Source organism: Scomber japonicus, chromosome 7, assembly GCF_027409825.1.
Source record: "Scomber japonicus isolate fScoJap1 chromosome 7, fScoJap1.pri, whole genome shotgun sequence".
Taxonomy (NCBI): domain Eukaryota; kingdom Metazoa; phylum Chordata; class Actinopteri; order Scombriformes; family Scombridae; genus Scomber; species Scomber japonicus.
The window spans coordinates 6,787,583-6,855,348 of NC_070584.1; the positions used below are offsets into that span (position 1 = coordinate 6,787,583).

At 40.4% G+C, this 67,766-nt stretch overlaps 5 protein-coding genes across 6 annotated transcripts in view; 1 reads left to right on the forward strand and 4 right to left on the reverse strand.

Moving 5' to 3' along the window:
• Window positions 1-11,376: 11,376 nt before the first annotated feature.
• LOC128361772 (glomulin-like) lies at window positions 11,377-18,966 on the forward strand. The gene is made up of 18 exons (XM_053322327.1): window positions 11,377-11,415; window positions 12,114-12,239; window positions 13,190-13,300; window positions 13,377-13,485; window positions 14,798-15,041; window positions 15,354-15,444; window positions 15,559-15,725; window positions 15,830-15,883; window positions 15,976-16,006; window positions 16,091-16,180; window positions 16,430-16,471; window positions 16,581-16,654; window positions 17,107-17,191; window positions 17,307-17,416; window positions 18,291-18,354; window positions 18,451-18,586; window positions 18,703-18,797; window positions 18,889-18,966. Exons 1-18 carry the CDS (start codon window positions 11,377-11,379, stop codon window positions 18,964-18,966), a joined length of 1,746 nt encoding a protein of 581 aa, XP_053178302.1.
• A 244-nt stretch (window positions 18,967-19,210) lies between these two features.
• On the reverse strand, window positions 19,211-20,710 carry LOC128362052 (protein SPO16 homolog). Its single transcript, XM_053322690.1, has 5 exons — window positions 20,645-20,710; window positions 20,308-20,401; window positions 19,950-20,121; window positions 19,422-19,500; window positions 19,211-19,318 (listed from the first exon to the last, which is right to left on the reverse strand). Exons 1-5 carry the CDS (start codon window positions 20,708-20,710, stop codon window positions 19,211-19,213), a joined length of 519 nt encoding a protein of 172 aa, XP_053178665.1.
• A 286-nt stretch (window positions 20,711-20,996) lies between these two features.
• btbd8 (BTB domain containing 8) lies at window positions 20,997-47,176 on the reverse strand. 2 transcript variants are annotated; one of them, XM_053322651.1, is made up of 19 exons: window positions 47,019-47,176; window positions 46,337-46,454; window positions 43,308-43,487; window positions 41,187-41,311; window positions 40,654-40,771; window positions 38,571-38,660; window positions 37,777-37,857; window positions 37,592-37,688; window positions 36,721-36,809; window positions 35,569-35,671; window positions 34,886-35,068; window positions 34,633-34,803; window positions 31,350-31,479; window positions 30,313-30,374; window positions 29,043-29,586; window positions 28,344-28,428; window positions 26,450-26,562; window positions 24,434-26,353; window positions 20,997-22,062 (listed from the first exon to the last, which is right to left on the reverse strand). In XM_053322651.1, the coding sequence occupies exons 2-19, from the start codon at window positions 46,438-46,440 to the stop codon at window positions 21,563-21,565; spliced, it is 4,695 nt and encodes a 1,564-aa protein (XP_053178626.1). In that variant the 5' UTR covers window positions 46,441-46,454; window positions 47,019-47,176; the 3' UTR covers window positions 20,997-21,562. The 2 variants fall into 2 exon arrangements, with proteins under 2 accessions (XP_053178626.1, XP_053178625.1); XM_053322650.1 differs by having other exon boundaries at window positions 22,005-26,353; window positions 47,023-47,176.
• Window positions 47,177-50,213: 3,037 nt separating this feature from the next.
• ephx4 (epoxide hydrolase 4) lies at window positions 50,214-60,484 on the reverse strand. Its single transcript, XM_053322496.1, has 7 exons — window positions 60,186-60,484; window positions 58,496-58,581; window positions 56,218-56,375; window positions 53,493-53,621; window positions 53,005-53,108; window positions 51,921-52,069; window positions 50,214-50,454 (listed from the first exon to the last, which is right to left on the reverse strand). The coding sequence occupies exons 1-7, from the start codon at window positions 60,426-60,428 to the stop codon at window positions 50,214-50,216; spliced, it is 1,110 nt and encodes a 369-aa protein (XP_053178471.1). The 5' UTR covers window positions 60,429-60,484.
• A 1,654-nt stretch (window positions 60,485-62,138) lies between these two features.
• brdt (bromodomain, testis-specific) overlaps window positions 62,139-67,766 on the reverse strand; it is a 10,556-nt gene continuing 4,928 nt past the window's right edge. The window contains exons 12-19 of the mRNA XM_053321881.1: window positions 66,371-66,426; window positions 66,097-66,268; window positions 65,631-65,701; window positions 64,106-64,169; window positions 63,911-64,011; window positions 63,496-63,686; window positions 63,095-63,314; window positions 62,139-62,992 (exon numbers count right to left, since the gene is read on the reverse strand). Of these exons, the coding sequence (XP_053177856.1) occupies window positions 62,927-62,992; window positions 63,095-63,314; window positions 63,496-63,686; window positions 63,911-64,011; window positions 64,106-64,169; window positions 65,631-65,701; window positions 66,097-66,268; window positions 66,371-66,426 (941 nt within the window). The 3' untranslated portion in view covers window positions 62,139-62,926. The remainder of the gene's footprint in view (window positions 62,993-63,094; window positions 63,315-63,495; window positions 63,687-63,910; window positions 64,012-64,105; window positions 64,170-65,630; window positions 65,702-66,096; window positions 66,269-66,370; window positions 66,427-67,766) is intronic.

The following is a 67,766-nucleotide window of genomic DNA, read 5'->3' on the forward strand; positions in this document are numbered from 1 at the left end:
GTTAATTACTCATTTACTCTCACCTTTTTTTTTATTACTCAAAAAAAAAAAAAAAGGAACAATCAGTTAGTCGTCTTCCTCTCAACATTGATTGAAATCACTGACTCACAAAGATTTTCTATGCCTCGCTTCCCTCAAAAATCTTACAACATCCAGGCCTGCGAAAATACTGAATATTTTAAAGCCCCAGATGAACAGACTGAAGGAGAACAGGGTTAAGGCGAGCTCATTTGAAGCTGGAGGGATGAAGATGTAATGCAAGACTTACTGGAGCCGTGCATCTGTGCTGCTGAGAGAAGCCACGTCATTTATTACCTAGAGAGAAAAAAGGGAAAAAATACATGTCATGCTTCACAGGCTTGTGTTTTTTATTTCTAAAATGAGTTAAAAATATATGTGTCATCACTAAGAGCAGCTCACCTAACAGGAAATCTGCAGACTATAAAGGAAATCGCTGCACGCGTCAGAGATCAATCACCAAGGCAAACGCTGCTGTCTGAAAAAAAAGGGCACGCATTGTGAGTTGGGGCTGATGTTGAATCACAGCACAGGGGAATTTCCTCCTGTTGGAATGAAGAGGAGTTTGCTGTTAAGTGCCTTTAACCCTCTGAGGCGGCCTCGAGCCACCAGCGTGACCACCACTCCTTACAGTAACGGGCAAAGTGCTTCCTCTCAGGTGTGACGTCTCACTCTTTCTCAACTTTTGACCAACTCTTCTGCAGCTTCTTTAAAACGACGGCTTGTTATTTAGAAGTTGAATCACTTTTGTCTCGTAAGGTGTTGCTCCATTCCCTCCGAGAGAAGCTCCTCAAGCCAAATCTCAGAAAGAGAGGGGGGAAAAAAATCTTCAGATGAACCATTAGGCTGACCAGATTTCCTCCAAGGGCAGGGGTGGAATTTTTTTTAAAGCATTACCCCACTGCCCCGAGGCATATCAAATATGAATAGAATAGGGCTCGATCAATTTGGGTGGGCGAGTAATCAGAGCAGTGCAGTCTAAAAGGCTCAAATCTTTGGCCATGCGTCTTGGTCCAGGAGTGCACACACAGAAACACACACACACATACACACACACACACACACACACACACACACACACACACACACACACACACACACACACACACACACACACACGCACACACATTTGTACACACTGAGGTAGTGAATTAATTCCTCTTGACAGACATAGTTGTGCAATTAGAAAGTTCACTATTCTGGGTTTTGTGGTTTTTTTGGGATGATTCATTATTAATCTGAAATTAAACATGAATTATAAAGGAGGGATGTTTTTAGAGGCAACACTAGTGTTTGATTTTTCTGTATCTTCCACACTTCAAATAAACTGCCTAAATCCCCAAATCTGGATTCAAATGAGTATATGAGTTCTGGGTTTGACTGTCAGACATGTGTGACAGGGCCTGTTGTTTCACTAGACTGAAGAAAAAACTTTAATATGACATTTTTATCCACACTAAAGTTTGAAATGTGACATGAAAACTGTAGAAGAGGCGAGTAGAGATTACAACAGGTCAGCAAGCTGCAACAGCTTTTGAAACCAGACACCATGTCCTGATTTACAAAAGTGATATGTGGCCTGACACGCTAAAAGAAAGAATCAGATTAAAAACATCATATGCAATAACCCACAAAAAATAAAATAAAAATCAAGATGGAGATCACACGCATGCAGCCGAGAAGCATCAATATCTGGAATGAGCAACATCTGGTTAATGTGCTCATGAGAGGAGATAAGGATGAAGAGAGCTAATGTGATTATTCCCCTGAGGGGTGAGCAGGCCTGTTTGTGTGTGTGTGTGTGTGTATTGTGATAATAATGTGGGATTTGCTCTCACGCTCCGTTCAGCAGATTTCACACAGGTTTGACAAGTTACATACAGAGAGATAAGGTGAGAGGAGTGCACAGTTTCTAATGGCGGGCTTCGGAGAAAAAGCACTGATTAATACGATGTGGTGAGGGGACGGTGATGAGGACTTCCTGAAAGATACAAAGATATGAAATGAGCTGTTTTCATACGTTCTGCTTATATGTTTCATTTAAGAAAAGTTCTGTGCGTCAGAAGAGACTTTTCTGCTCACCTGTCCCCTTCCTCAGTGGTTGACACGCCAACTTAAGCCGGGACAGACGAAGAGAGGCCGGGGCTCATATAGGACACAGCTCTTTTGTTGCAGGGGCTTATTCATTATTCACCTGATCTGAAAAACAGACTGCAAACCTTCTGCACGGCTGTCATCAAGCAACAAGGCGTAGACACAAATTATTCATGACTCTGGAAAGAAAAGGCAGCAGAATGAGAGGAAAATAATAACAAGAGACACCAGCGAGGCAGCTGACGGGCTGAACACACGTGTTTGTGTGTGTGTGTGTGGAGGGGGGGGCTGGCCTTCTCTGGGCTGACAAGCTTCCTCCTGGAGCTACAACACACTCCTCCTGCCTGCCCCGCACCACTTTCACACACCTACTGACTTTCACACTGTGGCATGCAAATGTGTGTTTATGACTTTTATATTTATTTATATAACATTTATTTCAACTTTCTGCATCAGCAGTGATGCATAAGTGTTTCAGTTTAGTATCTTCTGATATATAGCAGCTCATCTTAGGGCTGTCTCCTGTTTATTATTGCAACACTCTTTTCACCTCCAGATGTACAAAACTCTGCTGAAACTGAAACCTAGACCTGTGATCATATTATACCTGTTTTAGCTTCTCTACACTGCCACTGTTTGTTTCAGACTTGAATTCAAAGGTGCAACTTTTAAAACACTGAGCCACATTACTGAACTGGTAAAAGATGCAATGTGAATGCAATTTGATGGCAACTAGCAAAACTGACATGACAGTATGTTTTAATTAGTGTATAATCCTGTGATATTAAGAATGGTTATGTTTTTGTAAGCTTAGAATGTAGAATACATCTACAAAGGGAGGCGGGTCCCATGGGTGTATTATAAGAACTGGATAGGGTTCCACTGCTCAGGCTTGCAGCCCCTTTTTCCCAATGTAGTACTGCAGCTAAAAATCCTCCTGCTGCCAAAAAAGTGTTTTCCACCATCGTAAAAGAGATGTGAAAAACACTTGACAGCACACCTCAAACTGCTAACGAGATCAATTATGACTCTTTCTTTCATGAATTCTTTGTTCCATGGAGGTTTCATATTTGTAAAACTTTCCTCGAGCCAAGATAAGTGAAAACTCTATGACATCATAACAATATAAAGTATATGGGCGGGGCCGGTGGAAAAAACACTGCTGCTCTTATTCAATGGGCCACATAAGGCGGAAGTAAACCCGGAAGCTTTTTAGCCGCATGTGCCAGCTGAGATATTCTCATTTGACAGAATGGGTGCCATTTGCGGTCCGGTATCCACCTCTTAACATACGTCCATGGTGGGTCCTCTTCCATGGATGCCGCCATGTTGCACCGCCATGTTTCTACAGTAGCCCAGAATGGAGTAGGAACAGGAATGGAATAGGATAGGGAGAGGGAAGCTAAACTTTTTTTTTCTTCCTAGAAGTCATGACCTGCCCTACTCTGCAGGTGATTGGCTCGTACTCGTTGCCTTCGTTGGTTGGGTTAAATTGGATATGGTTAGGGTAAGAATATCAGGGTAAGCCAATCAGAGGCAGAGTAGGGAGGGTCGTGACTTTGCTAGCCTGGGAAAAAAATACTGCGAGGGAGAGACTGGTACTCAGTTGGTTGCAATCTGCAATCTCACCACTAGATTTCACTAAATCTTACACATTGGTCCTTTAAGTCTAATTGAAAACCTCTTAAAGTCCTCTTAAAATCACTTCACATAACATAATGTGGCACATTCATGCGGGTCTATGCAAGAGTGTGTGTGTGCTGGGTTGGACAGTGTTTTCGGTCTTCAGGCTTGTTTATAATGGCATGTCCCAAGGTGTTTGTGCGTGTGTGATGCTACAGCCGTGACCACACACACACACAAACACACACACACACACACACACACACACACACACACCAGTGAGATCAGAGAATGGTGGAGGCCAAATGAGAGCCGACATATTTCTCCCGGCCGCCTTGAAAGCTTTCCATTAGCTGAGTTCTGTTCTGAGGGTCTGGGGCCCTGAACAGCATGAGTCCGTGTGGGGGCTGGTGGTGCAGGGGCGGATGTGTTGTTGTTCGGGTGAAGGGGGGGTGGTTGGTATGGGGGGTCGGTCAGGCTGTCCGCTCATTTAAAGACATGTTTACCCGGTTCATTTAGCATTACATATCAGTAGACGATGTGGATGTGAGCTGTCAGTCTGCTGCTGCTCACATAGAAGTGGAGTCTGTGTCAGCGTGCTCTGCTCTCTGTGTGGTTCTACACCAAAGATTTGATCATCTCTCCAAAAAAAAAAAACCTGTGTTCAATCCTTTTACTGCGTCTGCTGCTAGCATCACTCGCCTCTCTCTCTATAGCTCTCTCTCCATGTTGGCCTGGTTTTGTCTTTTTATCCAAAGTCATGTCTAATAACAGATGAATCCTGAAGGTGACATTAAAAGGATGCACTCTGGGTTGATAACAGAGGATTCTCTTCTCTTCAGGGGAAATAAAACACATGAAAAAGAAATCTTCTGAACACAAGTGACAAGAAAGAGCAGCCTTTTAGTCTGTAGTTGATATTCTTGTTAACACAGAAAAGGCTTTACATCACTGAGAATTAGTGATGAGGTGCTGTGCGGAATATAAAGCTGTGAGATTCATGCACAAATCCTGACAGGCTATACAGTTTATGTGCTAATGTGAGAATCAGCCTGTGCAGTTAAACACTACATGCATTATTGAACTAAATAAATACTAAATACTGTACTGTTGGAAACATTTTCTTTGCACAAAGTAAAAACAAAACTGACATGTACTAAAGTTGGCACCAAGTTCTTAGTCTTCTCAGTCAAATTCTACTATTTTTTAAAAAATGTATTTTTTTGTCCAGAAAGGTGTGAAAGTCATTTTAGTTCAAGTTCCAAACACTGTAAAAGTAATGTATATGCTATATAATACGATATGTAATATAACTTTACTACAATAAATAATGTATTTACATAACAGATGAAGGAAAATGAGTGAAATGTCTATAATATTATGTCTCAGTCTTTTGCAGATTATTTTTCACAGAAGTTGCAGATTGATAACATTTTGTACAATGTTCAATATCTGAATGTTTTAAATATGTTTTCTATGTTTTTACAGAAAATAGTTTTCTAGCCAGGGTGGAAAAATGTCAGAAGCAACATTTTAAATGAAGTCAGCTCCTCACCGTTTATCTTGCTGCCATCATACTTTACAGTTATCCAGTGGGCCGGATTAGACCCCTTGGCAGGCCGGTTCTGGCCTGGAGGCCGTATGTTTGACACCCCTGCAATAAAACTCAGGTATAGTATCCACACTGCTATTGAACATTTTCATCGATACCAAGCAAATGCAATGCAAAGCTCAACAGTTGTATTGATATCACTGATCCCACCACTCAAAAGTGTAAAGCATATGTAAATGATGATGTACTTATGCATAAATAAACAAATCATATAGAGTACAATCCACTGTTGTGTATCTAAAATGTTAATGAAGTGGTAAGCTGTGTTGTTACATCAAAGTTTGGCAGAGAGCTCTTTCTGCTTATATTATCTATGCAAACAGTGAATGATTTGAGCAAGCATGGCAGCACAAGCTGTTACTTTGTGATACAGTCATACTGTTAACGTGGCCTGATTGCAGCTATGAATCTTTCTAAAATATTCATAAGATCCATTTCACAAATGACCAAGCCAAGCATGTGCCTGTATCTGAATAACGAAGAGAGAAAGCGAGGCGAGGAGGATCTATAAGAGGAGCCCGCAACCGGAGGAAGGAGTACAAAATGACAAAGATTTATTCTCAGGCATGATCAAATATTTATGCTGAGGCATTCAAGTAAAGTTACTTTTTGTGTTCTGATTTAATGAATGATTTGAGCGGTGGCAGTGCTGGGAGGCACAGATGTTGGGTTTGCTGAAGCCTACGCTAATGCCCATTCAGGGGTCTGTGTGGTCATGTGTCAGACTGCAGCAGGATCAAAGCAGAGTAATGCCATTGTGGGGATCACAGCATATAGGAGTAGGATGGTAAGTACTTCCACAGCCCCAGAGGTCTGCACTGGACCATGCTGAGGAAGATGAAGCGAGAAAGGAGAGGAATAATGACTATATTCATATTTTTGCTTTGTTTTTAAATCCTGAGAAAGCTTTTTAATGACTGAAGGAGGAGGTGTTCCTGTATAAGTTGGCCTTTCTTGTCCAGTATTTCTTGTTCTTTTTATCACGTGCCAGTACGTTGCCAATCACTCCATTACAGACGAGCTGCTTTACAATAGGCCTGCATACGGTGGGATTGATCCAGAATGACAAAGCCACAGTGAAGAGAAATGGATCCCGGCAGTGCAGTGACTCTCCCATTCTCCCTCTGGCATCCTCTGAAACATTAATGACCCCAAGCTGAATCTGATCTGGCCTTCTTTACTCACTGTTTTATCTCTACTCTGAAACCCTCTGCCCACTAACAATATTCACCCAACCTCATCTGAGATAAATATATAACAAGTGTTGATTGGTTGAGTCAAAAAAATTGCTACACTTTTCAGGATAAATTTAAATCAAATTGAAATGAGAGCGGGCTCAAATTGAGAAATAAGACAATTAATTCAGTGTATAGGAAAAACGTATAGATCATAACTATGAAAAGATTCCAAATAAAGTTGTTAAGTCTGCAAATTCAAATTCAGATAACCCGAAAGGAGGCCGTGAGTGAAGAGGAAGTGCCAGGAGACGTCTTTGGCAGGTGGAATAGAAATTGTAACACTCAAGTGAACACTTAAACGAATAAAGGGAGTTTCGGGAAAAAAAGAAAAAAAAAGGCTAAAAGCCTCCATCACTTCCAACAAGACATTGGTACCCCAAACACAGTGTGTCAGCATCTTTAAACACCGGAGAGAAGGGGAGATGACAAAATCGTTTTGACAGCCAGTTCACATGTAACATCTCCGATTCGTTCACCTTGGGGAGTTGCCGGGCAGTTTTACCCCGCTGCCGAGGGGAAAGCAAGCCCTGTGTGCCGTAGCAGAGTGGGCAGGGCCGAGCTTGTGCCGCTCCACGCTCCGCTTATTGATCAGAGTCAGACAGGGTGTCAGTCTCCACAGCCCTGAGATACAGCAGGAAAGCAGCGGTTATCTGTGTCTATTAAGGCGTCCGCTCTGTGTGTATTGATTGGGAACAACTCAACACTAGGAATTGCCATTGAAATGCCGATTTACAAAAGGTTGAGCAAGTGGCGGTGAAGTGCGCGCGGTCCAGGCAGTATGGATTTGTTGATGCAGTTGGCCCAGCGGTGCTTAATGGTAGACAGACGCTGCAGCTCAGGAGAGGCGTCCGGCCTGCTCCTTTGTCTCGCCTTGAGAGCTTTCACCTCACAGTACACTGGTACATAAAGCAGCATTACGCCATGTTGAAAGATGTGAAAAAGACTGGACTACATTACCAACCCAACTGCCTATGCCAGAGCACACACAAAATGTTCTCCAAACACACTCAGACCACACCCGCGCAGCCCCTCCCTGCAATTGTTTGCCACGGGGGCAAAGCTTTTACAAAAAGGGGCCGAGGTCAAGGGTTTCCCTTGTGAGACCAGCGTCTCCATTAGCTCTCAGTTCACTGGGGTATCCTTCTCTCCCTGAAGATATTCTACTTCTAAACTCCTGCTTCCAAACACTAGCATCATCAGGGAGAGGGTGAAAAAGGAACACATAGCTAATGTCAAATCATCTCCACATAACTTGGATACACACTTTGACTTGGATCAGTTCATCCAAACATTTTTCTACTTAGTGATAATCAAACCATGAAGATACAGTAGTTTCAGTTTTATTTGCTGATGTTCTCAGATATCTGTTGCCATCCAGATACAATAATTCATTTAAGTCACATTTAAAAAACTGACAATCAAATTGAAAATATGAAACTCATTTCATTTAGCTTGAAAAGGTAAAGCAGCAATCACAAAAGCAAATCTGGACTGTATAAAAAATATCTTAAAATCAAATTCATGTGCGGGGCTCAGAAAGCAGCAGTGTAGCTGCAGCGGGACCCCCGGGAGGGGCCCTAAACATGGCAGTTTTTCTTGACAAGCACAGCGGGGCCTAGGGAGGTTTTGGGGCAGACAGGAGAGCTAGCAGCAGTCTGCCGAGGCCTCCGGGGAAAGCTGACTGGATAAATAGTTCACTTAGAACCTCTTGCTCTCTAAGAGGTCACCAAGGAAATATGGGATGGAGAGGGAAAATGGAGAGGCAGCTTTAACCGCCTCTCATAGGATTGCTGCCTGTTTGTGTATTAGACTGCTCCATAAATACTTCACTATCTGCTGCACTGCTGAAATGAGATACAGTCAATCATGTTTCCTTCCTGCTCTTCTTATTTAGTTTTCTGCGTTCCTGTTCTCTCAATCAGAGAATAAACTTGTTGAACTTTTCTCAATCAGGAAATATCAACATGTCATAAACCTTGATCTACATCCTCAAATAGACATAATGCATCTTCAAATATAATTAGATTTTTTTAAATTTAAAAATGAATAAAACTCACACTATGATCTGAAACTGACAGTTTATAGAAGGCCATCTTCTGCCCATGTCACACAACTGTGTTGTTGTAGTCCAGCAAATTAAATATAAATGGCAATGTGATATCAGTGACCTGAGATATGCCTCTGAACACTGCCGACCGCTCCACACATGCCTAGACTGTCGTACAGAATCATCACCTGGCCTGAAGATTGATCAGGATATGCATCCATGGAAATGGATACTACAGTTGAAGAAATATACCCTTCAGAATAAATTCATCTTATAGCCTGCAGGTGTGAAGTGCAGCTGCAGATTGTGTCAGATATGATGCAGAAACATTTTTCTCAGGAACAATGACGTAGCACTTTATTAGTCACTGTTTGCCATTTAATTGTAAAACCAATGCAAAAATATAAGACAAGCCAATATATATATATATATAAAAACAGAGTACACCCCTGTGCATCTTATAAGTATTGTAATAATTATAGGGTTATGTGTATGATATTTGATGTTATTAGTAATTAAAACTAAAACTAGACTAAATTAAAAATAGGCCTCAAACAACAGCATTTCAGAGGGAAATACTGTATTTTATTTACTCCACGTACATGCATCTTATTTTAAAGTTGAACTTAATGGCAACTTTGCATATGAAAATGAAAAACATATCAGCTAAAATTCTATGCATTGTTATTGATAAACTACAAAAAAATGAAATTAAGTAACATAACTTTTACATTTTTTTTGACAATTCAAGTACATTTAGTTTTTTACTTTCGTACAATTTTCATTGCAGGACATATTTATTGTAACATTGTAGTGAGTAATGCTGGCTGAATCCACAGATTGATCCTAGTCATGCAAACGGCCCCCCCCCAGACAAACAGTGCCCCCCTGAGTTAGAAAGTGATCACTGCTTTTGCTGATTCATCTGGATAGGAAAATAAAAATCATCAAAGCCCACCTTTACAGTGGAGAATTTCATTTCCAATGAGCTCATTTTCACTCTGATGCTTTTCAGTGTTTGTACTCACACAGCAGGAGTTCCATTTCAATGAAAATCATTTATTTTTATGGCCAACGCTCATTTAGATGAGTCAAAGCTCAATGTATTTGTAGTTTAATTATTAAAACACACATTAAAAAAAAAAATTAATTGCTTCAGCTCAGCAACTGCAGATATAAAAAGCAATGCATCACTTTTCTTTATTTATCCTATATATCATATCGAGCTATATCATAAAACATGCTGATCCTGATCCTAGATATTATTTTGTATTTCCTGCACTTAATGAGCTGTGTCAACACAAAAACTTCATCAGCCAGTAATTAAGAATGACTAAATCAGGTACAAACAGGGAGCGAGCGCTGGTTTCAGTGCTGTATTTGCTTTGTGGCTTTTGTCTGAGGCTTTCATCACACGGCAATACCGAGAGCAAACCTGAGCAGCAGATGTTGGCTAAATCCGGCCGTTCAAACACGCTTCTCTCCCTATTCATCTCAAATCAGGACTAGAGCTGCTCCTTCACTGGGGCAGGAAGTCAGTGATTGTATGTCTATTATATTCCACGTGCACGCGAACGCTGGGAGGGAGAAAGATGAGCTGAGCCTTTGAAGCCTTTGTGTTGACACAGAGGAGCAATATGTTGCCATTAAGCAATCGTGGAGAGTCATTCCTAATCCGTGTGCCTCTCTGCTGCTCAACAGGCTCTTCCATTTAATCATAAAAACAAGTGTGCAGCATACAGCAAGTGTCCCAGGTGGATTCATTTGTCTAATAAACTGTCAAAGCTGCTCGTGTTATAGAGAATCTTCATCCGTCATAAAATCTATTTCAAAGGCCCATACTAGTCTGTTCACCAGTCCATTTCTTTCTTTTTGTTCCCTCATTGTTTTTATTCCTTTTATTTATAATGTCCTCAGTCTACACTTTATTATTAGCTTATCAATCAACCTGTATGAAAGGTGCTACATAGATAAAGTTTGATTGATTGATACAAATCATCACATTATTGTTGATCTTTTCCCAAAGCATGCCGTTGCAATTTACACTACCTTTGATTTCTGCAGAGTAAATATAGATCATCAAGGTTAACATTGCATCTTCTTTCAATGTTTTTGTTTAACATTTATGTTATGAATGTGATGGGCAACTTTAGCATGTAATAACAGCAGACATGATGTTGACTGTGATGGATTACCTAACGCAAGCAACACATCGCAGTGCTTTGGAAAGAAGAGGATATCTTAAATTAACTCAAAGCTAAATAATTTTTAAAAACCCCCGTTAATTTAACGAACGCTGAGGGTGCTGGTGCAATACGAAAAACACGTATGAGTCACAGATAGCACTCCTCTGGCATATCCCCACCTACAGTACAGGAAATGAGGCAAATATTTTTGCCAGTGGATTCCCTGGTGTGATATACTGAATGCGTAATTTGGAGCCCTTCCAAAGAAATGTCGACCTCTCGCCCTCTGCAGTGTTTGTTTCATAAAACTGGAGAGTGTTACTGGACTGGCTCCTTCCAGACACTTCCAACATTTTCTATGCTCTGGTTTAATCCTATTACATGTGAAGCACAAAGAGAGATAAGAGGTTTATGTTGGGGACTGAGTCTCTCTCTCCTTCGAGGCACCAGGAGAGCTACATGTTTGGTTCTGACACACTATTTTCAGCTGCCACATTTGCTATTGTTCACTGAAAATAAAGACATATTGATAATAGGATTGTCTAGTGAGGACTGACGATGAATGAGGATCAGGTGAATGACATAATCAAGAGATGGGTAAGTCAACAATATTCTGGATCACTGCAATACAATTTAGCTGAGGTAATCATGCTTATGATGGCCTATGAGGATCATGTGGGAGCTGAATAGTTGAAGTACGATGTATTTAAAATGTTACTCTTATAAACTTATTACTTTCATGCTGGTGGTTCAGAATGCATTGCATTCGTCACCCTAACACTTCTGTAATCTATCCTCATAATACACAAACAAAGGGGGGGAGCATCAAACTGGGAGAGGTAGAGTCCTTGTTCTTCATGCTATGGTTGCCTGTATTTGTGCATTTTGAGCATTTTGCATTTTCTCCTTTTCCATATTCCCTTCCTTTTTCCTGAGTATTATCATTAATAACAGTTTTCACTGTTTCCTGTGGATTCCTGGAAATATCAAGACTTAAATAAACAATACAAAAAAAGCAAACCAAAGCCAAAAAATATACCCCCCGGGTATTTTAGCTTATCATCAAATTTCTCTTTGACACTTTATGTTTTGACCATTACATTTTAGATATTTCAGAATAAGATACATTTGGAGATGCTACATTTTGATGTGATATGGTAAGGAGCAGAAATGTCAACACCAAATTGTTTTTCTTCTTCCAGTTTCATGCAGCCAACACACATTTTAAATACTGTGTATCAGACAAAGAGAAGAATCCATTGTGTAATTTGACAATCCTCCATGCTGTATTTTAGAGAGCTACTCCAGAACAAGATTTAAAGCCAGAAGACTACCAACAGTTCAAGGATCTGGGATCTGCCTGCCTCACCCAGGGAGATGGCCAACAACTCCTGAAGTTTATTCAAGATCGGAAAAACCAGGTATGTTCCTCCTCCATCACTGACCGATGTTAAAACACTGACTAGATGCAATCACACCTTACATATGTAGAGTCGCAGTAGATTGACAGTGTTAAATTGTCACACAGGACTAAAAGCACATAACTTCCTGAGCGACAACAGCCACGTATCTACTGAAGCGAACAGCAGCAGCCACTTCCCTGCACTACCCAACTATGCTAAACATCAACATGCAGCCGCTACTCTGTGCTCGCTAGCCTCTTGACCCAGAGGTGTGGGGAGGAAAACGAGCAGATATTCAGTCAGATTTCTCGCTCCACTGATAACCTTCTTCAGTACGGCGCTACTCTAAGTGCCCTTGGTTGTCCCATCTCTCCACGCGACGCACAAGTGCTGTTGTTGTGCAGCGTACTTTAAGAAGCATGTGTCATCTCTTACTCCTTCCTCTCTCTCTCAAGTGAGAACAATCTCAAGGGGTTCAGATGATGATCAAATGAGAAATCTTTGGCTTTCAACATGCATGTACAGAAAGATGTTGGTGCATGGTGTAGAGTGACACATTCTTACAACAATTCTATAAATTATCTTGGGATCTTTTGACATTCTTTTCAGCGTTTTAATGCTGGAGACATTTGGTATCAGAAGAATGTCTTTCAAATGAATATATCTCCCATATTCCTATAACAAGAGCTGCCTCTCAGTTAAAGCAACAAATACATCTTGTGTGTGAGTCAAATTCATTATAGCCTTTGATATCTTGCATCTTGGACAAGCCGAAACCTGCCCTAAAAAACGGTACTCAACTTTGTTAACACCTTTGAGTTCAGATGCAAAAAAACTGTGAAACTGCACTTCTGTTGATGTAGCAACACATGCAAAATGGAAAGGAAAGGTTTGCTGAATGTACCGCAGCAGGGTTGGTTACTGACCCTTCGTGAATTTAACCACTGTGTCTTCTCTCACATTTGCAGAACGTTGTCAAGTCAATGGGTTGTGTTCTCTTGGCACCTTTGCTAAATGAGATAGTTAAAAAAGATAAGAGTGTCGATCACTGTGAAGTTGCCATCACACATTTGACCAAGGTGGGTGCAAACAATTCATCTACATATTGAGACATGTTTCCTGTGCATTAAGTCTAACGTATGCTCTGTTGTCTAGACTTGCAGGCCGGATGAACTCCTGCATTGCTTGCTTGGCCAAATTGAAGACATGAATCCGGCTGCCATTTCTGAGACCATCATAGCCATCATTCCACATCTTCTAACAGGTATCAGAGCTGTCATGATAACTACTGTTGTGAGGCGATATCTTGTCTCTGATATAATAGATATAATAGCATAATAATGCAAGAGGGGTGGGGGGGTGTGATTGGAGAGTGGGCGCTACACTTCTGTAAAAACCAACCGGTCCAAACCAAATAGATGTTCAGTTTATTCAGATTCACACAACTTTATTTATCCCAGAAGGGCAATTTAGTTCTATAGCCTACCAAGTATACATAAATAAATAAAAAACTCAATCTAGCCACAGCATTCAAGCATCCACCTGCCAGTGACACCACATCAACATATGGGTAAAAAAGAAAAACAGTGGAAAAGAAAAAAAATTGCAGTCCGCACATGTTTAATCACAAGTTTGAAAGAGGTGGCCTACATTTCAATGATTACTGTTGGCATTCAGCAGCCTTATAGCAGGAGGAATGAAGGAAGTAGAATAACGGTAAGAGGCACATGATAGCATCAGCATGAAGGCATCAAAGAGAATTCACAAGATGAAACATGGTCAGCTTGACTAGTAATTAGAACACATTTGCGTTTTGAATCACACATTTCTTCCATAGGAAGTACACGTCTTTAAATAAAGGACTGATAAAAGTCATATGCATCATAGCTTTTGGTTTAACTCAGATTTTCCTTAAATGATTATATCACTTTGATTATATATTATATTATATATAATCATTATATATCATTTTCACACTTTAAGATCAGGGAAGTTCAAGGAACTCGTATGTGCCACAAAATAAAGCATAACATCTTCACGTTTGAGAGGCTGATAGGAGAAAATGACTTTAAGAATAAAGAGTACAGCTATTGTTTGATAATAAAATATAAAAATGGTAGCAGATTCATTTTCTGTTGCTCGACTAATTATTGCAACTCTAGATATGACAAATTTAGTTTAAGTTTAGTTTATTTATTTCAAACCTGTTTAAGTAACAAGATGAAACATATAGTTTAAAAAAGGGGTAGGATTAGAATAGTTCTTATTTCATCTAACATTCTTTTCGAACAATGAATGGTTATTATTTTGTTTTTTTAATGAAGTATAAAATTAAGGGCTGTAGCAATTCTTATAATCAATTTTGCAAATGCTATAAATCTTATTCCCTTAGCAAAAAGTAATGAGCCTTTCCTGTATTTACTATAATTAGCTTAATTATGGCAAACAAATATATATGCATTAGTCTCACTACTACTCATGAATGTTTTAGTGGTGATAAAGCAGTTGTTTAAAAACTGGTATTTGGCTCCCCCTGCTGTATACAGTGACTAACACCAACACTGTCATGAAACCAGTTTTGCAGCGGTTGGATGAGAGAAAAGCGGCCTCTGTGGGTCTGGCTCTATCAGCCCTGCAGAAGCAGCTGTCTCTGCTGCCTGTGCCTTACACCCGGCAGCAGGAGGAAGCTGATGAGTACGGTCTGTGTCGCTGCTGTACCGCCTTAGCCCAGCTTACAAAACCCTTCATAGAGGAGGTGAAGAGGAAAGACGGGAACTGTGCCGCTGAGGATGAGGAGCTAAAGACTGAGCTTCTCAAATTGTAAGTTAATGTTTGGTTGGGTTGATAGAAGAGTGATGATGAATACACATGGGTTATATATGTGCTTATTTAAGGGTCAACAAGGTCACTGATCTAATTTGTAATGGCTTACTGGGAAAGTTAATGATCATGTCTCACACTTGTGGTTTTCCTACATTTCAAAATGTCTATTGGTTTTAGTCCATGTGTCATTTCTGTTGATTATGATGTAAATTTAACACTTTTGTATTAGTTTATAATATTAAATTTGGAGGTGAAGCATTTGAGGTGATGGCTGTAAAAGGTTTAGTTCTGATCTCTTTTTCTGTGCAGCTGCATGAGGAGCTTGAGACAACCTCTGCTTGAGGCTGAACTCAGGCGAGACAGAAAATCTTCGCTGTGGCTCTTTGCGACAGAGATAATGGTAAGTGCTTGATCCTCTCTTCTTCTTTTCCCCATCAAAAGGAAGAAGTCATACAGTGGAGGGTTTTTCCAGTGTGATATATATATTTTAACAATCTACTATCCAATCTATCAGTTCACACTGCCTGCAATCCAAGAGTCTCTGTCAGAGCTCCTGTTCTTCACCTCACTGAAAAGAAAAACCCTGATGGACAACAATCAGTACAGGGAGTCACAAGCATGTCTGGCCTATCTGCTGTTTGTCCAGCTCATCGCCATCGACAGATTCCCGGCAGTATTCAGGTGAAATGAGAAGCCAGGACCTGACACACACAGACCATCCTCATCCTCATCTCAACTGTACTGTAACAAACTATTTACATTGTACTATTTTCCTGCTGTTCCAGCCCTGTGTTTGTCCTTCAGTGCAACATGGAATACATCAACCAGCTGCTCAGTAGGTATGCTGCCAACACAACATGAAGTGCAGGTGATTCTAGTTTTAAAATGAGTTTTTTTATGTATTATTTGTCATATGTTATTTCTTTGACAGCAAAAGGGAATCACACTTACTCAAAGGACTGGTAAGAGCTTATCAATATTACTTTGACTTCACAGAGGTGAGATTGGACTGAAAATAGAGAACTAAAGTTGTTTCTTGGGCTCAGGCACTGTATAGAAAAAGCTTGGAGAGTGTGCAGGACAACGGCCTTCCAGTGAGCCTACTGGAACTGAAGAGCTTCTACAGTGTACCACAGGTAAGACTAGCACCACATCAGCTATTAAAAGCTGGATACAGAATTTTACTGTCATATATCCCACAATGACTACAGTTTATCTGCAGGGATCCAGGTATCAGTACAACTTATCACTCAGCAAATTATGACCAAATACAAGTCATCTATATACTGCAGGTCAATAGTCATGTTGATCAAATAATACACTTTCACCACGTATGATTATTTTGGACCAATCAGTAACATTCATGGTGTGCTGCAAATTCACAGAACCTGCGGCTTCTTCTTACCGACTGCCCAATGAAACATTTGGTGAGTATATAACTAACTGTGATGATAAAGGAGAATATTTTCTGTAGCAGTGAACATATGAAACACATGAATTTGCTAAGGTTTCTTTGTGTGATCTCTGCTTCCTCAGAGAGAATCGGGACTACAGGTTTTCCAACTCTTCATCGATAAATTAGATGCTGAAGCAAAGCACAAGTTCTTCAGGTGAGAGTCTCATTGAAGACAAGAGAAAAAAACACACCATGAGGTTATAAGTGTTAATAGTAGGAAAAAAATGCCTTTTAAAAGTTAAGCTTACATACATATGATTTACTTTACAGATAGATGACTTTAAAAAATATTCCACTGTCAGATATTTAGTATCCTCTATACTGAAGTTTCTAGATTTACTTCATATTATATTTTAAGTACATTTTGCCAACTTTAAACTGAACTGCATCTATTGTTTACACCTAATCATATATTAATATGATCATACATATCACCATATATTTTTTAATTTTTTATTAATAAATGAATGCCTCAGTGTTAATAATCTTTCATATGTTTATATAAGTCCATTAGACAGAGATGTATCTATATTCTATTTCCAGCTGCTGCATCCTTTACTGATCATCTTGCATTTATTATAAATGAAGTCACATTTTCATTTGCAGGTGCATGTTAAAAACCAGCAACCACTCAGGAGTAGAAGGTTTTATCATAAAGAACATCAGGAAACAAGTAGAGTTTTCCATGAAGGTGAGCGTGGGCTTACATGAGTCAAATGGCTGTTTTTGCACAAGTTTTTGTCTTTTTATTGTTCTTCAGTCTTCTGTTATTCTGTTGTGTTTAACCTGTGATCTGACTCCTCTAGCCTGGTAATGCCAATGGTTGGTTCCTGGGAGTGGAGTTCCTCTCATTGCTGGGGCTGGGGTTATGTTTGCCACAGGGTGCTGAGACTAATCTGCTTCACACCATGGACAGGTGAGTGAATGAACAAGGGTTGTACTTAGAGAGGGGCCTACTCATTTGTCACTTCTAAGTCTAGACTAGACACATCTATTAACTACAAATGAATATTTTACTGTTTTCCAAAGCAGGCCAAAAATGTTTGCCAGACTGAAGGCAGAGCAGTCTGGAGGAGTCAAAGTCTGTTTACTGACAGTCTGACCGTCTGAGACACAAAGTCTGGACAGTCGCCAGAAAGTCCTACACATAGCTGCTTATTTATATACAGTATACACAACGATACAGCAGGCTATAGACATGTATCTGCAGTATGTTGTAGCTTACATAAAATAAATGGAAAACTGTATCTACAACTATAATGAATGCTGCATTTCATGAAATATGGAGCTAAATTAATGTAGATTAAGATGTAAAATGTTACATAATGACATAATCAGACACACTGAATGTCTAGCTTCTTTTAAAACTTTGTTCTTTGTGAAAGCTTTTGGAAATGTTTGAGTTGTTCTATTTATTATTTTTAAACCCATTAACAGATCTTATTCTTTTAACTGTTTTTACTTGTGCATTTTATTACTTTTATTATTATTTGAGACATAATGTACTATTACTGCTGTGCCTCTGTCTTTACCTCTGTGCTTCTCGTTGCCTTATTTGCTTTTATTTCCTTATGTAAAACAATTTATAACATTGTTAAAAAAGTGCTATACAGATAAAGTTGATTATTACTAGTATAATCAGATTCAGATCTAAGTTACAGACTCTGTGGCTACTATTGAAACCTTTTGAAATGTGGCTTTCCCGCAGAGATTGAAAGACTAAGTTCTGTAGATGTGAGAACATCTATCTGTCTAAACCATTATGCAATCCTCTGTCTCTCTTTATCCAGGGTAATGGAGTGTCTGAATCTTCTACGCTACCTCGTTATCAGAGACAAAGAACTGAGGAGAAATGTAAGTTAAGTCTAATTCAGCACTTTCACTGCTCTTCTGCCAGCCAGCCTGGTTAATACAGAAAGAAAGCTGATGATCCTCTCCTCCTACCTGCAGGCAGATGTGTGGGAAGAGCTGTGCAGGATCAAAGACAAATATCTCAAAATGCTGCGTGTGTGTATCAGCATGTCGAGAGCATATTACTTAACTGAGCTCAAGGCGCTGAAAGAGGATCAAAAGCTAAAAGCAAAAGGTAGGCATTAGCTGCTAATCTGTGTAACAAAATCACATCATATAACCTTGCACATGGCAGTAAAACATTAACATTCTGTTTTTATGCTGTTTCCTGTTACTACTGTCTTCATTTAGAGGCCCGTGCGTCTGCTAGATCCACAAAATTGCTCAAAAGCATAACAGTGAAACATGAGAGGGTATCTGATCTGTCTCCAGAGGTCCAGCACCAGGTACAGAAACCTTCATTCTGGTCACATCTCACAGGTGCTTTGATTTTGACTTCAGTACTATTCAGCTCATCACATGTGTCTCATGTCTCAGGTGTTGCAGAGTGCTTTGGTGACATTCGACCTGATGGAGAGTCTTATTGTCCGCATAGAAGAGATCACAGGAGAATAGTTCAAGATCCCAAATGAGGCTGAATGTTCACTTCTAACCATTGAGTTACTGTCTAAACATGTCTGTTTTATTTTATTTGACCTATTTGACCAATCAAAACATTAAAATCATAAACAAACGTGTATTATTCTCTGCCAAAACTCTTAAACTCATAACTGAACAAACTGTGCTGACAGTGTACGTTCAGACACGTCTTTTACCTGTAACTTTTGTATAGTCAATGTTGGAACACGTATGCTGAGGTTTACAGCATGTCCCTGAGCATCTCCCACACAGGACTGCTTTCAACGATGTGAGCCCGAGCCATAGACATCCGCTCCCGGATATTGTCCACGTGGGGCTTACTGGTGGCCTACAGACACACAAGTCTTTACTTACATTAAAGTATCACAAGAGTACAACAGAAGAGTCTTATTCATTATACAGAATTAGCATTTGTTTGCTGTTATCTTTACCTTGGCGATGGTCAATATTCCTTTGACAATCTCAGCATTGTTTCGCACAGGCAGGATCCTGAGACTGCTATCGAAAAATCTGAAAGAGACAAAATCAGACTCAGTAATTATACATGTATGACTGAACCAATAACATATGTTAGAAACAGTGAGGCAAATTTTAAAAACAACCTCAAATTACCAATAATCTTAATGTTAATTAACTGACCTGAACAACAATTTAATTCCACTTTTATGTGTTGTGATGTTCATTTTTCTACTTCCTCTTGTGTTGTGTCGAACACGTTTTATTGAGACTTGTGATATGTAATGTCTTCCTATGTATGTTATGTTTTTGTTATGTGTGGACCCCCTACCTTAGTACTGATGGGCTAACGGAAAGCGAATGAGGATACAAAAAAAATAATAATAATAGGAATTACAATTCCTATGAATCCTAGTCACGATAGAGCAAAACAAGGAGTAAAACCTTCCAAGATGACAACTTGAGAAAGTGACTGAAGTCATTTAAAAATACCCATGTATTACCTGTGCTGAATCAGAGACAAGGTTTCCAATTCCTTTTTCCCATTGAAGGGGGCATATAGGAGTAGAAAACTGTTCCTGTGGACTTCCACAAAGTTCTTAATCTGCTCAATAAGTCCAGACTCCTCACTACTCTCTGGAAGATCATGAGGGTCAACGAACATAAATGCAGTGCCTAAGCAAAGAAATGATAAAAGGCATAATTTAATACTATACATTTCAACACTACAGCTTAATATTTGTAGTATGTTTTCAATTTTTGGAGCTCCACTTCGTTCTAATGTAATATTGTGTAACAGTAAGTGTATTGGGAAAGTAATTGTCAAACAGCTCTATGGGGACAGTGTTATTATTAGTTTACCTGACTGAGGGAAGATAAGGGTTCCACACTGCACACTGTGTGAAAACCTAATGCGGTGTTGCTGAGCGCTTAGCATCCTGCTTAATTCATGCTTCTGTCAAAACCAAAAAATACACATAATTATATTAACTTATCTCACTAATTAAGTTAAAGGCAGATAAGCGTAAATGAGTAACGTAAGGGTAGAATACAGTAACGTTATTGTAGAGTTTGTTAAGGTGGTAATACGTTAGCAATATGACGCTAGCTAGCAAACCTAACATCGTCATGTTATAAAAATGAACAAATATCTGTGAAAAAATAGTCAAAATGTGACTGCTCAACATTTGAAGCCAACCTGGAGAGAAGTGCTGACTATAATGGTTGTTTTCCATCGAAGAGTCGTTTCTTTGACAGTTGACATTTCAGCTACTGTAGAAACACGTCAGTGCTATAGCTGGCCTAAAGCTTTTTGGATACAGGTGTGTTAATTAGTCAAGTTCATTTACAGCAGCTGTTGTTTTACGTATTAAGCAATATCTCTTCACTTGTCACCTACTAGCCTTTTTTACTGCAGATATTTACTTTGTCATAGAAGTTTTAATAAGGTTTCACATTAATATTCCACTCAATTTTAGTGTCCTAATATGTAAATGTTGATGAATGTTATTAATTACAGCTGTTACCTGCTTAGACATCAGTCTGTGGTTTAAAAGGTATTTTGTGTTCTGTGTAAAAAAAAAAAAAAGAAAAATGAAAAAAGACAACACGGTATTGAAATTTCATCAGTATTCTCTATATTTGTGTGTCTCCCAAACAAATAATCCCTCAATGACAGGACAGTGACAAATTTCCTTTTCTTCAGAAACACAAACCTTTATTTTCAATATGACACTAAATGCAAGCCAGTGGGCCAGTATTGTTTTTTCTTTAAGAAACTCCAGTCAACCATGTTATAAGAAGACTGCCATGAGAAAGAAAAGGTATTTTTTTCCCTTAATCTTATTCTTTTCTAGAACTTTGAAGCAACATCAATTAAACAGTCAAACATATAAAAATATCAGCATGCACAACAGCCCGTTTGTGTCATGAAACAGACCGCTGAGGGCGTAATGGGGAATGCAAATAAGCTGCTGCAAAGAATTCTGCAGTTTCCGGATAAATACAGAGAAATCATTTCTTATAAATTATAATAAATTAAGACAAAGTTGATGTAATGATATTTCAAAGTTTATAGAGAAGGTGTCAACTGTCCGGCAGGCTCTCCTCTGTGCAGTCAGTGATGAGTTTCCAGTTCCACGATGGTCCACTCCCCCTGTGGAGAGGCAGCGTCTTCTGGGGAGAAGCTGGTCACAGTGATGCTGGTGGAGGAGTCCTCCATGGGCGAGATGAGCTCTGCCCAGCGCTTGAAGGTCTCCTTCTCTGGTGACAAGAAGGCCTGCGAGTCCAGGCAGTCACGTGACAGGGACAGTGTCTGCTTGATAAGGTATTGGGCCAGGTTGAGCTCCTCAGGCACGGGGTTTATGACGCCCAGATTGGACTCATGGTCTGAGAGGAGCTGCCTGAGCAGACTCCAGTCCCGCTCCGCAAACTCACTGCTTTTATCATCGTCCCCTATCTGCTCGTCTTCCTCTGCCTGCAGTTTAACATTCCTGTCCTTGTCCGAGCAGTGCTCAAAGGTTTCTCCCACATCCATCTCGTAAATGGGAGAGAGGGCTTTGGACGGTCGGCGGTCATGTTTGCAGGTTTGATCCAATCTGTCACAACCATTGTCCCCTAAAAACAATTGACAATACTGCAAAATGACAAAATGATTCACTCCTCCACAATTCTTTTTTTCTTTAAATTTCAGAGACTAAGCACTGCCTACTACAATAAAACAGATTACTGAAATTTTACCCTTAATGCAACTGTGTCCTTTCCCCACAGTGACATCAGATGAAGACAGCACAGTGGGGATGAGGTGACATTGACTTTCACGTTATAGTCCTACAGTTTAATCTAATGATAGTAAACGATTAATTTTCAGTCACCAATCACTTGAAAGAATGATGTCAAGGGTAGACAGTTGCCTTAAAGGTAATGCACAGAGGATGTTTCTTCTGAATGCATCTCTTTATCCACCTGTTCAAACAAAGTAAGCCATGCATTGCCAGCACCAGTAAACTTTGTATTTGTCAGTAAGTACCAGTGATATGTTTAGAGGTTTACGTGCAGGTCATTGAACGAGCAGACCTAAAGAACAGTACTGTCACAAAAAACCTAAATGCAAGCAACAGTGATTTACTTAGTAGCACAAAAATGGCACACCGCCAAGTTTCTTTTGACATTCTTTTTTTGTGTTTTCTACTTTTAACAGTTTCAGCAAACGAAGTGACAAAAGAATTGACATGTTTGCGTGGGGATATATATACCCTGGGTAATGGTGCAGCAGGATTTCTTTTTTTGAATATGACTGTGAAAAAAGAGAGACATGGCAGAACCATGACAGCTGCCCTAGAAACACATCACATACTTTACAGAGGCGACTACTGACACTACACAAAACCTACTGAACAAAAGCTTATAGACAACAGAACATAGTTTTCTTAAAAAGGTGGACATCTACATATCTAGACACAAGTCTACTGGGCATGACATAAGGTAATGGCAAATGAAAAAAAACAAAAACAAAATACAAAAAATAACGGATGGATGTAAAGGAATAACAAATTAATTTTAATAGTAGCATGCATGTGTGCAGTGCAAAACGAAAAACAAAAACAAAAACAACTCAGGAACAGGTACATTCTCCAATAGAAATAAAGCTAAACAACAGCAAGGAGATGCAAGGGAATGTTTCCCAGCACAACACACTTTTCTGAGAAGCAGTAGCAGTTTAGTGTCGTCTGTTTTGTACAAACATGTTGTATGTGACCTTCTTTCAGGTTGTCACTCTACAGAAATTTGAAAAAATCATTACTTGCTTGTCATTTACTTGAACACAATTTCTTTTTTTTTTTTTAAAGGGGCAACATATAGCGTTTCAACATCAGCTAATCTTTCAAAATTAATATTGACATGTTGGTACAATTACTGTAAACAAAAAGACCATCACCAAGAGGCCCGGCCCCATATGTTGACGCTACATTGTATCTGACTTTGTGTACCACAAAGTCAAGATTTGCTTGTAGCTTACGGGGACGGAAGTTTGTGTTTCTTAAAATGCCGACGGTGTAGAGAGTGAAAAGCCAAACAAACATATTTACCCTTTTCAAAAAAGCAAAAAAACCCAGAAAAAAGCAACACACATGGAAACACAAAGAAGAGACTCACTGTAGCAACATCTTCTGTGATAAGATGCAATGGTGTTCGTGAGAAACGTAATCTTAATCATTTTAAGAAACACAAGCTTGATCAATATCACTATCAGCAGAATGATATAGAATTATCCCAGCAATGGTTTAATTGTCAAAGTAATTACACTGTACCAACAAATCAATCAATTTTCAGATGATATGTTGATGTTCAAGTGCTATATATAGCGCCTTCGACAATGTCAAATTATCTATGGCTTAATAAGACTGTTCCACTGCATAAAATAAATGACAAAAATAATCAAAAAATCTCATTTTTATGTACATAAAAGTGCACTGGTATAACTATGTCACAGGCCTTGTCACAAGGCAGATTCTTTTTGACAAATACAATTCTATGATCAGTCTTTGTGAAATGTACTCTGCTTTCCCCTTTTTTGTGTAAACTGAGTTACCAAGGCTTCAATGCCTCTACCTAAAGGTAGTTCAGTTGTTTAAAATGTACTGTTTATGTTAACTGTTTGATTGTTTCAAAAGGATATTAATGTTGCAAATTCAAATTTACAACAGATACATTCAATGCGTTGAAATGAGAGCAAGCTTTTAGCTATGAAAATGATGACTACTGATTTAATTTGAATTTGAACTTGTGTTAATAACTAGTCACTAAACTAGTATGCTGAGTAATATCCTTTTTCTGAGAGAGGGATAGTTATATATGCTGGACATAGGTAAGGTCTAGGAGTCATAGCAAAGGAGAATGCATCTTGCAGGGATAAACTATACCTTCACTGATGGAGTTTAGGGGAAAGAAGATGGGATTGGATTTGGGGTCTAAGATCATACATTACCTGCTGGAGATTGTGCAGCATGTACAGGAGAGTCCCCTGTCAGCTGAGGCTCATTTAAGTCTAGATGTAAATCAGCTTTCTTGCTTTCTGGGGGATGAGTGTGATTTTTTCGCAGCCCTCCATTGCTGTACTGTTCAGTGTGCCGCAGATCCAGGTGACAAGGCCGCTCCTGGGGAGGGGTGTCTCTCGTATCGGCGTCCAGGAGAGGGCCGCTGGACTTCACTCCGTCTTCTTGAATGTGATTACTCTCCTCCTGCACAGGCTCCTGAATCTCTGTAAGGAAGACGGAGGATTTTTCTTCCTTTTCCTCGTTCTGTTTTTTGTGTTTCATACCTGCATTTTCAACATGATTCTGTTGGTGACCGGAAGGGGCATGATTAGACTGAGGAGCTGTAGAATCAGACTCGAAAACATCACAGGGGGTCACAGCGTCGGCCTGTTGAGGTGGAGTCTGGACGCCGCCCTCCTCTGAGCCCAGCTCCTCACACTCATCGACAGACAGCAACACTGACCGCCGGAAGTTAGAAGATGATTGGTAGTCGGGCTGATCGTTATCCTGTTCCACGCCATCGTCGTCGAAAGCTAAGTTGACAATCCCTTGAAAGTTAGGTGAGGCATCAGTCGGTGGTATCGGGTCCTGACCTGGAACCACCTCAACTTCTGACCTCTCATCTTCTGTCTCCTCTTCATCGTCATCTTCCTCTTCCTCCTCAGAGGAGAAGAGCTGGTGGTCGGGGACGCTCTTTACAGTAACTGTGGCCTCGATTTCTGAGTGCTCCTCCTCTAAAGCAACCTCGTCTCTATGCAACCATGAACGGGGGCGTTGTCTTACTCCCTCCTCCTCACTGGTGGTCTCTGCCTCTCGCCCACGCAAACGCACCTCCACTCTCAATCCGGCCCCGCCTTCGTACATCTTTAACTCCTCGGGGGTACTCGTATCGCTACTGCTGCGACCCAAGAAGTCGTGACAGCGCATGGTGCCGCATTTAGACACGCCTCTGTCGTTGGAGCAGTCGTCATCTTGCGATCCCCCGGCGTCGTAGTCCTCCGAGCGGGGCTTGATGTCGTCGGAGGAAGTGGTGTGCGTGCTGCCGGTCTCAGACTCTGGGCTGACCTGATGGTGGATGCCACTCCAGGAGTCCTCCAAAGGAGTATCAGTGCTCCCCATGCTGCAGGGTGTTTCTATTGGGCGTTCGGTATCTCTCGGCGAATTCGGCGACCTGACCTCGTGAACTTGCCCTCCGCTGATGTGAGCAGGGATGACACTGCTTGGAGACTGCTTCCCTTTATTCCCCTCAGACTGTTTGCAAGCATCTGTGTTAACAAATCTGACATGATGGGGGATGTTGTTGGCTGTTGGTGTAACGCTGGTTTCATCTTCTGCCTCATCAGTGTTTCCTGATTCTATTTCAGTTTTCTGAGGACTCTGCTTAGGGCTTGATTCTTTAGAGAGGCTAAGTGAACCCTCTCCAATTTGGCTTGGTGGCTGTGAACTGTGTGCTACAGGCTGCTCAGAGGGTGCTTGCTCTGTACCAGCTTTTTGCTCTGCAGCATCAGTAGGAGCAAGTTCTGGTTTACAACCTGCTGCCTCTTTTCCTTTAGCTCCAGGCTTTTTAGAGGCCGTGGCAGCTGAGGTTTTGGGAGATCCTACAGATTTCGGTGAAGACAATTCAGTAGTACTTTTCAGCTTTGGTCCCGACTTGGCAGAGGTTACTGAAGGCTGCTTGGAGAGGGCTGAAGAGGCTTTTGCTGGTTTAGTACTCGATTTAGTTGAAGCTCCAGTTGTTGAAATTGGTTTTGTGATCTTCTTCTTAGGCGCTTCACTGGTTGCTTTGTCTGGTGCTACAGATTTCGACCCATCCTTGCTGTCGTCTTTCTTGGGGGAAGCAGGCTTTTTCATGGAGGGTCCATGCTTGGAGACTAAATTATACAGAGAAAACAGTGTGAGTACGACATTAATACATTGCCACAGTGTAGGTACAGATATTTGAATTAAGCAGACTTTGAAAGTCTCACCGTGGCTGTCAGGTGTACTTCTTCCCTTGGTGTCTGCTCTTGCTGCCGTCGAAGATTTCTCTGCCGCAGTCTTTACTCTGCCACTTTCTCTCACGCTTGACTTATTGGTAGGACTGCGATAATAGAAAGGCAAAACCATAAAACAACAAAATGACCACAGATGTTTTACCACAATGTCCCCTTCAATTAATACCTCTGACCGACATCATCATAAAAATATTTATGAGCTGAGCTGCAGAGGAAAGTAAATCAGGAATTCATATTTAACACCAGTGGGGGGCAGCAAAGTTTTTTTCTCCCATTTTGTCAAGGGCAAGCCTCTGAGACATGAGTTGGTTATCAATGCAAAGAATTTCAAGTTGATACTTGTGACCTTGTGAAGGGTGTTCTTCCCAGGTTTTCAACAAAAGCTAACCATCTGCAAGCTGAAAACAGGATTTTGTAAAGTCTGACATTCACTGTGTGCCAAAGGTTGATGGAATTTGAAATCTCTTCATTGGTTGACATCCCAGAATAAAGTTTACCCAATGCAGGTTTACATAATCTGCTTTAGATGGGCATGATTGTTATAATAATATTAGAGATCAGGTTTAAAAAGTACATAATGTACAAATAATTACTTTCACCACCTACATTGGTGCAATTTAAGGTTTGTGAATTTAATATTAACTACTCTCCCTACACTGCATTTTTAGACACTCAAACAGTTAACTTTATAAGGCTGGAACATACAAATCCTGAAAAACAAAATTTGGACACTGCATGGATCAACTGTTACTGTTGCCATCTTTTTCTTTGCCAAAGATGTCAATCTGGTGTGCAATAAGGCTCGTATTTAATATACTTTATTAGGCTATCAACTATATTTTGGCTATGTGGTTGCTTTCCATGGGCGAGTATTCAATATGAATGTGCTGCCAGAACAGATGGAGTTTGGATGATGCCTGTTGTAAAAACAGTTATTTTTAACATCTTTGAAGGACAGATAAGAGGCTTGTCTGAAAATGCAACACAGCTGCTTTCATCCTCCTGACAGCAGCCTAAAAACAACCAGGTGATACTATGCTGCAACATCTGCCTCATTTTTCCCACATTTAGATTACTGAGCATGTATTAATGTGTATATTTGGCTTGTTTCCAATGCCCTAAATGTTTTAAGCTCTCTAATGATGTTGGGTGTATTGGCAATCAGCTCATATTGCAACTTGGCCTGGTCATGTTGAAAATGTAGTGAGGCTATTACTGGGATTCAAACGTGTTCAGACTAAAGTTCAACCTGCAGATGTGTGTTAAAACAGCCATTAGTTCATTTCTTCTAGTTAGAATGTTTTACTCATTTGTACATGTTGTATTTCTTATGATGAAAGAAATTTATCAGCTGCTAGTTTAGCTGAAGATTTGGATTCTTGGGTTTCCCAGTCACTACTGTCCCTCTGATATTTCCATATACTCACTTGTCAATATAGCATTGACATACAGTATTACACAAAGGCACTTACTGAATGGTTGGCAGAGTCTGAATAGTGAGCAGAGCTGAGCTCATTTGGCTCAGAGTTGAGAATAAAACATCACAAATGGATTATTTATTTTCTGAAAATTGTTCATTTACAGCTGTAAAGTGCTTTTTTTTTTTAGATGTTGGATCATGCACAGACAGTAACAAACACCGGTGGACTGTACTGCTGCATGTACTGCACTCAATGACTGACTTTCACCCTTAACAAGAACACTCTCCCCCTTAAATCACTTTTTGAGTATGGCACCACCAAGGAGAAACTGACAAGGACATGAATTAGCGCGGTTCGATGTTGTGCATAGCATTTCACTGAAAACACAAGATCAGATGAGAGAGAGCATACTGATGAGCCCTGCGAGTTATGAGAGTAAAGCTCACCTGCTGGTCTTTGTTGAATCGGATTTCTGAGGTTTTGTCAGCGGGGATCTGTTCGCCGCTTTAATCTGTTGTTTGGGCTTTGCTCCTAAAACACAGAAACATAAACCACACACACTGTTGCAAATAGAAGTTTGTCAGGGTGTACTGTTTTAAGAATAATCAGCTAAAAGGGTAGCATGAGCTCACATCACAGATATTCAGCCAGTCACTTTTAGGGCGGGGTGCAGAGACACATGCTGCTCTCTTGCTCTGTTCCTGTCTCTTTTGTACCAGCAGGACAGACAGCTGAGGCCTGGTTCAGCAGTGTACACGGGTATCAGTCGGGATTAGCCCACCTCCCTCAAACCCATCTTAGCCACAAAGGCTCAAAGTGATCAGTCACACCCCCCCATGTGACAGCTGTACAGGGGCTTTGACCTATGCTGTTTGACTGTTCACTGATACCAGCAGGCTGCCGAGCACAGCCTCATGTGCTTTGTTTTTCCAATAAATCAACATTTGTGCATGACACTATTAAAAAAAAAAAAACCCTCTTGGCTATAGCACGACATTAATCAGTCTGCAGGTCCTTTCAAATCTCTGCTACTGTATTACGCCTGAAGCTGATTGGCAACGCTTCACTTTAGCTGCAGCAATGTCCCACACTGTAATTGTCAGTCAAAATGATTAAACATAAAGAAGTCAATAGAGAGTGTAAACCTGGGATGGAGTGGGAGTCGTTGCGAGGGCTGCTGGCACTGTTCTCTGGTGAGGCACTGCCTGATGTGGATGAAGCGTTGGGCTGAGTTTGGGTGGTGCCAGCAGTACCGTCAGCCTTTCCTGCTGAGCTCTTCTGAGCCTTCATTAACGTCGTCTGGCTCGTAGACGTGCAGCTTGGGGGAGAGGTTTTAGGTCTCGCACCTGGGTTTGGCTTCTTGTCTTGCTCTTTAGCCCCGTGAGAGCTTCTGAGGCCGTTGGAGCTGGCGACATCCCGCCTGGCCCCAGCGGCTCCCGTGCCGTTGACAACCAGCGCGCCCGTTGATGATGTCTTTGCTTTGGCTCCAACGCTCCGGTCTCCTGGCTTCTTTACATTCTTCGCCTTGGACGTGTGAGCGTCCCCCGCTTTGTTAGCCGTCCCCAGTCCATCAGACTTCATGGCTGATGCAGAGCTATGGGAGGAAGAATTAACGTGGTCGGATGCCCTCTGGGTCCTGCGCACAGGAGGACTCTCAGGTGCAGATGAAGGGCATTTCACAGCCCTCTGCTGCAAGAAAAAACAAATAAACATATTACTTATGTAATTCTAAGAGCGGATTAGTCAGCAAAGGGCATTCTAACGAAACTCAGTAATATTGGGATAGATTAGTCAAAGCCACTGGAGCATACTTTGCATGTTTAACATCAACTTGTTTTTTTTCTTTTTTTCTTTCTTCCGATATTAATGGAGCTTTTTTTTTACTCTGCTTTATGTGTCAGTTTATGAACATTTGTAAGATAACTAAACTAAAACAGTCATTCCTTATTGCATTTTAGTGCAGGTGAAAAAATGCTTCTTCAAAGTTCAGAGAATTAACACGAAGAGCCTAAAAAGTGACTGTTTCTACCGCACTGGAGCATTTTCTCTGCAGTCTGTAGAAGCTTCGCTGCTCTCGACCAACTGCTGCTGCTTGGATTCCCTCAGCTGAGCTTATCTTAGCTATACATCTGTTTAGTGAGGCCCTGCTGTTCATGTCATACTATATCTCTTTGCTATGAGGGTGGGGCATTTATGACATATGGCCTGTGATGGCCAGCGACTGAAAATCACCGGCAGGGATTATACAAACTTGCATTGGATTTGGATCTGAGCTAAAACAGGCTCATAAGATCACATCATCGGGAAAGTTACAGTCAGAGATCTGATTAACGAATAAAACGATGATTTCTGAAACAGAAATATGACTTTAAATGAAAGAACGAATGTTAATACACTGTTGAATATTAAAATTACCTGTGAGCTAGTGAATACAGGCTTTTTACCAAGTCTCCGACTGTCCCCTTTATCAATAGCATCTGTCAAAACAGGACAAACAGGAAGGTAAAAATCATCAGTTAACCTGTTCATATTTACAGTGAAAGAGAATATTCAAATACGGGCGCAACACAGATGAAGAGGGTTGCACCACTGTCTTTCGAGAGGCTGCTTGGCTCCTTCGTTATGTTGGCTGTAGGAGCTGTTCTCATTCACAAATCCCCATTTCCACACCCAGTGTTTTGACGCTTTGACCGAAAGGAAACAAACATTAAATCAATGGGTCGATCAGTCCGCCATGTCTGCTGAGCCCGTTCAAACAAAGCAAAGATATACAAACACTTTGAATACATAAAGATTTGTCTTATTTAACAGAAGAAGAAAAGAATCTGGTGAAATTTGTGCCTTTATAATATTTGAGACCTGGAATACGATTACACTGGTAAGAAATAGACCAGTAATACAGTAACAGTCACAAGCTGATACCAGCCAAATTAATTATTCATGCGGTGCATTTCAGCACAAGTAGCTCAACAGTGAGGAAGCAGCATATTATTTGTATTTGTGTCTAAACATGTGCAGACTCACAAAGACAGAACATTTCAGCCTCTCACTCCCACCCATTAAAAACAAGCATGGCGCGTCTGCTGCATTTACCTTATTAGCGTGCACTCATCTGCCCAACACAGTTTAAAAAATAAAAAAAAGGTACCTCAGAAGCAAAACCATATGAGAGAATAACTAGGCACATAATAAATGGGTTAGTAGTGGCCAGGCTGCTATTAAATGTTAAATGGGCAAGCACCATATTTTCCAAGGGCTCTGGTTCATCTCTAATGATGCAGAGCTGCTGCTTCAGCACTAGGCTGGGTTAGAGAGAGAGAGAGAAAAAAACACACATCCACACACACACACACACACACACACACACATACAGAGACACACAAACCGCAGCATGAATATCCTGACAGGAAAAAGCGCTTCACACACACACAGCTGCAAGATTACTCCCTTACCTGCCAGTATCCTCTCTCTGTGTTTGGACGACAGGGTCTCCCATCCCTGCGTGTGGCGGACCGCGTAAAAGGTCTGAAGCAGGAAAGTCCACAGCCGCCCTCGTAGCGTACAAATCTCTCGCCTGAACGGCTGGCGGTAAGAGAGGAGAGAGTGAGAGAGAGAGAGACAGAGAGAGAGAGAGAGAGAGACAGAGAGAAGAATGGAAAGGGGTGCGCTACGGCACAAGCGAATCAGCAGCTGCTTGAAGAACCTTTCACCATGGCAACAAATACCCCTCCCTCCTCCCTCCTCTCTCTCTCTGTCTCTGTCCCTTCCCTCCCTCCCTCCCTCCCTCCCCCCACTCTCTGTCTCTGTTGCAGAATCCACTTGAGCTCTCTTCAGCGAAATCAGTGATGTCACCGGTTGATGCCCATACTCCTGTTTCCACGCCTGATTATGAAAACAGGGCTGGAAGGTAGGGAGGAGCTATATCCACTTCCTCTCCTCCTCTGCAACTGACCACACACACCCTTTCTCCAGCACATACACAGCCAGATTAGTGGAGCCTAATCCATTCTGCCATACTGTACGGTATTTACCGGGTGAGACGGGGGGGTTGTGCGCTTTAACTTGTGCAGCCAGGTCACTTTCCCCTGCAAGTCATCTCACGTGCTTAACCTGCCTCCTGTGACCGTGTTTTGTTGACTGATTAGATTATGGTATCCTCAACACAGCTGACAAAGTATTGAAGATTTTAATGGTAGCATTTTAAAATACAAACCACCACTTCAATACTTGTTGATGCATCAACTGAGAATGACAGCTAAGTCGGTTTATGTGACATGACAAATGACAAAGCTGTTGATATTCTATACTTTTGTTATGGTCAACAATTCCTACATGAAGACAAAAACCAACACTGTTCCAGTCTATCTCTAACTACTTGATGATTTCTCCAACCCGGGGCCAGATGGATAAACAATGCATATGTACAAAAAACATTCATACACCATTTCCTGCACATAAACCTATTATCTATAAACACAGAATGTGCACACACACCCTTCAGACCAGACACACACATGTATTTCTAAAGTGATCTGAGGGTGATGGGATGAGGTGGAGATTAAATATAAGAAGGTTTGTTTAGGTTGATAACTGCAGCAGCTGCACTGATGGTGTGTTTCTACACAGATTTGTAAAATATCAATCAAAGGCACATTTATAAACGTAACACTGATTAATTACTTTTGTGTGAATTATTTTATCATTCTTTTAATTTACATAAGAGTCCACATTATATTTTCGCTCTGAATATTCATTTGACTTTATCCTTTGTTGTGTCACGACTTATAGGCCTAAAGTCATTTAAATATGAGCTCTACCGACTAATCATTGATTACATTACAGAGATGGTTTACAGTCCATATGATGAATTAATGATATTGATGGTATAGCCATGTGTGATGATCTGCTGTTGGAGAAGCCTCCCGGTGCAACACAATCAGTAAAACTGCTCTTCTTCTTTCCTGTTTGTTTCATTGACAGATGTTAAACTGGTGGAGCAGGCAGTGAACTGATATGATCCATTCATGGTCGATTGTGGGAGTGGAAATGAAGCTCATGCCTAGTTATTCAGTGACTGAGGTGTATCAAACAGAAGCATGTCTATGTGTATGCACAGCTTTAATATAAAAAAATGTGTTTGCATATCTCTGGCTTTGTGGCATACACACAGTTTTAGTCATGAATCTACACATCTGACCCCTTGACTTGGCACTACGACCCACAACAGGTCACAAATATATACCTTCACTTTTTTGAAAAGGTTAAATTATTTCCTAAAACAGCTGGTCAGAGTAGCTTTTTTAATAGAAGTTTCTCAGACAGGAGTAAATAGTGCAACAGCTGGACAGCATACATGTACAAACTACAGTGCATATGTTCATCATGCTGAAGTGTAACTGTGTGGCTCGCTGATGTGTTTTTACTATAGTGTTTTGACAATAAGAAAAATAGAGATGACCAAACTTATCCTTTAAGATGACGTTTTTAGTAATAAATTAGAGTTGAAGGAATTATGCATTCTGGCACTGTGATCTGACATTTAAAACCTAACTCGTTATAATTAAAAGGTCAACGTTTCTAACTGCTACGGGTCAAATTTTGATGGATGATGCTCTTTTTACTCACTGGCCCACAGGATGGCTGCATCTTATTAGGTCATGTGTTGTTAAATTTAATGTGCAGAAGATGAGTTTTATATAGTGAGGCATACGCTAATATTGTTTTTAAACCATCCCTAATATCACTGTTGAAATGTATTTATATAGGATTATAGTTATGCTAAAGTTATTGGTTCAATAGTCCCTTAGAAACCTTTGTTCACCCTTTCATCAGAGCTGCTCCGCACCCTCGATAGGAGCAGAGTTGCAAAGCCAGGTTGGACACGCCACGCTAACCCATTCACTTCAATCCTAAGCACATGTTTAGCCCCAAGGTCCTTGCTTTGGTCTGAAAAGCCAAGCAAATGTGGAGTTTGCTCCTCCAAAGCTGTGAGCTACCCTGCATCCAGAACGAAGCGAAGCACATAAAGACATAAGGATGTTAGTAAAGATTGTGAAGTAAGTAGTTGCAGGAAAGGGGCAAAACTGACAGAGAGCAAATATTTCAAACAAAGTCAAAGCTGTGTTCACAACTGTGGTTCAGATCAAAACTAAAAAAAACTGTCGCTTTTCAGTGCTAGTCTGCTGTTTAGACCTCATGACAAATGAATTTAGGGCTATGAAGTCAAATCAGAAACATTATTGTGGTGACTGACAGCTGCTCAGGCTGTGCTGCAGTCTGTTTGAAAGCCTTATTTCTCTTTTCTAGACAAATAAAACTCATAATGCTCACACATAAATAGCTACATTTGAGCATTATTCAAACATAAAGAAGGCTTTATCTGTCATAAACAGGAACAGACAGACAGAGAAAGCAAAATCAGGGTCTACTTACTAGTTTTTCTATAGCTTTTCACTGCATCTCACATTCTACCTCAATGGATGGAGTTAGATAGTTAGATGTTAGAAGTTATTTTCTCAGGGGAATCCCATCACTGACTGACATTAGATAGTTGGAGATAGTTGGAGTTTTTTCACCCCAAACTCCATCCACTGAGGAGGACTATGACCAAGTCCAAAAGAAGCTAGTAAGTGCACCATGAGTGAAGGTTTTTGGGGTTTCTGGCTTGAATGGACTGAACTTAACTAGATGTGAACACATCTTAAGGATCAGAGAGAGACAAAAGGCTCATATCACCTCCTCTTGTCTTTGCCCTCCCTGCTCCGAGGGGAAGTCGTCCTCGCCGTCGTCTCCACACATAAAGTGCACAGCGGTGAAAAGTTCACAGCAGTTGTCCACATTCACGCCTTCTCTGACAGCTGAACACAGCTTCTTCAACAAGGTGGGCTCTCGGGTCAACTCTTCCCTCTGTAACGACCAATCGAACACTGAGAAAGCTACCTTTCCGAATACAGTCGTGATAAAGAGGAGCATGCTCTCTCAGTCTTACCCTGCATAGGTCCTGGAAGGCTTGAGTACGGATGACTCTGGGGAGGTTTTGGACGATGACGTTGAGGCTTTCTTCTTGCAGCTCTGTTGCGAGACTCCTCACTTGTTGAGCCCACTTGACTTCTGGGAGGCTTCCAATCAGCTGCTCGGTGCCGCAGAGCATGGTTACAGCGTTCTGCACAGTCTGAATACAAACATTTATCAGCTAAACAAACTCTTTTAACTTTTAACTGAGAACACAAAATAAAAAAATCGAAAGAACACAATTCTACATGAAATCCTGCTGTTACTCCAGCCAGAGATCTTACAGATCAGCGAAGGGATTCCCCCGAATTGTGTAATAGTTCTTGGCCGGCTCTGAATTTCAGTACTTTGCCAAGAGCGAACAACAGTGCATTTGTCTTGCTTCGCGCACCAGAAAAGAAACACCACCATCTTTAGTAATGATGCAACACAGATCCAATTATGGATAACAAGCCTGGACCACTGCCCATCCGTCTGTCCACATCATACTCCTAAATTAGCCTGTCTTTAATAACTGAGAATTTAATAAAAGGTCGTCTTTGATTAGATCACATTCAAATGTCCTTCCTGTGGAAAAACGCTGCAGAAAGAGTTGATGGTATTTAGTGCAAATGACATGAATACAGCATGGGTTGATGACTCTGGGAGGGAGGAACTCACCATGGTTTCAGTTACAGCAGTTAAACAGGCTCTGTGGAGTTCAGGAGGCAATAGGGAAAAGTTCCTCTCACACCAGGTCTTCACGTAATGTTCGGCAACCCACCTGAAAATATGCAGTAGATTACTTGATTTTGTGTGTGTAGTTTGGATTCTGAGCACTTTCATAACATTTCAACCCAGAGTCAGAGTCAGGTAAACCCATTTATGCCTTTTTTGAAAAAAAGTCTCTGCAGAGAAAGCCCAAGAAGCCTCAGCGGCAGGCAGAGCTTTGCTTGAGGGAACAGCAGAATAAGTGAGGATGAGAAGGTCAGTAACGCACCGCTGCACAGAGCAGCGCGGCCCGGCTCCCCCGTCATACTCGCGTGACTCATCAGACTCAGCAGAGACAACACGGCAAGGCCACGTCCCCACCCACCCCCACCTCCACACACACACACACTCACACTTCAAATCAGAACTAGCTCACACTCTCGCTCCACACATCCTATCCTCCTGACCTACATTCACACTTCACTTCTTGGCTTGCTCACTGCAGTGTGCGACACAGCGGTTAGAATGCAGTAGTATCAGCTACAGGAAGTCTCAGATTGAAACATTCCTTTATCCCCACGCAAATCTCATCTGAGTGCACTAGTAAGATTCTCTGAACTTGATGCAGCAGTGTATATAAAAATACAACACTGACAAACAGCATCATTTCAACTCAACTCATACATTTAAATTTTACAATTAACTGAGGAATGTTAACACATTTTGCCTGAAATTGCATGGGTATACCTTACAATTATATAGTAATTTGTCATGGTCACTTATACAGATTTTTGCAGCTGCATGCTGGTTACCTAGCAACAGGATGCTGATGTAACTTGCCATCAGGTATGGCGACAGGTCTGAATCATGACGTAACTCAACAACTTGCATGTTTGCAATTTTGGTGCACTTTTACAAATAGCATGTCAATTTATCATCAAACTTGATCAAAATAAAAAGGACCTTTCTAAATTTGTAACAACAGTGGGAGGCATGTTAAATAGCCTTGTCATATTTTCAGGTGATCATAGATGACCCTAAAACATTTTTACTGATTTACTGGCAAACTCAGCTATATTTTATGTTCATCTGAACTGTGGAACAATTAGTCCTGACACTCACCTCTTACACAGCATGTGGAGGCTGTGAAGACCTACGGCATGTGTGAGGGACAGGCACTCCAGGACCGTCCTCTGAACTCCGTCAATTGGCTGCAAGCACAGTTATTTTAGACAGTAATGTTTCTGTGATGTAAAATAGAAAAATTATACATTGAATAACAGACATATATATTAAGATGGGAATTAAACAGAGAGCTGTTACAGACCAACTGACACTGAGCATGCAGGCACTGAACAAAGTGCAAAGTAAAGGAATAAACAGGGATTTGTTGTTGGTGTTATCAGCTGTGATCTTCACATACTGCTACATGCCCTGCACTAAGACCACTGTGCTGAAAATCCTAGTAATGATTTGGAACATTGGACTGGGTACAGTATTGACACTTTGTATTTAGAGTGCATGCTATATACAGTATATCAACTGAGCAGTCTCTGTTGACTGGTGATGCGTCAGCCTTTATTTCAAGAACACTTTAAGTGGATTTAGCTTCACAAACTCAGTAGTTCCAGTTCTCAGCACACCTGCAAGTGCAATGCAACTGGATTTATACATATGTGTTAAAGCTTTTTAATGCATGCAATGGTGCCATTCTGTTATTACCATGGATTATTTTAATTATGCCTGGGTTTAGACAGACACACTGTTTTATATGAAGTAATGATGTTCCTTATCAGTTTCTATCTGGAAGAATAATGCTGAAAATAATTTTGTATTTATTCCAACCATAAATCTAACATATATATTTTAAACAGTCATACATTCTGCACATCTTAAATTTGGCAGGTTGCTCTTCACGTCACACACACACACACACACATACACAAGCTCGTGCTTTTCAGGCATTCACTAGTTTTTCTCCAGTAGAGCTGACCTTGGGGAAGAAGCGGCAGTAGTCTCGGGTCAGAACCATCTGCACCACATCTTTCAGCCCCTCCAAACCCAGCATGTCTGCTGCCAGCACCACCTGACTACAGGACAGGATACAAATACAGGTCAGGCTGTCTTCTGGGCTAGTGTGCTAATTTTGGATTTAGTCTGTTCAAATATATATAGTACCTGGCGCTGGCTCCGGAGGGCAGATCTACAATTGCCCCGTACATGAACTGGAGCAGGATCTCCATCTCTTCCGGCCCTAAGCTGTAAAGGTTGACATTAAAAACAGTTAACAAGCACGCAACCTGATATTGTACGTGTGAATTCAGTCAAGTGTAGCTGTATTCTCCCTGTCAATACTACCACATCCACCCATAAACACAACTGAGAATGCTGTAAACAACATCCTCGTATCATGCAGCACTCAATCCACGTGACTGCAGCCCGAGGGCCACTTCACAGGTTTCCCCCCCCACCACCCCCACCCTTCAAGTCAGCCTAGCCACTCTTCATTCTGACAGCTACGTCTTCCCCTCCCGTTACCCTCAGATCAGTAATGTGGAGGCGAGTGGCACGTCTTTCCCCCGGAGGAAAAAAAAAGAAGAAAAAGTGGGCTTCATTTGCCTCTGCCTGTCTGAAAAGAAGACTGCGGGTGGTAGTAGAAGGGGGGTGGATGGTGGAGGGGTGTGGTGGTGGTGGGGCTCTTCAGCAGGCAGTGGATGAGATGACATTTGTGTGTCTCGCAGATAAAGGCAGGGTAACCTTGGTTGATAGAAATCTTAGTGAGCCACAGCCTGTGTGTGTGTGTTTGGGTATTGTGAGTGAAACCCCATATTGTTGCAGGCCCATGAATTATTAATGCCGTATATGTAGAAATTCAGCAGATTGTTGGAGAATGAAGATTCACATTGTTCAGATCTGGACTGTAGGGGTGTATTATTGATCCCTGCTGATGCTGATGGTGTACCCTGTCTTACCCTTGCAGAGTGATGCACTGTCTGGAGCTTTCCATCCAACTCCCGCTCAGCATGGCTCGAAAGTACTGTGACCGCGCGCACAGGATTGCCCTAGAAACCCAATAAAGCAGGCAGTTGCATGTCAGTTCCACCCACAGTTTTAATATTTCACATGTCATCTGGCGGGCCGGCGTGTACTTAAGTGGCTTTGAAGTGACAAGAAAGAGGACACGCACATGCACACACACAAAAAAAAGTCTATTGTGTGTTTTGTGGTCTCTGGAGACAGTGTTTTATTCTCACTGGCGTCTCTAGACTGTACTGTCATTGATAGGGAAATACATGACCGCTGAAGTGTATAGAGCACATAATTAGCTTCATTAAAAGGATAAGACTGTTGATTTTTATTATTCATCTTACTCTCAACAAAGCCAACAATGAAATGATCCTACTAACAAGAACTGTCTACGTATGCAAACCCTGATATATTTTATTCCTTTGAGCCACGGAGCTCCATTACTGTCTAAAAACTATTAAAATAACATCAGTGAGTGTTGCACTGGGTGACATGCTCCTTCATTACTGTGAACACACACACACACACACACTAATGTATTATGACTCAATATACACATACACCATGCTGCTGCTGTAAATACTCACTACTACGCCAAATGAGCAGTGATCCATGGCTGAAAATAGTCCCTAAACAAATGCACTGTTTTAGCACATCACTTATCTTTTTAAGTGGGTAAGTGATATATCTTCAGTAGAAGCCAACGGGCTATTATCTTCTGTAACATTGTGAAATATTAACACTCTTTTAAAAGGTGGAGGCTTCAAATAAGCCCATTCAGGTATTCTCCTTTCCCCTGTACTGTATCTTATTTGGTGTAATATTTAACTTGTTCAAAATAAACTAAACTAAAATAGTTGCCACAAACAGAGTAAGAGAATCTCAAAGTACCAAGATAGACTAATGCATTCACATTCGGTCTTTTCATTAACTAAAAGAACAATATAGAATAACACCAGCTTTATCCTTTAAAAATGTTTCAGAGCCTTCATGTCATGGAAGTCAGTTAATTCTGTTGTTGCAACCTTGTAATCACTTTTCCCTTCTGCCCTACCTCACACTGCTAATCCTCCCCTTCATTATTTGGTGCAACAGTGTGTGACCTTACTATGGGTTGACAATATGGATCAAGTCCTATCCTGTTTCAAAATACTTGTCATTTTAGACCACAACAGTGGTGTATATGTATATGATGATGATACTGTATAGTATATTTTATAGATGAATAAATAGGAGGCAAATTAGCTTTGAGAATATTGACACTCACTCAATATCAATATAAGACGTCATATAATTTGGGGATAACCAGTAGTGCTTTGGGAAACATTCTAAATAATGTGTAATGTAATCAAAGTTTGTCCAGATGAGCTCAGAAAATACTATTTCTTATGTTTAAAGCAGCCTTAAAGAGCTAGAAAACAACATTCGAGACATTTCTTGATATTGTGATTACAAAATCCCAGATATTAAATCTTTGTCATATTATATTTATATATTATAAGTATCATATTGATTTATAGTCTGGTTCTACTGACCATGACATGTATATACCTCTTGCTGCGTTACATCAACAACTCAAAAGTAGTGAGCAGCAGTCTTTCCTACAGTACTGGGGGAGGGGGGGTTTATGGGCATGGTTCACCCTCTGTCAGTGAACAGCAGCAGCTAACACTGGACTGTCATACAGATCACTGCTGCAGAGCAACCAAAAAAAAAGAAGTCCAGCTTCTTCCCTCTGACAAGCTAGCTGGCTGCTCCCCTGAGCAAAAACTGGGAGAAGCCAGTCTCCATGGTTACCAGCTGCTACTAGAACCACCTCTGCATCACTGAATGACCACCCACAGCTGCTTTACACTGGCAGAGTCAGCTGCAGATGTGCAACCTCCAGCTGTAGTGTGCTACATGTGAGACGTAGTGAAGTAAACATGATCTGACCATGTCTGATGACATTTTGATGACTAAGGATGTTCTGCTTATGTATTCCAGATGTTTCTGCACAAAGGTGTGAGAACGGTAAATAGTTCTAACCTGTGGCAGGAGAAGACCTGCTCAGCCACTTGGATGGTGATGTCACACTGCTCTCCCCTCTGGTACAGATCCAGCAAGTCGGCTCCCAGGCCTGACGCTGGCTCGAGAACAACAGTGTCTGAGGAGAAGTTGACACGATTAATGAGGAATGACAGGAAGGAAGGAGAGAGTGATGAAGAGAGAGGCTGTGTGTGTCTGTGTGTGTGTGTGTGTGTGTATGGGCATTTGTGTGTGTGGAAAAAGCAGTAGTATCTCTTATTAAACCCACTTCACTTAAAATACTGACAGAATTTCTGACAAAAAGTTTTCTGAGGCACAGCTAAATCTTAAATCATCCATAGCACTGACCGCTCTGCAATTAGCAGTAACGACAACAGGGATTCAAATGCGCTTAGTGGAAAAGTGGATTATGGCTGAGATAACATGATGTGAAGAAAGCGGGAGGGAGGGAGGGAGGGAGGGAGGAGACGACAGCTGAACGGTCACATAACCAAGAATAAACCCACGGCGGAATAGAGTGTTGATCTGTTTACCTGAGTCAGTGGAACTATGAAGGTCCGCGGGGTCGGGAGCAGACACCATACTTTCTGGCTCATGGCCCTCTGTGTGGGGGATTATTTGAGCCGAGCGCATGCTCTGGTCTGCTGTGTACACCCGCCTGCAGGGGGAGAGACGCTAAAGGTTAATAAAAAGAAGGCCTTTCAAACCTTTTAAATTGAAATCCTATTTGATGCACTGTGACTTCAATGACACACTGAGTAGCCACAGTCTCGACTACACTGGATTTTCTTGTTTTGTTTCCCCACACAGGAACACCTCATGAGTTGGCAACTTTCTGCATTAAAAGAAACCTGTAATACTTTTACCTTCCCTACTTTAAAATCATGCTGTAGGATTCTGGCTCGTTCCTCACTGGTCTAACCCATGTGTCCATTTTCAAACTGCTTGTAATGGTTATTCTCACAGTGACAAAAAGGTGAGCAGAGCAAACCAAACATCTTTCTCCCTCAAGCTGCTTCCTCTGGACCCTACTGCAAGATCCCCAAATGCTCCCAACACAGGATGGAGATGCAACCCATTTTATCACCCTCCAGGCAGTTATGCCAAGTTGTGCCACTGGAGTATAAAAATAAGTTTCAAAAGTTTGCATCAAATGCACAGTCAGCTTTTTACTATAAAAAGTACCCTAAGTAAATATCCAGCTTTTGTCTGGGCCCATTCTTACTATGAGGGCAAACTTCCTCAACTAGGTAAAAGTGCAGTGGGTCTAAATCAAGGTCTTCCTGAATCACTGAGCACTTCATTCTTTCTCTGATTGGCCTATATTGACTATAACTAGGTAAGAATTCAACTAGAAGACTTATAACTAAATTGCCAATGTCACATATGTGTCTGATTTCAATGCACATAGGCAAGGCAAGGCAAGGCAGTTTTATTTATATAGTGCATTTCATACACAATGGCAACTCAATGTGCTTTACATAAAACAGAAAAACATGTAATTTGAGAAACATTAAAACATACAATTAACCCCCTCCAACCCCCACCCCCACACTAATAATAAAAATAGAAAGAGAAATAAAATGCTAGAATAGAGCATTAAATATAAGATTGCAGCATAAAATAATGATTTATAATCATTAAAAGGACAAAGACTGCAAATGAAAGATTAAAATGTAAAGTGCTTTAAAAGAACTCAATCATAAGCACATGCATTTTATTTGCTCGCAGTATTTTTAAAAATGTGTCACAACAATCTAATTTTATTCAGGGCCATTTATAAAGAGATTATTTTATTAACGCTATGTTATCTTTAGCTGCTATGGGGAATTTTCACAACTCAACCATTGGCAGTGTTGAAGCAGTTGAGAGTCTCCCAGCAGTGTCACTCTTGTTGTGTAGTGTTATTACTGTAATTTGCCAACATGCTGCTGTTTGCCAACAGTGCTGCCACCATGAGGAGTAATAAAAGAAGCATAAACTATCTCCGGTAAGTGATGCCCTGTGGTTCAATATACACTCATTTTTAACGGTCGACCTGTGAAAGCCAAAAAACCTCTACCTCCCCCGGACCCCCTCCCTTGATTCCATGTGTGGAAAAGAGCTCTGAACAAACTTTGACTCCTGGGTCGTGTAACAAAAAACAAGGACGACTCTTCCTTCTACTCCTAATTATAAACTGCTAATGAGACAAAGACACAACTCAGTGGATCAAAGCCTTTGTGCGCTCCGAGAGACCACAGTGCAAAAGCCTTGATGAAAGTAGGAAGTTGTTACATTAGAAACTTAGACTTAGACTTACTGCAGATCATTAAAAACACTGATTCAACTGGGGGAATTGTGTCTCAACACCGACATGAGAATGTGATGTGAAATGTATTATTTAACAGCATTGCAGCATTTGCATCACTCCTTGAAATCAACATACGGCCCATGCAGCAGCACATCCTGCAGATTAAAGATGGTTCACATGGCGCCCTCTGTCAGAGAGTCACTGAAACTGCAACTCAAGAGAGAAAGATCAACGGGTCTCTTGAGGTCTCATGTGGCGTTAAGGCTATCGGGAGGTGTTTGTATTCTAAAAAGCCATTAGAAGGTTTTTGTAGAAGGGCAAGAAAACAGACCAAAATAGATTAATTGTTCTTCCTGCCTACCTGATGAAATCTTTCAGCCCAGACAGTTCATAGTCAGGCATATGGATGGTGTTGGGGTCTTTGTGCATCTGTCCCTGCAGGACACTCGGAACTCTGGCCAGCAGCACAGCTCTGTGTGCTTGCAGTGAGCCAGAGGCGGCACACAGACAAACATTAGCCTCCAGTTCCTCCTGCAGCAACCTGGGAAAACACATTACAACGTGAATAGCATTCTCTTTTCTTACTGATTAAAGAAGAAATACCAAAACTATGTGGAGACAAGTCAAGTTGGCAAAAAACTTCCTATTAAATGTTGGCAACAAAGATGGTAAACAATGAAATGAGGCCTCGTTAACATCTAGAGTGACCTCAAAGATCTCTGAAATTCAAAGATTCATCTGATGGCCTATTTTCTCCCCACTTCAGAATAACACGAGCGCAGTCCTGAGGCGCTCTCCATTTCATCTTCACCATCATTAGCTCGCGCCTCGATGACTGATATGGGTGACCCAGAAATCAGTCCGCTCAAGGCCAATTTGGCCGGTACGAGTTCAAATGCTGGTGCTGTGTCCATTTCAGTAAGTGCTCAGTTTGATGAGCCACTCGTGCAACAAGGAGACCCACATCCTTATCCACTCAAGTTGTATATCCACTGATCCTATTATATGAGGAGAAACTCCCCCTTAGCCTGCTACTTTTGTGATGAAGAGCTGGATTTGCACAAAATTCCCTCAACTGTTTTGTCTCTTCTTTCCTTATTTAGTGAATTGATATGGGATGTATCACAGCTTTCACAGTTTGTTTTGTCTGGATCAAGAGGGAGAGATGTTTTGTTCACACTGTCTTGAGCTGAAACATGAATCCTATAAACTGACAGGTAACTCATCCATTGGACATGTTTTGCCACTGTCATGCTGCATCATCAGTGCTACATGGAGAAGTCTAATTCTGGTGTCTGACAGCAGGTCTCACTGCACTTTCAAGGTTCTTCTGTGTGTTTTCTGCTGTGGTGTCACAAAGAGATTATGAAGAAATGACTGATTATGAACAATATTAGATACTGCATCAGGACCTGATTTAATAGAATGTTTTGAACAGTTAGAAACAGTAATAATGTTATCATGGGGAGAGATAGTTTCTGTGTGGTCACTATATTTAAAACTGCTAGTGTGGCACAAGCTCAACACTGCAATTTCATACTTTAAATACATACACGTTTGTTATTTGTTCTGAGTGTTATAATATTCTGGATATTTGCATAGTTTACACTAGACTTGTTTAGAATTTTCTTTTGTTAGTTATTTGTTTGCTTTATTTGAGATTAGATTTGGTTTCTAAGGACAGACTAGAGCACTAAATGCTCCCAATGGTTTATATAGGTGGTCAGGACCAGCTTGCATCTGGGAGGATCTGTGTTTTTTGGGAATGTTTTTCAATCAGAGTAGGAGGGACAGCAGGAGCCATGATTTCTTTGTTCTGTTGTTTGCTTGCTTACAATGCTTAAATAACCCAAAAGAAAAGACTTTGTATGGACTTCTTCTGCCTGAGTGCACAACATCCCTGTGGTGCATCAGAGGTCAGTTGATTTCTAGTTTGATTCTGATCATGGACAAAGAGCCGCTGCACCATGGTTACAAAATAATTTACATAAAATGTACACAAATCAGTCGCATATGCAGACTTTGTTACAAGATCTCTTTCTTGACAGTTGTTGCCAGAATGATGTGTTTAACAGTAGTTTAACTGCTGAGGTCCTGCCAAAATCACACATCTATTATCATAGCTGTCACTTTCACACCACAAATAAACCACAGCAGAGTCTGCTTGAAAGATTACTGACACAGTAATCTCTGGCTTCTCGGTTGGTTTCACATTAATTTGTTTGGGTTGTTGTCAAAATACAGTGGATTTTGTGATAGTAGATGTGTGATTTTAGCATTAATTCAAAGCTAAGCTACTATTAAATCCATCTGATAATCGTGAACTAACAAGGAAGTGATCTCCTGATATGCACTAACAATGTACAGCCTGTAATTACGCAAGATCATTTGCTCATCATGGTAACACGTAAGCATGTGAGTGCAGGGATATTCTAATTAACAATAAAGTGAGTGACTGTTTCCATGTTTCCTCTCCTACAGAGAAAGAAACACTAAAACATGCTGCTAAAACTTCAGTTGCTTTTTACTCACACGTAACTGTGCTAGACACATCTCAGTGTGACACCAAACCTGTAATCAATAAACCTGCCAGGCAGGAAATGGTAGTGTTTAGGACGACTGTCAGTGTTTCCCCTATAATTGAACAGGCCTGGCGAGCCACCCAGCCAGTGAGAGGCTCATCCCCTCCACACACACACACACACACACACACACACACACAGAGCGGAGCAGAGGAGAGACAGATCAAGTGAAGATAACATTACTCAACTTGACGACAGCTACACTTGATACGTTAGTTGTTGTAAGTGCAGTAACAGCTTTACAAGTAAAAAGGCAACAAGAGTAATTTATTCATGTAATCACTCAAAAGAAAGACAGATCTCGACCCCAAACATTTCATTCAAATGTACCCAACTTGAATCTGGCTACAGTGGCAGGAATGCTAGACGTTAGCATGACTTTGTTTATAATAATGCTCCAAGTAGCTCAATGAGAAATAAAATAAAATGTGGGACAACTTGTAAAATATAACCCCTTTAATTGTTTGTTTGATGTTTGATCTAACAACCCCCTGTGGCCCACCCCAAAGCAGTCAACCTAGAAGAAACACTGATGATGACGTGGTTAAATTCCTAGTTAGACATGTTTTAAAATGACTCTAATTATCATAATTAAACCTTCTCTCTGAGCACTGGTTAACCTTTAGTGACTGAGTAATTACTAGATTATTCAAATACCTGCAGCTGCAGTAAGAAAAGGTCAACAAACTCTTGACAAGCTCATAAAATCTGAGTTTGTCAGTGTGTCAGCCTAGCATTGATTTGACTTGAGTGGGTTAACTTTCAACCCAGACCTAGTCAATTCAATGCATACCGTTATGTGTCTTACCTGAGCAGGTCTGCAGACAAAGCAGACGATAAACATCTCTTGAGCTGCTCTTTGTACTTGCGCTCTTTGGCCTGGAACTCCCTTGCAGCCTCAGTGGTGATCATGGTTTATTTCTTGTCTAAAACAGAAAAAAAAGCTCAGCTTGTAAAATTGTAAAGCAGCTCCTATGAGAAATGGCAAATAGCAGAAATTGTGACAAATATACCAGCCTGCATTGCTTTACTATTAAATATGATAGAATATTACAAGCCATGTGATTCAATTTTATGCTATACTAATTTTTAATTATAGGATACGGATGCCAGCTTCACCTAACTGCCCTCAATGACTTAACATGATTGCGTCTGCTGCCAAAAGCGCAATACCTTTCTTCACCACATAGCCTGACTTACACTTACTAACCGTTACAACTCAGAGGGGCGCTGTTTCACTCATTTTATGAGAATCAATGAAAAAAAAGAAGAAATGCACAGCCAATGGCATGTGACCTGAAATATGATTTGACCTTATTATTTTATAGACTTTACGAGCTTCAGTAATGGCGGAAGACTCCCTTATCTTTCAGGGAAAAAACACACAACTGATAACATCACTAACAAGCAGCTTTTTTTTTCCATTTAAAGAAGAAGTTTCATTTATTCATAAGCAACCTTCACCCAAAAAATAAAACACACTCACATACCTACGTGGAGACATATATTTGGTTTCTCTTCGCCGGACACGGTGCTTGCTGTAGGCTCAATATTACAAACACTCTCATTTTTTTCGCGCGGCTAGCATGCTAACGCTAGCTGTACACCAGAGCCACCGCTACGAGTTATTTAAGTTCATGAACCTTACACTCTGTATGTCTGCTAATAAAACACAGAGCTGTAGGAACAAACTGCAGTCTGTCAGCAGGTGTTGTGTCCACAGGAACAAGTAGTATCTTCATTAACGGGCTGACCCACTGACCAATGTTGTTGACATCACCGCTACACGCTGGTCACCACCCACTAGGACCAAGACTGCAAAAAGGACAGGGAGCGGACACCTCGTCGCTGCCAGGACGCTGCTGCACATGCGCAGTTGACGTAAGACGAGAGCCGTGCCCCCAAGTGATGCCTTCAGGTGCTCAAAACTGTAAAGAAAACATTCGGTACAAAAGTAATACATTTTGGTCAGTGATAATGGGAAGGTTGTAGGGTGAGTAGTGGAATGTGGGACATTTACTAATGTGGTTCACCCAAGCTCCAGTGCATTTATTTCTTTTTCTACCATATTATTCTGAAATCATTTGGCACAAGGAACACTAATATATGTATCACTTTCCCTCTGAGTACAACATCTACAAATTACCCTCTGATTAAACAAGGAAACATCTTGAGGATTTCATAATGATATAAGGTGTTGATATAATGTATTGGATTCATATGTAAATATAGTACAGTAAAGTCAGAATGGCAAAAAGTGTCCCACATTACCCTACTCCACCCTATGACATAGGCGTCCTCTGGTGGTGTTCTTCCTAGCTCAGAGAGGAATGGCTCAGGGTTACTATAAGTCTGTCCTTTCAATTCATGACTATAATCCTACTCATGTAGTGTATAAACCTACATGTTTATGGATTAAACAAAAACATTCAAATAGTTAAATACAACAACAATAATAATAATAATAATAATAATAATAATAATAATAATATGAAAATCATCTTTACACTCCAATCTATACAATGTTCACTTGAAATACTGACCTGCTAAATGTCCTTTATATACCCCCAACTGGAAATCTTAGTATTTCCTACTGCCAGGGAAGGCAGCACAAGAAACCTGTTTCTGACTGCCGTTGATGTCATTGTCTTCTCCTACATCACTACTCCTCTTGAATGATGTCAGTGCAAAAATTGAGGGTAAATGTTTGAATCAGCATTACACAAAACCTCCAAAAAAACCTTTCTGTGGTTAGACAGTGATACACTGCAATGCAACTGCAATATCGTTACCACTACCACACTCGGTTCCACTGCTGTTCCTAACATTTTGTCCACTCCATTAAACATACATGGGGGTCAAAATAGTAGGAACATTTTTCAATACCATACACTCCAGTACACCACCATCACCCACTATGACCTCAATAATAAACATAAAGTAGATTTATCACCATCTTGACAATGTCAACAACTAAACATGTATCAACTTCATAAAAGTAGAATTTATAGCAGAGCTGTTGTATTGGATTGAATTAGATAGCACAGGTGTTGCTTATAAAGTGGCCAGTCAGTGTGTAATACTAATAAAACATACATTATAAGGTTAAGCTGTAACTAATGGCTTTTAAATAATTGAAGAATGCTTTATAAATTATAAATAATGACCCTTTATAAAGACAAAGTTTGGGTTCCCAGCTGTAAAGAAATCCATTTGGATATATATTTAAATATATATATAAGTCATTTATCCATTTTCCAGTCCTTGTGCAACATGTATGCTACAGTAGTCTACACATGTCCCAGACTGATCATTGTGCTGAGTGGCAGAAATCAAATAGATATCAGTCCTCCAATCTAATTTGATGGAAAACCACCAAATGTCAGACTGTTTCTTTCAAAATTGCATTTATGTTCAGATGAATATTTTTCAGTATATAGATAAAAAATTTTTTAAAAGAATCTTTAAATTTTAAATACTTTGTATTGGCTTGAACAAAAATAAACATGCTTTGCCTGAGTGTTTGCTTCTTTAACTGGCTCAGCAGTGAATGTGTGTGTGTGTGTGTGTGTTTGGCTGTGTGCTGGCACAGCACTAAACCCTGTTTATATAAGACTGTCTATCTGACTGATGAATACACGCCTCAACATGTCTGTTGGCATATAATCACACGACAAAGGTTTAAATATAAACCATAAAAAACATCTAAATGTTTGTTCTACAGACTAAACCCAAAATAACCAACTTCAACCGCTGTGTGACTGTGCTCAGAGCTATTTATAACCACACATCTTTGACTATATCTGTCCTTTTTTCATCTCCTCTGCATAAAAGCGTGCAGTGACTGTTCTGACACAGTGCCAAACACATGGGGGGCATGAGGCGCACCGCGGAACTTCAATCACCCAACCGGAAACTTTAAAGAGCTGTGTAGTCCAACAGATTGACACTTACTCCGTTTATTTATAAAATCAAATGGTGTAGACCTGGCTCAGTGAATTTCAAAATGCAGTGTGTAGGAAGAGATACAAAAAGAGTACAATAGTCAACCATCACTGACATTTCTATACAGGAAGATCAAGATAACAACATTCTCTACATTTGAGTAAGTATCTTTGAGGAAAATATAGCAAAAAAAAAAAAAAAAGACATCCTTTAGACAACACTACCTGATAAAGGGAATGGGAGAGTTACGGCTCCCGAAGAAAGGACTGTGCCCAAAGTAGAGTGTAGAGCGACCCGGTGAAAACACACACGTATAGCAAACGACAACACATCCCAATCTCTCTGGACATCTTTACACTGCGACAACTCGAAAGTTAAAAAGGCACCACACAATACAAGTCACGAGGAGATTCTGCAACACATTTGTAATGCTGTAACCGACAAACTTTAAGGCGGATGTCATGTGCAAAAAACATCTTGAACATGTGTCACGCGTACTGCTCAGTGTCCTCTCTGCTGAAGTGTGCTTTGTTTCTTTCCTTTTACTGCTGACCCCTTTCAAAAATATCTGAAATGTGTACGAATTTTAAAGAATGATTGCATTATCACTATGTTGCTTGGTATCACAGGCATATTCCAGGCTTCCGGGGGAGTGGCGAGTGAGAGGGGAGGGGGGGAGGTGGGGAAAGAGGGGAAGAGAGAGGGGGTTTGGTTGGAGGAGGCCTCGCCGTTGGGTGGGTTTAGTTCCTGTAGCTTTTGCGTCCCTCTCCCTCCTTGAGGAAGGTCCATATGAGGGTGTTCACGATATCGGGCTGGTCCTGCTGCAGCCAGTGACTGGCCCCAGATATGATGTTGAGTCGGAAATGGTTTCTGATGTAGAGTCGGCACGCCTCGGCCATCTCCTGCTCCAAGAAGGCGTCTCGCTCGCCCCACAGCAGCAGAACCGGGGACCTGACGTGATTATGGTGCAGAGGGAGGGAGCTAAGGACAGAAAGACAAGGGAAATGTTTTTTTTAGAGGCGAAACATACTCTAATATATTATGCTGTTTCTGTTGTCCTTGGGTCAATTTTGGCCGAGAGGACAACACAAAATGAGGCATAGTTCCATTTAAATGAGGCCTATTGACCATCATTTCAAAATATATGTGTAAAATCTGTGGTAATAAGTTGGAAGTTGGCTAAAAATGTCTAACACAGAATTGGGTGATATTTTATACCTTATGCTTTATAAACAGTCAAACCAGACCGGGTCAGTTTTGACCCAGGAGGACTAAAGTTGCACAGCTGATAGGCAAACAACAGGAGGGTTAAGTGATTATGAAGTTTGTTGACATTGAATGAGTTGTATTAGATGTTAATAAGAGATTTCATAGCTTGAATTAGTCTCCTTTATTACACTAAATCAATGCACAATTTATAAACTCTATAGTTTTGGCACAATAAAACCTAAACCAGTGAGTATTTCCACAAACTAAGAGGATGTGACAAGATATGGCAGTTACGCTGGCAGTGGTAAGTGCCATACATCCTGACATTTACTGCCTCCCACCTAATATAGCGTTTGTGTTTTCATCCTGTTTCTGCAATGAGGAAATGTGTCTCTGACAGCGTGAAAGGTGTTTCGGGCTTTCTTGTGAAGTGGAGACGTGTACCTGTGAAGACGCAGAGCTAAACAACCTCAGATCAATGCAATGGTGTCAGCTTTTCTACCTCAGCCAAGAGCGTAAACTGTTTCGGGATATTTCCACTTCTTTCTACACATTTCTGGCATTTCTACTTTGTTTTTTATGTTCTTAAAGGCTGGTTCCAACTTTAAAAATTGGACTTTATCTTTGAGTTTATGGCATCTCCAGCTGGGACAGACTCTCTTTACAGCAAACATGTATATACTGTAAATATAATGGATGGATGGATGCTGCTGTGAGTTTATCTATTTGTGTCCCTGCTGCTTCGATACAGTACGTGCTTATGAGGAGGCTAATTGGGCATGGGTCAGTGATATTTTTCTTTTTATATAAGCCTATAAAAGCTATTCTGAGATAACTCATTGCTTGAGAAGGGAGCAGATGGCGCGCTCAGCCATGCATGCACAGTTCACATGTCAAAAAATGCATCCACTGACATTTTTTTCCTTTCTTTCTTTGATCTGATTTGTGGCAATTACTCTTGGCAGGCTTGTCATACAAACATGAAACAGTGAAGGTGGATGTAAATGTAAATATTTGACTGCATCGTGGCCCCTCACATAGAGAGAGGTGCTGTTTAGTTTGGTGCCCCTTCTGTGCTCTAACAGTAGAGGGCGCCAGGAAACAAGACTGGTGCAACATCCCTGTGTCAAATCTCCAGAAATCAATTTAAGTTACGCACATATCAGCATCAACTGACAATTATGGTTGCTCAATCACAATACCTATCCATTATTTAGTGTGTGAGCTATCCCCCCCACCTGAAGACATTCCTGTAATAGTTGAGGGCTCCGGTCAGAGCTCCCGGCTGTGACAGCGCATACAGATATGCCTCCAAGTCCTCCGCAGTGAGCCACCGGCCTTTCCTCCCGATCCCAGTGCTGCGGCTGGTGAACAAGGCCTTCAGAGCCTGCGAGCCAGAGACAGCAGAGAACAACAGGGGTGAGTTTGTGTGTTTGATCGGTGCAGTTTGATTTTCAGAAGGTCGTCCATGTCACTGTAATACGAGTCAGAAAGTGGTGAAATCAGCTCTCGCAACCTTCAGTCAAAGCTCTGGCATCGTGACTTACATGCTGGCTCAACAACAAATACATGCTGTGCTTTTACTCCTAAAAAAAAAAGTCCAGCATAGGCATATGGGAACATTGTGTAGTTTTAGGTTTAATGAGGAAAAGTCTAAAATACTGGTGAATAATCAATAATAATACAGATTTTAACAGACAGCTGGGCATTTGTAACCCTGAACTGTGTACACCTTTAACTAAACTGTTGTTTCAATATGCTATAAGTAATATTATGGAATTTTACTGGCACATTTTAAAATCAAAAACAAAAACAATTAGGTTGATTAGGTTGGAGGTATACTGCACATACATACATATATATATATATTATTATTATCATTATTATTATTATTATTTATTTATTTATTTTTATTTTGTAATATTCATATCATACAACATAGTGTACATAATGCAAACTGTTCCAACAACCAACCAACCCCCTAACCCATATCCTTACTAACAAGGTCAACATGTGATTAGCTGATATTCTATAATTATACATTTTCCCCAGCATTGTTGATCATTCTGATTACTACATATAACCTCTTTCACAGCAAGCTATTTTTAGAGCTCAAAATGATGCAAACACTAAAAATAGACTGACATGCAACAAGCACTGATGCACATCCATATAAACACCCATGCAGGCACACACAGACACACACACACACACACACACACACACACACACACACATGCACAACCTTGACCTTGAAACAGCTTAAGCCCACACACACATACACACATACACACACACACACACACACACACAACAGAGCACCTTGAAATCATTGATGGAGAGCATGAGCTCTGGGAAGCGGGGCAGTTGGAAGAAAAAGAAATGACTGGATTTCAGGAGCTGGCTCGGGTGACGCAGGGCGTAATCTGAAGGAGAAAAGAGAAGAGAAGAGGAGAGAGAAGTTCAGTTGACTGATTGCAATTAAAGGTCACGTTTACGCACACACGGCGAGGTCGTGGACGTGATAACTCTCAGTGACTTTGCCTATCTTCTCTGTACCCGTTAAAGCAGCTGTTCCACCTTCACATTAGCCTTCTGTAATTAGCTTCTCATCATCTTCCCCTTAAGGTAGATGAGGATTTGCCAGATGGATGCAAACACGGAACTGATGTAATAATACTTCCTAATTAATGATAATAATTACTGTAATAATCCGAGAGCCAAACCAGAGCCTCTCTAATTAGAATGAAGAAAACTCACAACATTAAAGAAAATGTCTGTTTGTTCATTTGCTCACAGTGAAATCATACCTGCGTACACAGATGGATGGGGACAGTTGAGGACAATGAGTTTTGTCACCATCTCTGGGTAGTGAATGGCAAACAGCCACGCGATGGTCCCACCCCAGTCATGGCCGACGAGGCAACATCTGTTGTATCCTTGGAAGCAAATCAAATGGATTATTATTGTAATAGAAGAGCAGGACTCTTGACATTTTCAATAGCATATCAGTGCCTGAATACTGATCTCGCTGCTTTATTGCTGGCTTCCACCCTCAGAGGATGTTTACACCTATCAAATGGATGTATTTCATGTCATACAGCCAAATGCAGATCAAGGTCAAGGCATCCGTCTGAAGGAGTCTGATCACATTACTGATCCACTCCCAACAGTCCTCTTACAAAGTTTAGAAGCCACTTTCGGGAAATGACAAGAGGGCTATGGATGTTTCTGCAGTGTCTTTCATTGTCTTTCTAATACTGTTTACCAAAATGGGAAAGGTGATGGTTAAAAGACAAAGCTGTATGAGAATACAGACAACAATGTGGACCATGTGGGCTCTCTAGTCCATCTGCAGACTGGACTGCAGCAGTTATCACACAATGTGATCAATGCAAACATCTCACTTCCTATGAAAACATCCATTAAATTAATCATCTGGACAGTGATGATGTGTTCCACCAGATATGAGCTTTTTTCTTGGAAGCCTGTTATGAAATTACCAACTAGGATAATGCAAGAAGCTACAAAACATCAAGGATAAAGCTTTTTGACAGAAACATGTTCTCAGAGCGTGTACATTTTTTATGAGTAACACGTTGAAAAGCCACTTGCGCATATTTAGAGGCCATTACGACGCCTCTGGACATTCATTAGGTTGGAATGGTGGAACAAAGACCTGTTATAGTTATATTTAAAACTGCTCTGCTTAGTATTTTTTATATGAGCAGTGGGCTGGTTGGCTATGTGCATTGTGAAAGAGGTCACTCATAGTGGTGAACCCACACCTACAGAGAATGATCACCCCAGTCTACGGTTCCTCTCAGCTCTATGGATCATTTTATTGTCTTTCAGCTTATTGTTTTGGTTTTATGGTCCGCAACTTTTATGTTTTGGTTAAACATGCCTCTATGTGAATGCTAATGTTGCTCACTCTCTGCTAGATGTATAAAAAGTCAAGTTTGCTAGCATGCAACAGCAATTTTATAAGGTATGAGAATGAAATGTCAAAAGAGTGCTCTGAAATCAGTTGGGAAGAATGCAAGAAAGGTTTCAATTGATGTTATAACTTGATTCCCTTCATAATTTTGCATCATTTCTATCAGTTATAATAACACTGCATCACCAAAGTAAGATGAGATCTGGGAACAAGACACCATAGCAGAGACAAGTCCAATGGGGCAAGACGCAATTAGTTAGACAACCCAAAAGGTTACAATTGAACCATGTTACCTAAACCACTTAAACTAATTCACTTTAATGTCCTCAGAGCAGCGCTACATCGCTCCCCTGAGAAAAACAAATCACTACTCTTCTTTTATTCCTTCTGCTATCAGGCTGCTAAATGCTAACTATAGCCATTTCAAATGAATGTCCTTAAATCACTGCCTTATTTATTCCTAACTTATTTAATTCTAAACAAAATAGTGTTTTTACTTTCTCACATGGCTGGTATGGTCATTCATTGTGCAATATATTTTAGAATGTTTTCATTATTTTTATTTATTTACATATTTATGCTTTGAATGTCTACTTTACTTGCCTGACCCTTGTGTGAGTCAGTAGGTGTGGGCCACGCAAGGTGTCAGTGTGCATATCTGTTCTTATCGGTTGTCTCTGGCTCAACTCACTACACCTGTTACTTGTATTGTATAAGGTCTGGGTAGACTGTCAAAACTGAATTACCTTCTGGGATACATAAAGTCATCTGAATCTGAATCTGAATCTTGAAGTTGGCAAGAAAACTCCTTGGTGTTCTTCCAAATACTCTCTGATTATATGTTCATGTTCGTTCTCCTCTCTGATGTCTTTTTAGTGAAGTCAACACCTTTCTATATCTCATTAATTAACCTGGTGAGTACAATGTCAACATTAATGACTGGAATTATGGTCAAATCTATGAAAATGAGCTCCACGTTGTAAAAGCTGTCCTTTAATAAATAATACTGAACAAGTGGTGACAGTGCAAATGTGTTTTGACTCTTGTGCTGGGCAGCAAAGTGTAGTAATGTAATTAACCCTGTGACAGAAGCTTTAATATACTTGGATATAAGGGTGTGAAGGAGAATATAAGAAAGCAGCTCTTTGACACCATCTGCTGTACTTCTAGTCATTATTATATCCTTATGTTTCCATGCTGAGACAGGTTATCTGATAGTCTGTGTAACCAGTGCTAAAATAATACCGAAAACTGTGATGTGTAGGCCAGCACAAGAGCAAAAAACTGTCACTCAGACCAGATAATTATGAGTGGATGCTGGTGTGTGCTGACAGCCTCGGGGGCAGCTATGGAAGCATCCCTGTAGTGGTAGCATGCAGTCAGCAGGCTGTGGGCTCTGTATCCACACAATGTCCCATAGTCAGTGAAGAATGAGTCACAGGAAGTTTGTCATGCCGTGCTGCAGGCCTGAGAGCTCTGTGTAGTTTAAGACTGATAAACAAGTTTATTTTTGACTCGAGACACTGTCAAAACATATGTCCGCTCCTTGGGGTTATATCACACTGCAGATGCACCGTTCTCCTGTGTTCCCTCACCTAGATACTCCACGATATCCTTGATGTCGGTAACAAGGTACTCGAAGCGGTAGCTTTCGGCGGAGAGCGGCAGGTCGGACTCCCCGTACCCCCGCATGTCGATGGCCACCACGCGGAATTCACTCTTAAACTCCCGTAGTTGGTACCGCCAGGAGAACCTGAGGCACACAAACAGATACAGAGATCACTTCTTTTAGCTGTTATTTCTTTGAACTGCTTACATACCTAAAGAGACAGTCCTCTATTTGAGTGTACACTTTTATCTTAATACTTAATCTAGTCTAGGACTCATCACTCATCTCCTTTGTTTCACCACATATTGACATTACTGTACTTTTAAAGGGGAATTGTAAAAGAACTGTACTTATATACGCTTTTCTAGTCTTTCCAACCACTCAAAGTGCTTTTTACACTACTTGTCACATTCACCCATTCACACACATTCATACACTGATGGCAAGAGCTACCATGCAGGGTGCCAACCTACTCATCAGGAGGAAACTAACATTCACTCACACATTTATACACCATTGGCACAGCCATCTGGAGCAATTTGGAGCTCAGTTTCTTGCCCAAGGATACATCGACAAGTGGACTGGAGGAGCCTGGAATCAAACCGCCAAAATTAGCGGACAACCGTTCTACTTCCTGAGCCACAGCAGCCCCCTACAATCCCCCTTGAACCTTAACTAAAAAATTAGGTATATTTTAAATGAGGCCAATTGACCATAATTCCCAATAAAAATATGTGTAAAAGCTGTGGTAATAAGTTGAAATGAAGTTGGCTAAAAATGTGTAAAACAGAACTGGGTGAATATTTATACCTTTATAAACAGTCAAACCAAACTGGGTCAATTTTGACCCAGAAGGACAAATGTTGCACGGCTGACAGGAGGACAACTCCAAGGTATTTCTATAATTTGATATTGCACCTTCATATAGTTGGGGAGACAGATTCATAAAAAGAATGGTGCAAATTTGTGCAGCAGAAGACAACATATAATGACTTGTGGTCCCAAGTATGGGGCCAAACACCCCGAAAACTGAATCCTACATTTCCCATAATACATTTTGACAGTGTTTTGCATTTGTTCTTCGCTGCTAGGTAAATCTGCATGTCTTTTGAACCCCTCGCCCCTAGTTTGTCATGCAAAATTTGTACTTTTCTTCAAGCCCAAACGGCGACAACCCCGATTACATCATCAGAGTTCTTTCTTTCAGACTCAGGCTGAGTAATGCTCTGCATGACAAACACACTGTATTTGAAGTGTAAAACCACTACAGTCCCCCTTTAAACTCTTACAAGTTTGAGGACAGGTACAAACTTACTTTACAAACTTTTTTTCGACCAAAGTTACCACTCAGCTTTCTTTCCAGCTGAGTGAAGGTCACCTCAGTATAATAGAAGCTGTTTTAGATTCGAATCTGCCCACTGATCACGTGGGTGACTTCCTAATTGAAGATCTTGTCGGCTGTAGAGGCTCTTCATCAGGACTGAACCCCCCCCCCCCCCCACACCTCCTCCTCCTCCTCCTCCTCCTCTTCCTCCTCCGCTGCAGAGCAAGGGGGGGAAAGCAAGATGCAGAGCTCTGACTGTGATTCTGATGAGTCAGGATAAGATCCCGGCACTGAACCCTCAGATCATAGAATATAGATGAGCTTTAAAGCAAAGTAAGCCCCTCTGACACACACACACACACACACACACACACACACACACACACACACACACACACACACACACACACACACACACACTCTACCTTCTCATTTCTAAGAGGGAATTAGCACATTTTAAAAAAGTGTTGAGACTTCTTTTCCAACCATTTCACTCTCGGCACAGTTGAGTTCATCATTCCTGCAAAGAATATGGCAAGTGAAGCAGAAACAGCTCCCCTCCATACACTAATTAATCCCTGTCCTGTCTGCAGCTCAGATAGTATGTTACAGATATGGATGGGCTTACAGCTCTTGACAGCCTCTTTGGCCCCGATCCAGGAGTAACGACACCGTTTTTTTTCATTTCACATGAAGGGGGAAGAGATCCTGAGCGGTTTGGACCATTTGGCCATCCCCACTGGCAAATCATGTGACTGGTGTGGATTTGTTTTTGCAGCCCAGGAGCCAGACCAAAGAGATTTAACTGTCCTGCCAGAGAGCCAAGCACTTCTTATAGTCAGGGGAATTTATTTTAGAGAGGTGACTGAGCACTGAGCTAAACAAAAACCTTACAGTGTGTTTGTCTGTAACCGCAATCCCTGATTTGTCTTTGACCTACCAGAACTCGGGGAAGCCGTGCAGAAACAGCATGAGTGGCTTTCCTCGCTCTCCCGCAGCAACATAGTGGAACCTAAGGCCGGATTCCTGAGTGGAAAGAGAAAACACACACACACACACACACAAGTAAACATCGAGTGAGTACTCTTAGCCGAAACCACTTAGAGGGCACCAAAAGAACAAGTCAGCATTCATAAATGACTATTACCTCTTGTAAGTAAGAGGACAATAATGGAATTATCTGAATCAATGCACAAATGAGTATCAGTATATGACAATCTTGCAGAATCATACATATCTGTGTGTCTGACTTGGTGTATTATCAAACTGTTCTAATAGGTTCACATTTGTTCAAGTAGACAATACTGACATGCCTATAGATGTAAGAGTTAATGGTCAATGCAGTTCCTTAAGTCCATACAAGCTGCAAGTTTTCCCCCCTGTTGTCCCAAAGCAAATCCAGTGTAACAGTTCTGCGTATGAAATGCAAAGAGAAGTTCAATTGAAGCTAATAAATGAGGCTCCCACAGACCAAAAACATACAGCTTAGGTTAATTGGTGACTCTAAATTGCCCGTAGGTTTGAATGTGAGTGCGAATGGTTGCCTGTCTACTCTATTTTAGTCCTGTGATGGACTGATGACCTGTCCAGAGTGTACCCTGCCTCTCACCCAATGACAGCTGGCATTGGCGCCAGTCCTCTTGCAAACCTCTGTAGGATCAGCGGTATGTAAATGAATGAATGAATGAATGAATGGATAAATGAATGAATGAATGAATAATATATGAGGCTTCTGCAGTCAAAAATGTGTCAGTGGTCTCTCCTGACAGTGTTTCCTTGCAGACGACCTGACGTAGAGTAGAATCACTGTATTTCTATTCTGTGCTACTTTGTACTTATTCACAGCATATCAGAAGGCACTTTTTTTTTTTTTTTTTTAATTTTTACTCTTTCTACTTCATTTATCCAACTAGCTGCTGGTAGTTAATTTGCAGAATAACATTTAACACATAAAAACCTATGATCAGCTCATTAAATGTGACGCAATATTATAGATGATTAACTTTAAAATGCTTCTTACAATATCAAAAACAATCCTGTTGCTTACTGAGCAGCTACTATAACTGTTGATACTTAAAGTTCATTTTGTAAGGATGCTGCGACTGGAGATATTTTGGATGAAGGACGCATTATTTATATATTGCAGTACTGTATTGCGACTCTAACCTTAGTTAAAGGATCTGAATACTTCTCCCATCACTGACACTGGCTTCTTTTTTAGCAGACACGTCGTGGTATTTAATTACATAATGTTAAACACACACAGTGGGCTGTTAGTTAGAGGCTGGCAGCCCGCTGCTCATATCTGCATGTGGAGACGTGAGGCGGAGGAGCTGTTCTTTCAGCACCACCTGAGCGCAGCGCCAGCATAACAGCCGAGTCCTCCGAATAAACGTCTTCAAAAAAACACACACACACAAACACACGCCTCATTATTTGCTCAAAGATCAGGCCTGTTTGGATTTCCACGACGCAACATGGCAAGCAAGGTGTAGCATTTTTAACAACAGCTGAATATCCACACACACTCACATACACACACACACACACAATGGGCTTTTTCCCCTTCACAGAGACCAGACACCTTTCATGTCCAAGTGCATGTGTCTGTGTGTGTGCGCGCGTCTTACCTTGATCCTAACATAACAGTGGGTTCCCAAGGACGTGTCATTCAGGCAAGCCGGGGGAGTTTCACGAATCACCCATTGGAAGGTTGTTGTCGGCCTCAAGATGATGTTCCACCAAAGTTTGAGCAGGGCTACGATGGTGCAAAGAGCACAATAACCGTATATCAATGACCAATACCCTAAAAGTCTGATTTTCTGCGCAAGTCTGATTAGAAATAAGAGCAAGTTGTGGAGCACTCTCGCCATCTTTACATTGCCACAGGAAATCAATCCGGATCAGGTTACCTATTGATTTCCTTCTGTTAATTGGTCGTTTCTGTTTAAGCACTGCTCTCTCTCTCTCATTCTCTCTCTCTCTCTGACAATGCCGTTGTTTCGTTACCAGCGCATACGCACGACTGTCTGAAGGGAGGATCCCAACAAGCGGTTGAATGGGACGGTGGCAAGAACATCACGTCAGATTTCACGCTTGCGTGTGACAGCAGTGGTTGTTTAGCAGGAGACGGTGTTGTTGACTATACAAGGCAAGTCCGAAAAGCAAGCGATAAGGATGAGATGCGGAGATTTGAGCGCTGCCGAGAGACGCTGCGAGGCTGGGAGGCATCTCTGCACACCAGCAGGGCTTCACACAGAGGTTGATTAGAGAGACAAGCACGCACATGGTCAAATATCATCTTCATCAATGGAAATAACTGCAATTATTTCCAATGATATCACCAAGCAGGTCTGGAACAATAGTCTTTGTCAGTGTCACGTGGTTTAATGAGCAGGTATGGCTGGTGGTGGTCTCATCAGGTGTGCTATTGTTAGGTCATGTGCAGACACTGGTGAGCACTTGAAGTTTCTGTTACAAAACACAACTAGTGACACGATTACAGACATAATACAGCCAGTTACCCAGCTCTGATTAGCCTAATCTCCCACGTGACTGGATATGTAACAGATTAAGACCTTTGCACTTTCAGCGCCGAACTATGGAGCCCCGAGGGTGACAAAATATAGCTGACTACATGAATACATTTTTTTTTAAGGATTGTTAAAATAAATCGAGCTAAAGCTTTCAAGGATGGAAAAAAAACTTAAAAAAAACAAAAAAACAAAACAAAAACATTTAAACATAAAATGTAATTGACTTTAATCTTCATTCATTTTTCTTCTGCCCATTTTTGGGGAAAAAGTATCCTCTTTTTAATTTTTTTTAATTTTATGGTCTTGGCACACATTTCATTTTTAATTATTATTTTTTTTTCCCAAAGCAAAATTTGTTGGTAAAAGAAAATGTTTTTCTTTCTTCAACTGATTACAGATTAAAGAAAAAGTATAAACGCTTCATATTTCTTAGCACTTTACATTTGAATGATTTAACCAATAATATTATATATTTAATAGTATTTATTTATTATGTATTCAGTCATATTCTTGACTTGTGTGATTACTTTTCTTTGTTTTACATCGTTTCATTTTCAGACACCACATTAATAATCTTCCCTGCAGCAAAACTACAATATCATTCAACTTCTATATACTATGGGTAAAGGATTTGTCACTATTAATATGCACTTGATATAAATAAAAGAGGAGATCTATATACAAGAAGGATGACAGCTGTATGCCTGAACACACCATTGTTCCTCTTAGACCAGGGCGGGGCCAGCATCTTCAAAATGAAGGAGGGGCTTTAAGATACAATGTGGATTTATCAAAATGGGCTTATTTGCTGGAAGACAATTATTTAGTATTATTTGGAAGAATAAATCTTCCATTTCTATGTGGTTCAAGGAGATATAATCAAAAACCCTGCACTTGAGGTCAGGTAAACATTTTAGATGTAATATTTTGGGGTGTGCCATACGGGCTAACTGGACGTAATGATGAAGTGATGCAGATCGCTTAGTGAAAATAGCTTTATTATTTTGAGTAAATAAAAAAAATACTCCTATTCATCTTAGCATATACAAACTGGAACATACAGAATATGCTGATAATGTCCAAAAACAACTTTGGAACAGCCAGAACTGTATGGACAACAAAGTGCAGTGCATGTACAGTTAACACAATGTATGGTATCTTCAAGTAGTCAAGACAAAAATAAGGATCTGAGATTCATTCAATCCCACATTGGAAACATTGGTAAGGACCAAAATGTTAATCTTCTTTGCTTTTTACAGAACAAAAATAAAATAAATCACAGGATGTGTGCATGTAACATCAACATGTAAACAAGTATTTTGTCAACAGTATATTTTAGAGTCAGGATGAACATACATATGATGATAAGGGTTCACTGACTGGGATAACTGCAAAACTAGAACGACACTGCACATTTCAGAAAACATGACAACAAGGTGGCGTCTTAACTACTCTGTGTGGACACATTAAATCAGCTTGTCATGCACAACTGTTAACTGTAGGAGGACTCATTCAAAATGTGAAAAAACAGAAAAACATGCAGGATTCAGGTGTGAATAATGACAGTGCTACACCCAATCATCCCAAATTAAAGAGTGCATCAGTGCAGACATTTACTAACCGTTTCAAATATGAATTAAGGGCAAGATCCATTTATATTTTATTTAATGTTTTTTTTTTTTTTTTTTACTTTTTCACAATTAATCTTTCAGTCTCAAGAACACACATCAGTTGAGGAGTCGGCTCTTGTGCCTATGAAAGTTATTCACTCAGACAAACAAATAGAAGTTTTGCACAGGTAGCTAATTTTTCAAGTAAATCCCAGGTGTTTCTTATTAGTCCAGGTTGAGCTCAAATGTAGTCATGATGTCCCGCTGCATAGACATATCAATACCAGACATCTATAGAGAGAAAAAGAAAAACACAAAACAGTAATTAAATGCCATTTTACTAGTACAAGGTAAAATAAAAAGCAGAATAAAACAGAGTGTGGAGATACTCACTGCCTCTCGCCTGCGACGCTCTTGCTCTCTTTTGCGGGCCATCTCTCTTTCCTGATCCACCGAGGACTGTGCGGTTCCAAGTTGTGTTTCCGCGGGAGACTTCGGCTGTTGCTGCTCCACATCTTCGGGAACATCTAAGGTGACCTCTGTGCAAATGCTCTCTGGTGAATCAGGATCTTCTTTAGCAGGTTGTGCATTTTTTTCTGTTTGGCCTGGAAGGCTAAGAAGGAGAATGTCCTTGTTACTTCAAAAGTTGCTCTCTTTAAAAATCAGACATTAAAGCTTATCAGTTTGGATTAGGACACTGATATTAGACAATGACATCTTCACAGCTATTTCAGCCTGGAAAATAAAATGACTATGAATCTAAAGAAATGCATTATCTATATATGTAGAAATACCTATTATCAGGACTATCCCTCTCCTTGTTGTCTCCCATCTGTTTTTTCTTCAGTGCTTTTTCTCGTTCTTCCTTTTCTATTGCAGCTTTACGGAATTGCTGGAAGCTCTCCTTTGATGACTTGATTGCAGCTGCGTTGACTGACTGTCTCACCAGTTTGGCCCAAGACTCAGCATTTCTCAGAACAATGTCCTAAACAAAAACAAAAAAAAGGCCATGTGCATTTGCCCACCAACAAGTATCAATTAAAAGCTGCCACTAGGGGCAGAAAACATCACGATCTTAACCGTAGTCCTCAGTTTAAAATAAAATGTACCTGAGCAACCCATCCTTAGTGTCAATTTCTGCAGAATTGCTCTTCAACTACTCATGAACATTCTCTACAGGAGAATTATACTTCATTAAACAAAGCTAACCTTTTTGGGGAGTTGGGTTTTTTCCTGCTCATCAGCTTTACTTGCTGTGTTGGTGTAAGGCATGTTAGTAACCTGACTGTCAGGAAAATCTTCAGGCAAATCTGAAATGATGGTTTTTAAAAATGAGTCTTCAGTAAAACTATTAGTCATTTTAGAAAAATGTGATAAAGAGTTAAGAGTCTTCAAGTGACTTACTGGACATGGTCTCTTGTTTGGGCTGCAGAGGGCTGTCTCTCAGAGGGGACAGCACTGGACCCTGCTGAAAGGTGACATGTAGTTTGACCAATACAACTATTATTTAAAGATATTCAAATACAAACAAATAAAAGGTGTTATCATTACTATATATAAAAACAGGCAGCCTCTGGATACAACTGTGAGAATAATCAATCAATCAATAAATATTTTTCAGACATGTTGGTTCTTTTGTGATTCTGATAAGACCTGAATGCTTTTATGATTGAGAGTAATGAGATCTAATTAAATATATAGGCCAAATTTGTTGACATTCACACAGTTGATCAAAATAACTACATGACGTCAGAGTGGGTATACTAACATACATACCAACTAAACCACTGAAAAGGAAAAGAGCTGGAGGACTTTTTGCTAATTGCTAATTTCCTGGCTGATTAAAAATCAGCTTAGGTTGAAGTTGGGTGGAGCAATGTTCATAATTACACAGTGTTAACTCTGTGTGCATGTAGAAGCATGTGTGCATGTCAGTAGAAGAGATATTATCAGCCAACATAGATGAAAACACCTGTGTGGCTCAGGCTTTAAAAGACTCTAGGCATATCGTACGCCATCCGACAAGATACGGCTTTATAAGCACTGAGATGAAGATCAGTTTGTTTGTGATGAGTCCTGCATAGCATGTATTAAATAGTTGTATGATGTCATCTGTGGCTCTGCAGGAGATTTATTCAGACTGTTATACTTTTAAACTCCAAATGACCTAAAGGTCAAGATAACTCTGCCTCTTTCTTTTATCAATCTGACAAATCTCCCTATATTGTGGCAATGCAATACTAAATACTAATTCCACCAGAACAACAGCAACAAGGCAGAAAATCCATTTTTGCTTCAGATCATCTAAACATTATATGTTCAGTGTATCTGCTTTTATGAACTATATATAAACAGTAAACGTGAGAAGTGTAATGCACTCAGTGTGGAGATTTCTGCTCATCTGCTTGTAAAAACCAGGTGGGCTGAAGTTGTTATTGCTGCTCTGTGACAGCCTGGCTGTACAAGCTAGCTACCAAAAGGGTACAATACATTAGCAACAAGGCAGAAATGTACATATAGAACCTTTATGAGTGAATAGGCTGATCTGTGTGATCTCATTAATACTTTTTACCCTGTCTTATCAAAGATACACTTCAGTCTTTTTGACAGACATAGCAAAGGGTGTGTGGAGCAGCGGTTCTCAACCTGGGGTCTAAGGAACCCCAGGGGTCCTCAATGGGGTCCCCAGAAAAATGGGAAATATTTTAAGTGAATGTATAAGAATGACTTTTCTGTTCATAGGTTTCAATCTCTTCATTGTTAATCTGCCAATCTACAGGACAGACACTTATTTAATAGCTAAAACCTTATCAGACGGGGATCCCATCAAATATGGGTCCACCACCTGATGTCTACCAATTTGGGGGTCCTTGACCACAAAAAGGTTGAGAGTCACTGGTGTAGAGTGTTGCCATTTCATGAGAAGCACCTCAAATCTGGTGGCAGCCCAGTCTAGCAAAATTCCTGGCGATGCCATGGGGGACAACAGGGCAGACAAATCTGTCAAACAATAGATGATAGTGACATTGATGTTCAACATGTCCACCCAGAGCTAATGTGTAGTAAAGCTCAATCAGCATTAGCATGTACATTTTAAGACCGGAGTAAACAAAATCAAGTGAAAGGCTAAAAAAAGTGTTACATTTCAAAAATGCACAAGTACAAAAGGCCTATTTAAATGGTCTCAAATGGTTAAAATAAAAGAAAAAAGAGAAGATTATTTTCCTTTAAATCAGCATAGGAGTGCAGTATTTTCCCATGCTGCTAAATGTCAGCTAACTGTCAGATTGTCCATGGCTTACTGAGAGACTCTCCCATTTTCCTGATAAAACCACAGCTTCAACACAAACATCTGTACATTTCCATACCTGAAATGAAAGGTAAATATACATTACCTGGAGGTGACAGAGTCATGTCATTACAGATCTGGTCTGCATGAGGCTGAGTGGAGTTGTCTTTAGTCTGTGCTGTGATAGCAGGAGGAGGCTGGCAAGTCTTAACTGGGGCTTTTGATGAATCTTTTGTCTCCAGTATCTGCTTATTACCAGCAGCACGAGTCACCTTTGACTTAAGGAGAAATTGCATTCTTACATTTCATTATAACCAACATTTCTGTCCTCACCATGAATTGATTTTGAGTACAACAGTCAAGAAATGAGATGTATTTACCTTTGTCTTAACCTTTTGGCAAGAGTCTTTACCTTTCTGCTTCTTTGTTTTTGGCACTGAAAGACATGCACATTGATCATTTACAGACTACACAATCAGGCAGACCTTCCCCAAAACACCAAAAAATCTGTTTATGTCAAAAATATAACACTGGACAGTTTTTTGGGGTAATGTAAAAGGATGTGTGATTACATGACAGTAAAATCATGTGTATTGCAACCCTAACCCCTTGACAAAATTCAAGCCATTTCTTTTGAATAGCTTTTCATGTTTTAATTAAGCAACACAAATCATTTCCAAACACTTGGCTTAAGTAACCAAAGCACAATATTAGGCAAATACAGCACCAATGATTAGCTCCAATTTTGACCTGGACTATTATATTGTAATTGAAAACATGCATTTAGATTGGGAAGTGGTGTACTGAAGTGCACTATATTGAGGAGTGTTCCTAATATTTTGTCCACTCTATTAACATAAATAAGGGTAGCAAAATATTAGGAACACTTTTCAATATTTGGCACCCAAGTACATCATCACACCCCCCCCCCTTCCTACAACCCCAACAATTAAACAGATGGCAGAGATGTTGTACTGGATTACATTAGACTGTACAGGTGTTCCTAATAAAGTGATTGGTGAATGTATATGATACTAATATTCATGGTATGCAGTTTAGTATCAAGACTCTACACTGTTTATACTTGCTGCAATATGTGCACAGTGCAAAGGCAGTCAAACTGTAACTTCATAATACTGCCACCACTTAAAGATAATAAAAATATGGCTTTGAGGTTGTTGTTTTTTTTTGTTAAATCAAAATTCCAATTGTAATCTATTGTTTTCTGAGATGTTCTTGTCCAGCTGTAAGCAGCTCCTCGTTTTCCTTTGTGCATTGCATTATATCAACAGCACAATGTAAGTCAAGAGCTTTTTAGATAGCAAACCAATTATATTTTGAGTATGCTTTTGTTGTTTTGCCAAGCTCAACACAATACCTCTTCAAAAACCTGCCTAGAATTAGTTCATTGTATGAATCTGGGGCACAGCCATTAATTTACCCTGAATCTGCCATATTTTTCATTAGTTTTTAAAGTTAATTTTACTTCTCTATCCGGTAGCAATTAACATGAGATTTATTACAATCTAATGTATATACAAAGAATAAAGAGTAAATTGGAAAAAAAAGCTTAAGTTAAGATTTCATTACAACCAATGATATTTGAGTATAATCACTCCAAAATATGCCTTTCCAAAATATATGCTACAGACATCAAGGACTCTTAACCACCTTAAGAGAGCTCTGGAGCGCTGCTACATTAAGTTCTAAGAAATTTGATGAATAGCTTTTATTCTTAAGTTTGTGAGTATGAGTTTTAAAAATGAAGGATTTATA

Coding starts and splice junctions, on each gene's coding strand:
- btbd8 (XM_053322651.1), bottom strand. CDS start 46,440: ATGATCACCACTGAGGCTGCAAGGGAGTTCCAGGCCAAAGAGCGCAAG. Junction 34,804..34,885: donor CCTTCCAGGACCTATGCAGG/GTAAGACTGAGA, acceptor TGGTCGTTACAG/AGGGAAGAGTTGACCCGAGA. Junction 30,375..31,349: donor CAGAGAGAGGATACTGGCAG/GTAAGGGAGTAA, acceptor CTGTTTTGACAG/ATGCTATTGATAAAGGGGAC.
- LOC128362052 (XM_053322690.1), bottom strand. CDS start 20,710: ATGTCAACTGTCAAAGAAACGACTCTTCGATGGAAAACAACCATTATA. Junction 20,122..20,307: donor CCTTATCTTCCCTCAGTCAG/GTAAACTAATAA, acceptor TTCTTTGCTTAG/GCACTGCATTTATGTTCGTT. Junction 19,319..19,421: donor GAATATTGACCATCGCCAAG/GTAAAGATAACA, acceptor GTGTGTCTGTAG/GCCACCAGTAAGCCCCACGT.
- LOC128361772 (XM_053322327.1), top strand. CDS start 11,377: ATGAATGAGGATCAGGTGAATGACATAATCAAGAGATGG. Junction 17,417..18,290: donor CTGCTTCACACCATGGACAG/GTGAGTGAATGA, acceptor CTCTTTATCCAG/GGTAATGGAGTGTCTGAATC. Junction 18,355..18,450: donor ACAAAGAACTGAGGAGAAAT/GTAAGTTAAGTC, acceptor TCCTACCTGCAG/GCAGATGTGTGGGAAGAGCT.
- ephx4 (XM_053322496.1), bottom strand. CDS start 60,428: ATGGCGAGAGTGCTCCACAACTTGCTCTTATTTCTAATCAGACTTGCG. Junction 58,582..60,185: donor ACTGTTATGTTAGGATCAAG/GTAAGACGCGCG, acceptor CTTTCCACTCAG/GAATCCGGCCTTAGGTTCCA. Junction 53,622..56,217: donor GGATATCGTGGAGTATCTAG/GTGAGGGAACAC, acceptor TTTGCTTCCAAG/GATACAACAGATGTTGCCTC.